Source organism: Lutra lutra, chromosome 4, assembly GCF_902655055.1.
Source record: "Lutra lutra chromosome 4, mLutLut1.2, whole genome shotgun sequence".
Taxonomy (NCBI): domain Eukaryota; kingdom Metazoa; phylum Chordata; class Mammalia; order Carnivora; family Mustelidae; genus Lutra; species Lutra lutra.
The window spans coordinates 116,737,256-116,798,203 of record NC_062281.1 but is presented as its reverse complement, the minus strand read 5'-3'; the positions used below and the strand labels follow the sequence as shown (position 1 = coordinate 116,798,203).

The following is a 60,948-nucleotide window of genomic DNA, read 5'->3' as shown; positions in this document are numbered from 1 at the left end:
TTTACAGCTTTTCTTAGAGTTCGATATTGCTTCTTTTGCAACTAATGCATTGCATGTGGTGGTTTGCAGTGGTATCATTGGTCGTAGCAGGAAAGATTTCAAGAGATACTTATTCAACTTCATCGCCGCCATGCCTCTCGTAAGTGTAATTCTTTAAAAATCTTTACATAGGGAAAAACTTGGATCTTCAGAGATTTTTGCTTCTTAAGTTTACTTTAAAGATTTATGGTACTAAGTTCCTATCTCAAGTTTCGTTTTATAACTTAGAGCAGAATTTTGCAATGTAAACCTTTATATGAGATAGTAAAAAAGGAATTAGGTTGGGTTCAGTTTCATTGTATACATATGTGGATGTGTCCATATGTGATGTTTTGTTCTAACCTTTAGGCCAGGGTTTCTGTGATGTTTGGTAGCATCCCACTTGATGGCAGTAGTGCCCCTCCCCCCCAGTTTTAACAACCCCAAATGTCTCCAGGACATTGGCAAATGTCCTGAGAAGGCTAGGGCTTGGGTAGGCGTGGTGGCAAAATCATCCTGACTGGGAACCATTGCTTTAGGCCATAAACTATTATAGTAACTTGAACCACTGATGTCGTTTAAGTGAAATTGGAATTTAGTATCTGAATTCATTAAAAATAAAGGTCAGTGTTTGTTAAATCATACGTGATATTCTCAGCTTGGTTCTTTCTCTTATTGCTACTATAAGAATTTTAGTGTCATAAATATGGGAGTAAAAAAAAAAAGCTTTATTTTAAACTCCAGCTAATTAGAGAATATGTCAGAAAATAAATAAAGCTTGAGGATGCATGTACACGGCTTTTAGACTTTAGAAAAAGTTGAGATAAGAATTGTAGATGTCATTAAGAGATGGAGATTCAGTGGACAACCATTGTTTTCTTGAGAAAATGTTTACATAAATCTGAGTTTGGAACTATGGAAGACTTAATTTCAATATAATGATGGGAACGAGAAGTAAAGATGACTCTAGAAATTATGGTATTAGTTGGTATGAAATGTATAGGTTTTTTTTTAACAAATGCAAATAGAATTCATTGTCTGGGGTCATAGTGCTTATAGAAGGAAACAGAAGGTACAAACATAAATGTCAGGACTCCTTTACGCTGAATCCAAAGGGGACAGATTTGGCTTTTTGTTTGTTGACAAAAGAAGTGTCAAGATGCTTCTCGTAATTAATGTTATTAACATATTAAAAAATTGAGTTTCAAGTAGAGTTTTAATATATCAGCATAATAGAGCCAATTGCATTTGCTTTGGGATGTTCTCTTTGTATTTTTGCACACTCTGAGTAAAACAGAAGCGAATCATTATCAATTTGGACAATCAGTTATAAAAATCATAGGATTTGGGGACAGAGCCAATGCTAGAGCAATAAATAATAATTTTGTGAATGGAAATGTAGTAAAACCAGTAATATGTGTTTGTTTGTTTCAGATCTCTGTAGTTAATAACTTCTTGAAGTTTGGGTTAAATGAGCTCAAACTATGCTTCCGAGTAAGACTAACTAAATACCTCTATGAGGAGTATCTCCAGTAAGTGATAACCTATTTTTATATTAAAAGCATTTACATTGAATAGAAATGCTGATGATATTGAGATCTAGAAGTTTTTCTCTTGTACTGGATATGTTTTCAAGGAAATTTTCTTAGACCCAGAAGCACATAGACAAAGACCTCAGCAATTTAGACTCTAATCCTGATTGAAAGGATTACCTCTGCTTACACAAGAAGTAGAAAAGTTTTGTAACAGTGCAGTTGATCTGTATTCAAGTCTTAGTAAGGCAAGGTTCTTAATTTTCTTTTTACAAATTATGTGTTGATTTGTTGAGTTTTGAATCTTAGCATATTTATATAGAATTGTTTTGATGGACATAACAGCATAAACTACTAAGTGCTTTTTTGAGAAAATTAGAGTTGTTATAATAGCTTTAACTGTAGTTATTTAATTTTCTCTATTATTTTTGTGAGGTACTTTGGCCAAGAACGAGGAATTTAGTGTATCTAATAAAGATTTTGTATGAGGGACACCTGGGTGGCTCAGTTGGTTAAGCAGCTGCCTTCGGCTCAGGTCATGATCCCAGCGTCCTGGGATCGAGTCCCACATCGGGCTCCTTGCTTGGCAGCGAGCCTGCTTCTCCCTCTGCCTCTGCCTGCCACTCTGTCTGCCTGTGCTCACTCTCGCTTCTCTCTCTATGACAAATAAATAAATAAAATCTTTAAAAAAAAAAAAAGATTTTGTATGAATTTTGCTGGCTGATTTCAGTAAAAGAACGGAAATTTGAATTTTTGTCACTTGACCTGTGGACTTGTGGCAGTTGTTAGAAATTGACCATCAGTTTATGTTTCTAGTTCCACATGTGTAACACTAGGCTGGACTTCTTCCTTGTCATTTCCGTGCTTCAGTATCTCTAATTCTAATAGATCATTTGAGTAATGGTCAAAAAATCTTCACAAGATACTAGTTGATTTCCATTTTCTAATTACTGTCTCCCCCCACCCCCGCCATCCCAGAATATTGCCAGAGCTCTTGGGACAGAGGATAGGCCCTAACCAAGTTTCTTCCTGCCAGTTTCCTCAGTTCTTTTTTTTTTTTTTTTTAAGATTTTATTTATTTATTTGACAGACAGAGATCACAAGTAGGCAGAGAGGCAGGCAGAGAGAGAGAGAGAGAGAGAGAGGAGGAAGCAGGCTCCCTGCGGAGCAGAGAGCCCAATGCAGGGCTCGATCCCAGGACCCTGGGATCATGACCTGAGCCGCAGGCAGAGGCTTTAACCCACTGAGTCACCCAGGCGCCCCTCCTCAGTTCTTTTTTCTACTGTCTTGTCTCACCACCCTTTATAGCTTTTGCTGTTGTCTTCTCATTAAGTCGTCGTCTTTGCCATTACCTCCTGCCTTGTCTGGGACATGTACAGGGCAGCTACGAGATCATCTACCCAGCATTTCTTCCTCTCGTCATCTCAGAGACCCTATTTCCTACCACTATCCACATGGCTGCTCTTGGTCTGGGGTGAGAGCTTGTCTCAAAGTGGATCAATTATAGTATCTTTGTCCCTGGCCACAGTTGATCCAGATACCCAGTCTGAGACAAAAGAACCCTCCAAAGGGGTCTGGGTCACATTGTAAGAAGAGGAATGCTCCTGCTTCAACCATGTGGCTGGATGGATCCTTTCAGCCTTGACCCTTCTTCCCACTTAGTCCAAAGTTGTATGATCAGTGTTCAGGGGGGAGATGGAAGCAGAAAGCAGAGGGACATGAGGTTTGCTCTGGTTCAGGGCAGCCTGGACAGACAGGACTAGTGCACAGCCAGCAGATGTACTGAGGACAGGCAACAAGTAGGAGTGAGGCTCCCCCAACCTCCAGCCCAGCCATCTCTGTCTAGCATAGATTTCCCAGGCTGGAGGGAAAGGCTAGCCGGAGGGAAGTGGAGGGACCTGGAGGCAGGAACCCTGGCATTGGGGGTGGCAGGCTGGACACAGGGAAAAAGCAGATGTTCCAGGGAATCGCCAAATCACGCAGGAGGGTTTCTACCAGCTGGTGGAAAGGGAGCCTAAATTAAAATTATATCAAGGGTTTAAAAAGTGAAGAAAGTTACAACTGCTGCATCCATGGGCCTTGTCCCGCTGTCTGTACCACCGCAGCGCCCTGAGGCTCTAGAGCAGGGAGCAAGGCCAGGGGTGGGGGTGGGAGACCGGGTTGGAGCAGGGGTGGGGGGTCGGAGCAGGGTTGGAGCAGGGGTGGAGGGGTAGACCGGGAACGGGCTGGGCAGGCGCCCCTGTGCCTGAGCTCAACGGCCTTTTGGGCTTCTTGCTGCCAGGGTAGCCCCCCGGGAAATCGGGAGAAGGAGGAGCCCCGGGGAGACGGGGTGGGAGGGGGTGAGACCCCTGCCAGCTCCCACCTGCCTCTTCCTTGAGCCCTTGGTGGATCCCCACAAAAGACCGTGCCCATTTTCTCTTTGAACTCCCAGAGAGACCTGGTAGAAAACCCTAGGGAAAATTGTTCCCTCTGCATCTGGTGCAGGGCCCAGGGCCCCTGGGCGGCAGGGGGAGAAGTCGGGGGGGGATAAAGCCAGTTAGAGTAGGAGAGGGTGAGGACCGAGGGGAACCTGTGACATCGGGCTCGCACTCCCTCTCTAAGCGCGAAACCTTCACGCCAACCTTCACACTGGCTGCGGCTTCAGTGCGCCTGTTCATACCTTGTGAGCATGTCCCCTTGATTAACTCTAATCTGGAATCGTTCCAACTCCCCCCACCCCAGAGTCCTCTTGGAGGGTTGAGAGCAGTACCCCTGAAAACATAATATATAATTTTAAAAGGATAGCTATGATTGCTCTGAGGAAAATGGAATATAGGGACCCAACGTGGGAATAGGGAGGCCTCCAGCTAGGAGGTTGTCAAAATAACCCAGTAGGAGATGAGAATGGCTGGCGTTAGTGGGATAGCTGAGGAGGAGGTTAACTTTTGTAACTGGAGTATTCTTTTTTTAAAGATTTATTTCTTTATTCCAGAAAGAGAGTGAGAGCTAGCGTAAGCTAAGAGGGGGGTTGGGAGAAGAGAGAGAGGGACCAGAAGACTCCCCACTGAGCACAGACACCCCACCACCCACCACCCACCCCCTGCCACGGCAGGGCCCTATCCCAAGACCCTGATCATGACCTAAGCCTGATGCTTAACCTACTGAGCCACCCAGGCATCTCTGGAACTGGGGTATTTTAGAGGAAGAGCTGACCTCTTTGCCAATAGATTGAATGGGAGAAGAAAGAGAAGTCAGCGGTGACACAAAGGGTTTTGGCCTGAGCCAGTAGTGGTGCCATTATTTCCCCCCACCCCAAAACCTGTTTCTTCCCCAGTCTTTCCCATGTCAAAAAATGGCACTTTTTTTTAAAAAGTGCAATCAGAAAGCCTCCTGATCATCGCAGTGTGGTCTCATTCAGATCTGGCTGGAATGCATTCCTTCCCTGTGAACAGCCAGATACCTCGTTACTATCCAGACTGGCTTTCCCTTCTTTAGTAGATCCATTCAAATTCCTTAGATTATGAGGCCTCGGAATCACATAATGACGTAGTTGTTCCTGGCAGGGAGGAGCAGCCTAATGGAAACAGGCAGTCAGATGCCCTCTCTGGGACTTGTTCTACCACCCCCTCCCCGACATAGTGGACTAAGCTCTTTGTCCCAGGGAGCCCCATGAGAGCAGGAATTCAAGGTAATGGCCAAAGCACACTTTACTGCAGGACATGCCCCCACGCCAAGCTCTCTTCTGTTGACTTGGGTGTAAAGTCACGCCTTCTTTCTCTGGCATAATGAAACACCGCCAAGTGTACGACAGCCTCTCCCGTACTGATACCAATTGTTCGTGGCAAGCAAACCGGTAAAATGAACCCAATACACTATGGGTCTGTTTTCCTTTATTTCTCTGAAGTTTCTACCACTTTTTTTCCTTTCAGGCTACTATTTTTTGGGGGACAGCAAAGGTTTGATTTTCCCATCCTTCCAGAGAATATGATGTTATATCAAACATGTCATGTTTAGAGTTTTGTTGATAACCCTTGGAATTCTTTGGAGCAGAGGAACAGAGGGATTTGAAATTCATGAACAACTGGACAGTGACCTGCTTCTTCCCTTATTTTAATGCTTGCTTAGGGTGTGTGTGTGGGGGGACCCCTTCCAGGAGGGTTGGCCATCTGGGTGCTCTTTCTAGCCTGCACCGGCCCAGCCTTTCGCAGTGGGGAGCAAACACAGCTGTGGCCGTAGTAGGTGCCGGGAACCTCATTTCCGTCTCTAGCTAGAATCCTCCTTCAATACTCTTGTGACTTCAAGACTGTTCTGCCGTGTTTTATTTGTATTTGAATGGTGGACTCCCTATTTCTATACTCTAGAGGGAGGTAACATGGTCAGTTGGACTCAGCCATGACTTCAAGGGGCCGTGAACACGAGCCAGACTCAGTCCTAGCCACAAAGAGCTCTCAATTTAGTTTGCTTTTCATGAACTCCAGAGACTCTACTTCTCTCTCTGCCTATCTTCTATTGCCCTTTCATCCAATTTTCTTTCAAGACGATAGTCCAAAGAATTGGTCCTTTCTCCTCTCTAGCCTTCATCTGCAACTCCACCCAATGCCCACAAAAAGAAGTCATCCCCTCTAATCTGCAGTCTGCTGGATGATTTTCTCCCTTCCCGGGACATCGTGTGCCCCTGCCATTGCTGTGTGACCGGTGGTGCCCCCCAGTGGGCAGTGTTGTCAGGTGTGATCAGATGTTGCCTGGCCAGTGACAGGGGAGCAGAAGTTCTAAGAGGTGGCTCAAAGCTTGAAGACATGGCTGCTGTTACTACTCGCTTTTTGTTTTCCCTCTGCCCTGACCCAAATAGAGTCTTCCCCTTGGGTTCGGGTCCTAGAATGAGAATGTAATTAAGAAGAGCTGCAGTCAACTTGCAGCCACCAAACTCAGGTAAGTGAGAATTCAAGATAGCCTTGTTGTTGTTGTTCTTATTATTGTTTTAAGATAGCATTGTTGTGAGCCACTGAAAATTTTCAGGTCATTTGTTCCTGCAGCAGAGCCAACTAATACAAAGTCCAAATCATAAATAATAAAATGGAAGATATAATAAATACAATAGTCACAATTCCCAGCCACCTTTATTTGTATAAAAGTATATTAAATAAATTATTTCAATATATACAAATAGAACCATATTACTTCTATAAATAGAATATCCCCATGTATAAAACCTTTTAGAAAATTATATAAATATATACAATATTGACCATAAAAGCTTGCAGTACCTTAATTCATCACCTCTATGTGGTCTGTATAGTAGTCTTATAAAAATATATATATAGTTGGCTGTCAAGTGCCTAACCCACACCATCTGAGTCAATTAAAGTGCTAAACTGTAAGGTGCTTTGGGAATGTGCCCCAAAACAGAAGTCTTCTGCATTTAACACATTCATATAAAAGTTGCCAATTGTTTTGGAACTCTAAAGAACTCAGAAAAGAAGAACCTAAACACCATATATCACAAAAGAATTCTCTATGTTAGAAAATTTCACCCAATTTCCATTTCACTCTCCCCTATGATTTGAAGTCAGCTTCTCAAAAGTTTTCCAAAAATCTACCCAAGATTTTTTTTTTTAAGGTTCTTGTTCATTTGCTTTGATTACGTGATCTGGTTTCATTTGGGGAATAGAATGTACATTCTAACACATGATATGTGCAAAAGGTGCCATAGTGTTAAAATAGAAATTTTTAAATCTTGAAATTGGTTGTACCGTTTGTTACATTCCGAAGTGTCTAATGCTGTCGTTGAAACCAGAATCCTAATCATAAGAACTGGTCAGATCAAGAGCTATCTCTGAGCCCGAGTCTCTATGCTCCAAGATACTCATTTGTGTTTCCATATATATATATATTCTGTTGTCTTACAAGTTCTTGGTCGCAGCGCAGCCTACACTCCGTCACGGACGGCAGCTTCCAGGACACACGCCTTATGCAGCATTGAGTGGGGAGCTCTCCTTCCCGCTCTGCCGCGCACGCACCTTTCTGCACTTGTACAGGGTCACAGACAGGATGATGGTGAGGATGAGGACCACGAGCACCACAATTACAATGACGAGGAGCACTCCTGAAAGACAAAGGGTACCAATCAACTTCAACTTGGAGAGCTTGCATCCCATTCATCAGTAGGCAGAACGGAGGGCAATAACCCCAAATGACACCAAATTAATGTGTTGCGTAATTTGAAATTTTTTTTCCTCCGCTCTTTCCACGGCAACACATTTTGATTAGGAAAGAATGGGTCAAGCCCTCACTGTTTTAGGGCTGTTGATGGTGGTGAACGTGATTTAATGGGCTGTTTAATAAATGGGATAATGTTGACAGCCTAGAAAGGGTACATATAAGTGGGAGCAGGAACCACTGTTAGAAACAAATGGCTAAAACTAATGCTGGCTTTGGTGGCCAGGATTACAATCATAGAAGATGAAGGTCAGTGCAAAGAGCGAGACACAGAGTGCTAGCAGGGTTCAGGTGAAGGACAGTAGATAATTGGTTGGGGCAATAGGAAGGCTTCCTGGTGGAGGTGGCATTTGAAATGGTTCTAAAGGACACATTTCAGTAGAAGAAAAAGAGGAAGGGAAGAAGTGATCTGGGTGTGTGTGAGGACAGAGAGGCAGCAGAACCCCAGCTGGCTTGAGGGAGATGGACATGAGGACTGGGGGTCTGATGGCACAGAGGGGTGCAAGACCAGACGGAAGGAGAGCCCTCTTCTTCCCCACTTCCATCGTGGTCAATCAATAGGAGAGAATTTACTTTAAAATGTTTTTAGGGCGCCTGGGTGGCTCAGTTGGCTAAGCGACTGCCTTCTGCTCAGGTCATGATCCCAGAGTCCTGGGGTCAAGTCCTGCATCAGGCTCCCTGCTCGGTGGGGAGTCTGCTTCTCCCTCTGACCTTCTCTCTCATGCTCTCTCTCTCTCTCTCTCTCTCAAATAAATAAATTCTTTTTTTTAAAAGTGTTTTTAAATATTCAAATCTCGCCTTAGCAAGGAGCTATCCTATGACTCTTTTGTTCCCTGAATGTCCTCAGAGTCCTTTCCCTATAAAGCCTGGAGGGAAACTCAGGATTTCAGCTTCACTGGAAAAGTGTGAACCCGCCGTGGCACTTCCAGCTAGGAGCCACTCCTCACAAGGGGTCTGGGCCCCAGGTGTGCACGCTCCTACACGAGGGACTATCTGGTAGATTCAGTCTCTTCCTTTCCGGGTTAGACTTTCAGACCCTGTGACAACAGCCCATGGCGCATGCTCACAAATGTCTAGTGGGTGTTGCTGCCGCTGGTTCAGACACTCCCCCATAACTCCCAGGATCAGAATTTAAGTATGAAAAAATACGCAGAGAAATCTGTGCTTTGATGTTAAATTGTAAACTTGCATCGAGTGTCCAGTGCTCAGTGGAGAGCTTGGCACATGGCAGGGGCTCAAGAACACACTAATACAAGGGGACAACACAGAAGCATTTCTAAATGCCTAAAATTGTAAGGGAACCCCCAGAACACAAACAAACAAACAACAACAACAAGAAGGCTATTTTTCCCAGAACAAAAGTCCATCCTGGTTCTGAGGGTGGAACCAGTCCTCTGGAAGGCATCCGTGCCTCCCAGGCGAATGCTGGGCAGAGCCACTCACCTCTGAACGTACCTTTCTCATGGCTAGTGCAGTCAATAGGACTTTCTGGACTCTTCTGGTTAGCCTTCCGTGATGGAATCGCTGCTTGAACACTGAAACAGTAGCTTTCTCCTTCATCCACATCAATCAAAAACTCATTAGTGTTCGTCTTGGCTGTTTTCTGTTAAAAGATGAAGAGTTCTGAATTCATCTGGGCTCAGAGTGAATTCTTTCCCCATTACTAAGTCACTGTGGAAGGAAAAGCCTGCAGGGACACACCTGACATAGAAAGGATTAGAAGTGACTTGGCTGCTCTGTTCCCCCTGGTAACTGCTAAGGACGTTTCTTCCAAGACCAAAAATATCCAATTTAGGTACATCCAACCCAATTTAGCTCCTCTAGAAGAGATGTGCCATCAAGGGAAAAAGGAATGAAGCATTCATTGTTGAATGGAAAACCGATTTTGTCTCTGGGATCCCCCAGAGAGAAAGAAATGGGAGAGCTGGCAGGAGCCTCAGAGTTGACCTGGCCCCATCCTTGGCTGAGGAGCCTGCAGATCTGAGGCCCCCCCAGAGTCCCAGGCAGAACCGGGACAGCAGGACTCCCGCCCCCTTGACCACGCTGCTCTTTCACCCATCCCACTATGGCATTTTTGAACTAAGGGAGGAAGTGGGCTGTAAAGTCAAGGAGCCATAATTTAAAACAAGTCGTAAAAACAGATGAAAGAATCCTCACCTTTCCCGTACTTGAAGCTTTCCAGTAATAAAGTGTGTAAATTAAGTTCTTGCCAAAAACATTCCGGAGGCTGAGGAAGGTGCCGTTCCTCCTGACTAACGTGCCTGTATCTTGTATGGTCACATTCAGCTTTGTCCCGATTTGTTTGAAACTCTGGATTTTTGGCCGTCCGAGCTTGGCTGAAACATAGAAAATGAGCTCCGCTAGAACCAAAGAATTCTCTACCAAGCAGAAGCCCATTCAGTTGTCACGGTCAATAACAGCCCAGCCATCCCTCGTGGAGCGGCCATACAGAATGGGCTCCCCGGCAGTCGGGTGCTCAGTGGCTCCGCAGCCGAACCCCGAGACTTCCCAGAGCACTGCCGTCTCTGTGCAAATATAATGGAGCCACAAACGTCACTTTAAATTTCCTTGCTGTCACAGCAGGAAATGCAAAAAGGAACAACTGAAATTACTTTTAATAATACATTTTGTTTAAATCCCAATAGCTAAAATATTATCATTTAACATGTAATCAATATAAAAAATTTTGGAGATATTTTTCAAAATCCAGGATGTATGGCATTAGCTGTATTTCAAGGGCTCCGTAGCCATGGGTGGCTAGTGGCTGTTGTAGTAAATGATGCAGTTGTATAAGATTCCATATTTTAGATACAGTAAATTAGAGGTGGAGGGAAAGAGCAGGATAAGTCCTCAGGACCTCAGGGAGCCAGTGTCAACCATAGGGTCTCTGCAATGGCTCAGTAGTCTGCTGTGCTTAGGCTGTGTGACTGTAGAAATCCCAGTAATTCAACACAAATTACCAGCAAGTGTGTGTGTGTGTGTGTGTGTGTGTGTGTGTGCACGCATCCAAAATTAATACATAAAATATTTTTTTTCTTTCTTTCTTTAAGGATTTTATTTATTTATTTGATAGAGAGAGAGCAAGCGCATGAGCAGTGGGAGAGGCAGAGGAAGAGGGAGAACCTGAGCCGAAGGCAGACACTTAACCAACTGAGCCACCCAGGCACCCCTATAAAATATTTTCTCTCTTATACCAAAAAAGGATTTGAAGTGGCTTACAAAAAAAACTCAAGAACTATAAAAGGAAATCATGAGGATCTGACCAAAGGGGGAATGAGTGACATGGACCCCATGCGGTCCCTGAAGGGTGGCTGTGGCTGAGCCCCTGTGAGAGACACACCAGTGAGGGCCACACAGGAGTCTGAAGACAGGCTCTAGCAACCGGGGGCTCAGGGAGGGCAAACAGACTCACTCGGGATTTAGGTTACTTTCTATTTCCACTCTCACTGTAGACAGCAGAGGGGAAAGTTGGTGGACTGTCCCTCAGCCTCACCCTTAAAATAATTTAAGGAACTCCCTGCTGGGAGAGAGCATTCTCCCTCACTGGGCAGTCAGAGGGTCAATACAAAAAGCACCGGATAAAAAACAACACCCAGGGTGCTGGGGTAGCTCAGTTAAGCATCTGTCTTCGGCTCCGGTCATGATCCCAGGGTCTTGGAATGGAGGCCCACATTTATCTCTCTGCTCAGTGGGAGTCTGTTTCTCCCTCCCCCTCTGCAGCTCCCTGTACTTGTGCGCTCTCTCTCTCTTCTCTCAAATAAATAAATAAAACTTTAAACAAACAAACAAAAAACATAACACCCTTTCATTCTAACCTTTTGTTCTAATTCCTCTTGAAAGAGCAGCTGATTTCACTCTCCTCAATGTGCTATATCTGTTAATTAAAAATACCTAGCTCAGAACTATAGTCCTGACCAAAAAAAAAAAAAAAAAAAAAAAAAAAAACTAAATCTCCTGCTTGGCTGGAATCCTCTGCATTCCCTTGTTAGGTTCTAAGGTCAGCTTACTGGGGCAAAGGCTGGGGAGGGAAGCATTCCTCATTTTCCAAGCCGGCATGAAGGAGACAGGCTGGGGTGGGCCAGGCTAGGGCCGGCACACCACCGCATTCTGGGACTCCAAGCCTGCTCAGGTTATTTAAAAAAGGTCCGCAAGCCTGATTGTGGGCTCAGAGGGGAACTAGACCTACAGAGATCTGTGACTGTTCATGAAAACCCTAACCTGGGACTTCTGGTCTCATGATGGAAGAGAATATTCTGGAGATTCATGCGATTCCGTCTCTTATAATCTCCTAAATATCCACGGGGGAAATGCTCAATCTCCAGTCTCCAGATTGCTCCTCCCCGACCCATTCCCAGCCCCTCCACTGGGCCTGGGGATAGGGAAGCGGGGAGGGTAGTTACATGATGACACTGTTGTTAACAAGTGCAGAGTTTACGTTTCTGTGAACCTCCCACCACACCAGGAGTGAGCCAAGAGGGCCGTGGCACTTACCAGTTCCGGAGAAAGAGGATCTGTGTATGGATACATGGTCTTTTATGTGATAGCCCCTAAGAGTCACAAGTTCACAGAATATTCAGCTCAAGCATGAAAGGTTATTACAAAGAGTACTTACTCTCCACGTAAGGTGTGAACTCTGGGGAGTTTGTAAATGGAGGCTCCCCAGAGTAATCGGTGGCGTCAGCCGGGTAGGAGAGGACCCGCGCCTGGTATGTCTGATTCACGTCATTCCCAATCTCATCAGTGAGGTCACATTCCGTGTCTGTGGTATAGAAGCATTTGCTCTTCCAATTTCCAAGTCTAGGGCTAAAGGGAGGAAAAGAGGCAGAGAAATGAAATGGGAGGACCTGCATCGGAGGCAGCTTGCTTTCTGGCTGGGGTTGGGTGTTATACTACCAGCCCCCACACGGGGTCCAAGCAGGCAGTGGTCCTTGCAGCAGTCTGGGGATGGCTCTGCAATGACTCACTTTTCACAGATAAGGCTATGGGGCAAGGTAAGAACGGGTGTCCGGCTCAAAGTCACACAGCATTCGCCTGCTGGGTCTGTGCTCTCAACCATTTGTGAAGTAGCTTGCTTGCTTGCTTGCTTGCTTGCTTTCTCTTTTAAGATTTTATTTATTTGAGAGAGAGAGCACAGTGGGGTGGGGGGGAGGGGAAGGGCAGAGGGAGAAGCAGACTCCCTGCTGAGCAGGGAGCCTAACCTGGGACCCCAACACTGTGACCTGAACCGAAGACGGATGTTCAACTGACTGAGCCAGCCAGGTGCTGGCTTTCTTTCTTAAGAAAGAAAGAAATTTCTTTCTTAAAATGCAGATAATTTCTTATGGTTACATGGGAGAGAGAACAATTTCCCATCAAGACCCAATTATTTGTTATAGTCTACTTATTATATCATTCTATAACACACGGATTTATTTTTTATTTTATTTTTTTTTTTAATTTTAAAGGGAGAGTGAAAGCATGAGCAGGGGGAGAGGAAAAAAGGAGAGGGAGAGAATCCCAAGGAGGCTCCACATGGAGTGAAGAGCCTGATGTGGGGCTCGATCTCATGACCTTGAGATGATGACCTGAGCCGAAATCAAGAGTCAGACACCCTACTGACTGAGCCACCCAGGGGTCCCTACTACACACTTATTTTATCACATTCTATATTCTATGTGAAATATAGTCAATATACTAATAATAGGATCTACATAACCATATATTTTATATATTATATTTGATTGTGACCACTGTTGGTGTGGTTATTTATCACTGAATCTACCATATGCTAGGAATCATACAGGGCCTTTTACTCAGGTAACTTCATTTGATATAATCTTTCCAAGAAGGTATTGGATCTTTTTCACATATAAGGACACAAGCTCAGAGCCATTAAGTACCTTGTACAAGGTAACATAGCTAATGCGATGAGAACGGATGTGTCCGTCTCATTATACTACATGCTTCCCTCACTTCTATGTGAGTACAGCCCATCAAAGATGATCACATTACAATACCGGTAGGATCTAACAGTCTGAGAGACAAAGAGGCTAAGATAGAGCTTTCCTTTGCAAGACATCATTGAAGAGGAAATAATTTAAGGAACTGCTAAACACGACATTCTTCTAAAGGATGGAAACATTTGTAGATGAGTGTCCCAGCCACTGGATCCACACACCTGTGCCACGTACACTGACAGCCACACTGCTTTTCCCTTCAGCATCACAGACCACCAGAGAGCCCTGCCCAGCATTCAAGACCGTACTCCAATCCTGCTTTCTCCAAGAATCTCCGTATCTCCTTTCTCACAATTGGCCTCTCCCTTCTCTGTACCCCAGCACTGACATGTCCAAGGAAGCACTTACTGCAAACCTGGTACCAGGGTCCTTGCCCTTGTGGCCCATGCACCCTGCAGCAGCATGGCCAAACGGAGGGCTCACGTAGCTAGGCCTTGCTGAGTGTTAGGTGGTTTGCACTTGTGGGCTGAATCAGGGGAAAACAAGCTGCCATATGGGTTCAGCTCTCTCAGTTCATGCATAAGAGCCCTAAGTACATATTTTTTTAAAAAATCTGAACTAACTCTCTGGGCTAAGAGGGCATGGGCAAACACACTCTTTGTCCTAAGATCCACAAACTGATATGGATACAGAAATATTTTGGTTTTTTACATTTCTCTTTCTGTGATAAAAGTAGAGAGGCTGTCTTAATTTCAGAATGACCAAAATGCATTTTTAGTAATAATATCACTTCTATTCTAAAAAGTGAGAGAGAATATAATGATTATTCTCCATCGCTATGGCACACCTACTGTTTGGGTTAACAGGAGAAAGCCTGCTGTGCTCTGTGGCCTCCTTCCATCTGAGAGACAGGTATTCCATTCGTCCCAGCTCACACACAGAAATCACAGTACTCTTCTGGTGAAATTAGCACAAGCGCCTAGATCCCCGAAAGCAGTAAAGTCTTGTGAAAAGGTAATGAAGGGGTTCTGTACTAAGTTCCTCTAAATGCTATTGTCAGCACTAACACTTTAAAAGGCTTCAAACTTCCTCTAGGTATTGCAAAACCTCCCGGTTTGGAAATAATAAATGTCCCACTTGAATTACTAAGAAATTCCAACAGAAGCCAGATTCAACAATTTAAAAGCAGGTTGTTCTCTAGAAGCTTTGGAAGTTTAGTCTTAGCATTCAGAACATTTCCACAGAATCAATATTACAGGTGATGGTTGGGCACAATGGCTTGAGCCAATAGCACTTCCCAGCCACCACTGAAAACTTTTGGGGGGGGGGGCAAATGCTGCTGGAGCTCCATGTAGGGGTTCAGGCACAGCAGGGGTGCCCTGGGAGTGCGGACAGGCTGGTGGTGCGGGCGGGTGGGTGAAGAAGAGCAGCAGGTTAAAATGCTTTCTCTAGGGGCAGAAAGCCAGGAAGGAGGAAAACCCACAGAGGGCCTTTCTTCCTCCTCCCAGCTCTGGGGGCTCCCATCTATGGCCAACCTACCTAGGGAGCTGGTGGTTTGAGGTACTGGGGTGATCCCGGTTCCAGAAGAGCCTGGGCACTCACTATAGGGGCAGTCAGAATCAATCCCTCCCCTTCCCCAGGCAAGTTTCCTCTTCCTGGACTGCCATAGTCCTTCTCACCCAGGAATTGTATTTACCCATGGGGAGGCTGAAGAAGAGTGTGGGGGTGGGGGACAGCCCCCAGGGCCTCTAGTGCAGGGGCAGGAGTGTGGGGAGGTAACTGTCTTGGCAGGAACCTTTCATCCCTGGCTGCAGGCACCTGTGAGCCACAGCTCTACTAGGATGTGTTACTGAAATAGCAGCAGTGGGGCGCCTGGGTGGCTCAGTGGGTTAAAGCCTCTGCCTTTGGCTCAGGTCATGGTCCTGGGGTCCTGGGATCGAGCCCCCCGCATCAGGCTCTCTGCTCAGCGGGGAGCCTGCTTCCCCTTCTCTCTCTGCCTACCTCTCTGCCTACTTGTGATCTCTATCAAATAAATAAATAAAATCTTAAAAAAAAGAAAGAAAGAAAGAAATAGCAGCAGCCTTGGAAAGTCTGAAAACTTAGAGCCCATCAAGGCTTCTGTTTAAAAATCAGGTCGGTTGTAACAGTTGCCACATATTCACCAAACCCAAGACTGAATATATGTAGGAGTAAGCATTCCTCCTAAAATCCTATTTTCGTTATCCAGAAGGAAGATGTTTTACTAAGGTAAACCTCAGTGTTGTATCAGAGGAATTAATTACCAATTCTCAATTAGTGGACGCTGAATGGACGAGTTGGACCATAACCATAATTATTACCTGGGGTTCTGAAACTCCTGTCGTTCTCTCTCTATATCCATACCCACAGCACGCACATATACAGGTTCTCTTCCCTGTTTAGCAAGAGTCGTCATGAAGTTCATTTTTAAAAAACAAGAACATCTACCTCATAGAGGCACTCTGTCCTTAGGAGCTGTGTTCCTAATACCATATAAAAGGTTTGACACAAGCTAAAACAAAACAGCAAAACACCTTGAATTTGGAGCCAGTGATTCCATTGTGCCTTTTTTCAATTAGCTCTCCTCTATTTAATAAGAACTCTATTGAGCCTCCTAGAACATTTCAGAAACCAAAAACTCCCCCAAGAAAATGGTGAAAATCGTCAAGGAAGATGGGCAGCAAGCGTCTGACACTCAGATTGAAAATGCCAACCTACCAGCTCTTGGAGGGAGCTGTCAGTCAGAGAGGACAGTGGCCAAGCAGCGCGTCTCCAACAACCCAGAGTATAGACAGAGGAGCATTTCTTCCAGGCTTTAGTGAGTCACAACTTTGACCTCCTCCGAGTATATGTATGCAACCGAATTTTCAATCAGTGTCCAAAGATGAGTGAATCAAACACTGCTTTAGGGCAATGTCTACATTTGGACACCTCCCCGCCCCCTCCACAACATGTTAGATCCGGCTCACCGTCTAGACAGGGAGGAAAAAACTGTGTGCTTAAATGGGATTAGTATCCATTCAGGACAACATGTTCCCATGCTACCACAGCGGCTCAAGAAGGTTCATCTACCCCCCCAGTTTAGACTCCATTTAAGAATATTCCCATAGTGTCCAAAAACAAGTGAAACAGTCTATCAGTTTAAGCTGTGACAATGTTGCAGGCTTCACCGGAGTATAGCTCCCGCCTGCAAATGACCAGGAATGCCCTTTGTCATCTGTTAAATACTCTCATCCATTCATCAGCGTTAAAGACATTTGTATTCAGCACAGGGAAGTGGAAACATAAAAACTTTTTCTTTTTCTTTCTTTCCTTTTCCATTCTTTTCTTTCTTTCTTTTTTTTTTTTTTTTTTTTTGTACCTAGCTTACCTTATCTGAACCGTGTAGACATGATTGATGGGTTTGGGTTCCCACTCCAAAATTGTCTTGAAATTAGTTGATTTCCAAGTTAAGTTATATGCTACCACTACCTCTGTAGTGCCTTTAAACAATAGAGAAACAACTATTATTACATGAACTCAGCATATGATTTCACGTTGATGGTATAAAACCTCTTCCCACCCCTCAAAATCACCATTAACTTCATATCAATTTTTTTCCAACCACAAAAGCTTCATTGCTGAATTATCAAGACAAAAAAGATTTTCAAGTTTTTATTTTCTTAATTAAAGTCTCTGAAGTTCCTCATGGCAAGATCTACCTGGTAATCTAAGAAAAAAGATAAGGATCTCAAAATCCTTGTTTGAAATTACTCAAGGGTGCGTGTGTGGGGGGGGGTGCAGGAGGGGGTGTTAGGGTGGTGGGAAGCCCTGAGATAACTTGACCTAGAAACACAGCGCAGGAGCCTTCAGCCTCTTGCTATGTCTAAGACCCAGCCCAAGAAGTACAGGACTCAGAGGTTCAACTCACCAGGGAAGGCCAGGTAAGAAGGGTTTGGGGTAAGTTATGGACAAGGGCAGATCCCACCTGTGTGAAAGAGGTTAGGGCTGAATACCATAAGAAAGCCAAATCTTGACTTTTCCCATTTTTATCTAACATGTCTCTATATAGAACTTCCGGACAGCTAGTCAGAGGTGTGGCCTGTCACACCATGGGATGGGTTTCATTAGGATGCATTATTATTAAGGTCTGTTTTGCCAATACTCAGCAGGTCAGTCTCTGCCATGCCGCGCATACGGAAAAAGCATATGGGGCATGCACAATGTGGTGTCTGCTCTAATCTAAGCGACTTTTTGCAGCAAGATTGCCTCTAACTCAATCTAAGACAAAGATGTCCAAGAAAAGACCGCAAGGGCGGATCTTTATCAAGGCAAGTGCACATGCAATGAAGGATAATATACCAACACGGTACGCTGACCAGGCCAAGTGCGGATCCGTGTCCACCACTTCAAGGTGGTGATCACTGGAAAACACCTTCCCTAAACTCATAGCGGGAGCCACAAATCCCTGTATGCCATAATGACGGACTCGGGAGCAAGCTTCTCCAGCAGAAGGGACGCCAACTACTACCCTCCATCACCCGCCTGCGCGCCTCGGGGGCCGGCTTCGGCTACGTTCGGACTCCGCTGCTTGAGAGAGGACTCGGCCGCGTCAAGGGGGTGCGGGGCACCTCCGGGCAGCAGGGCGAGCCCCCTCCTCCCGCCGCGCGCCGCTGTGTTTAGGGAGCTGGTGCCACTCACCTGACATTCTGGCCACCTGCAGGAGGACCCAGCTGAGCAGGAGCATCCGAGGGACCGCGGCCTCGGGGCTGGGTACCCGGGGCCAGGTGGGGGTCTCCATGTCCACGAGCTGGCGGCGAAGTCGGGAGGATTCCGTTGCGCCCCGAAGACTAGGGAGGTTGCGTTGGAGGCGCCGATGGCAGCGTGCTAGAGATGGAAGGGGTGCGGGGAACCCTGAATCTGGAGGAGCCCGCGCTCGGGCGCGCTTTAAGGAGCCGCGCGACCGCCCGCTCCTCGTGTGCCCCCCGCCCGCCCCCGCCGCTCCTCCCCACTCCCGCCTCCGGCCGGGCTACTGGCCGTCACGGTGGGCGGCCCCAGGCCAGTCCCCACCCCTGTCCCGCCTCCTCCCGGGGAGGAAACTCCCAGGGGTGAATCACCCGTGATTCAACCGCGCGGCAGAGCGCGATGCTTCCCTTCGGCCCCGGCGGCTCCAGGTGCGGCGGGGGACAGGGTCCCCCGGCTTCTCGGCCCCGTCACCCCCGGGCCACCTAGGCCGGTGACCCCAACGTCCGACCTGAGTGGGCAGGTCTGTGGGGAAGAAGGCGGGGGCGCTTCGGGAGGAGTTCTCGAGGTGGAGGCAAGGATTCTCCCCTGCTCTTTGGTCCCGGTGCTGTCCCCGGCGGCGGGAGCGGCAGCACTTACAAGTTGAACCGCACGTAGCGGCTCCAGGCTCGCTGGAGTGGCGGGGAGCATTCGCCCGGCGCGCGGAGCACGTGGGGCCGAGCCTCGGAATCTGTCGCCAAGTAGCGGCTGACGGCGAGCTGGGCTCTCTCCCACCTGAGCTTCGGCCTCAGCCCGGAAGGCAAGACCACCCAGCCTTCCCACCTCACGGGGCCCTTAGCGTGGGTCGCGTCCTGTAAAGGTAGTGCAAATGCAGGTGTCTGCCCACAGGTACGGAGGTCAGTTAGTCCAGGCTCAGCCCAGCCCAGCTGGGGTCGTGACCGAGGAAGAGCTGCTGTAGTCTGGCGGTTTGCCCTTGGGAGAATTCCAGCATGACATCTGCAGCTTGGTGGTTCCAGAAAGGATTGTTCTCACACGAAGAAGACATTCGTGGGACTGAGTTCCGCCCAAGTGTAGAGAAATCAAAAATGAAATTAAAAAATAGCATCAGACTTTTTTTTTTTTTTTTTTTTTTTTTTTTTTGCCGGTCTTAAGCATTGGGTTTTTTTTGGAATCTATTTCTGGCTTCCTCTTCTGGGCTTTCCTGTAAAATTGTCAGGCAAGAGAACGTTAACTCCTATTCTAAGTGGCATTGTAAGAGGTATTGTCAAAGTACTTGACATCATTCTGTTTTATTACTATGTAGTTGCCTCCAAGACAGATTGGAGAGGTTTTAGGGAGCAAGCAGAGTCTCCCACTTTTTTCTAGGGAATTTAGCCTTGCCTTTTAGTACATACTACATACACATTTCTATAATGCCTGTTGAGCCATAGCAATACACTCATTTTAAAAGAAATAAAACCCTGCAAATTTTTTTTTCTCCCTCTGCCTGAACTGAAATAGCACCTCCAGGTTTAGCTCTTGTCCATCTTTCCTGGAAGCTGAAAGCTGCACTTGATGGTTTCCTCTTTGAGACTTCTTCCAGGCCTAAAACCCACAGAATTTATATTTACAAAATGAGACCATGCAAGCCTCTTTTTTGTAGTCTCTGGGCCTGAGTAATTTTCCCTAACAGAGCTTTAGCCCAGCCTGGGATGTGATTCTTTGCACTGAAGTTGAAGGTACCTACAAGAAAATGTTATACTTGCTTCCCAAGACCCAGGGAATTGTTGCTTTACCTCCAGAGTAATTGGTTCCATTTGGAGCCACTGACTGTCCTGAAATTATAAAGGGCTTTAAGTTATGTCAAGATCAGCATTTTGGCAAGGAAAATATGTTTAATGTTAGAAGGTGACACAAAAAGGGATGTAAAGGTTGATAAATTAGATAAATTTTTATTTTGCATATTCACTAAAATTATCAGATAAGGAAGAGAAGAATTCGTTGGGTTTCTGGGGAGGTTTTGAGTAAATGTGGAATTAACATTCTTAAAAGTTTGAAAAATGTTTAAAAAATTTATTGCTGTTTTCAAGAAAAAGAGGAAGCAGACTGATAGTAAATAATATCTCTGTGATATCACCGTTGATCAGACAGTGGCCAGACAACTTCTAGATCACTGTTGCTTGGCACTGTTAAGAGTACATTCCTAAAGTTTTACTATTGATATTTATTACACAGAAACAAATTAATTGTTAAAATATTCCCTACTCTTATATTTTTTTTAAACTTCCTTCCGTGAACTTGAACTGAGCGGTTACCAAAACTCCCTCCTACCTGATGTATCTTGAAGATTCTGAGAAGCGTGAAACATGCCTAAACTATAATGATAATCAGGCTGGCCTGACCAGTCCCTTTATGATTAGATCTTAGAGTACCAGAGGGTTGGAGGGGACCTCACAGACATCCTTCTAAGAATGAGAAGCCTATGACCAGTCTCACAGAGCAGATCTGGTCTTCTGGCCTCACAGACTTTTTTTTTTCCCACAACCATGCTTTCTTCTACTCCGAATACATGGAAGTAAGATTGGGTCATAAACCCAAGCTTACTTGATTAATTTACTCATCCACAGACATTCAACAATGCTCTACAGTAGGTGTAGAAAACTCTGGCAGTTTGAGGAACGCACCATTCTCCAATGGAAATATCCTGATGGTTATTCCTTGACGCGTGCATGTATGGATCCTCAGGAGAGGTCGTGTTCCTTTTGCATAAACAGTGATGCACTGTGCTTGATGAGGAGTCTAGAAATGACTGGGCAGCTTTGCAGCCCTTCCTTGGTAGCCCCCACTAACTGCACTGACTTGGTTTTATCGAATTCTTCACTTGATTTCAACGGCGTGTTTGTCGTCTTTCTTCCACCCTAGAGCTCCTTGGGGCACTAGGGACTGGATTTTTTCCTTTACATGTCTCAACCCTTTGCACAATTACCAGCACATGGTAGGCTTTTATTTTAATACATTTGAATCAATGAACATTTTTCTGGGAACTGTACATGCAGCCAAATATTTTCATTGGCATTTAAGAGGCGAAATTTGTCATTGAAATTTTTCTGTCTAGTGCTGGGCAGTGAGTGTTCCATAATGCTTAGATGGGTAAGAAAATGCAAATCCATCGTGGGTTGCATGGTATTACTTGACAGCAAGCTCCAGCTGGCTAAATAGTAAATAATGATTCTTGCTACTGCCAGAAAATGTGAGCAGGAGGAGAGGTAGCTGGATAGCAGGAAAACAAATGTGGAAGTTTGGGAAGTGGTTAGCATTTTTCTAAAAGCCTCGGTTCTAGGATGATTCAGAAGATTTTCAGTCATATGATGAGGCTGTTGTTGCATGGCAAGGCTTCCTGACTTTTTAGAGTAAATTGTACAAAAGGTATATCTCTCCGGGAAGGGGATAGGTTAAGCTTTGGGATCTGTGAACTTGAGAGTAATTTACATAAAACTATTATATTCATATAAAAGTGGCAAAAAGAGCAATGAATTCATTTTACCCCAAATCCAGGTAAAAGGCAAACTATGACAAAAGGCCAGAGGGCCTGAGGGAGTGGGGAACACAGAGTTCTGGAAAAAGAAAATATGACTTAGCAAAACTTAAAAAAACATCTGGCAGGGTATAGTTAGTCATGGAAAAATTGGCAGTCATGAGTGTGCATTTTATGAAAATAATTATGTACTAGTCCAACAGTTAACATTTAGAGGGAAATTAAATAGTGGAGAGCCTGTACAATGAAATCTATTATCGTCATCATTCGAAAATACTTCTATTAGCTGTCTAAAATAGTTTGCAAGAAGCTTTACCAAGTAAGTTATCACAAAGCATGTATTTTAAAAAGCAAAATTTTAGAGAAAAAGCTTCCAGTTCAAGGCTTAGATAGGATTAATATTTTAAGCACAAAAGTATCTTTATAGACCTAAGGCTTTTCAAACAGTCTGTCAACTTCCATTTTGGTGGGCAGTAAATATTATTCTTACTCTGTACATACAATTTTGACAAAATAGGTAAATCATAAATGTAAGTTGTGGATATTGTTTTAGTAACAAAGAGTCATTCAAATGAAAACACATAATGTATGATCTCATAAATATAACACATATAATTTTAAAGTTTTAATATGGTATAATTTTATGTAAGCATCCTTTAACTCCTAATTTCTGTGGCTTCTTAACTTGATGAACAGAAGCCCATTCATTCAGTAAATACTTGAATTATCTACCTTATGTTGAGTTCTCTCTAGACTTTGGGCATACAGAATAAAACAATGAGTCCCTTTCCTATTGAATATATCAGCACTCTTACTTACTGTCCTGATTTTAATTGTTTGAATGATTTCCTGTCAGCATTTTGGATTGGATATAAAATTATATTATTTATTTAAAAAATTTGTTGCATGCCAAAAAACCCCCTAAAACAAGGCTAGGCATGTAATGGTCAGTCCATCAGACAGGAATCTTCAACTCAGAAAATTAGGCTTGAAATACGTGTACGTTATCCATTTGAAAGTACAAGTGAATTTTCAAAGTTTAGCACATGGGAAAAAAAGTGAATCCCAGTATAGAAAGCCAACTCTAGAAAAAGGCAAACGATAGCTAGGTTGGTGGTGGCAGCGGGTGGGGGGAGTGGTTCCCTAGATGAAGAGAAAATAAGAAAAGAAAAGGGAAATAAACAGTTTAAGAGTATATGCACCTGGAGGCTTTATTCTTTTTTCAAGAATTCAGTTGTTGACATTTTATAAACCAGCATGGTTCACAGATGCTCTAACATCTTAGCCCGTAAACCATCCAGCCACTTGCAGCTGTTAATGGTGGATTCTCCATCCTGTGACACCAAAGCCTCTTTCAAACAGAGCTTGCTGGCTGGAAAGTCACTGCTGAGCGAGGGAAGTTGTGTCCACACTGGAGGCATGTATATAATGTTTGGCTAGTGGTGAAGTGGTGACTGCCACCCTAAACCACTACCTCTGGTTTCTATATGGCAGCAACTCACGGGTCTAAATCAGCTATGGACCAGCCATGAAATGCCTCCTATTCCCTGTCATGAGAAGCTGGACAGGATATATGCTCTAGAGAGGGCTTGTGGCACCATGACAGGGACTGGGTTTTCAGAATTTGGTAAACCTTACAGACAGTTGTTAAAATGACCAAATTGAATGGATCTCAAGCCTGGCCCTTGATTTTTTTTTTTTTTTTTTAAGGTCTTATTCATTTGTCAGAGAGAAAGGGAGAGCACAAGCAGGGGGAGCAGCAGGCAGAGAGAGAAGCAGTTTCCCCCCTGAGCAAGGAGCCCAATGTGGGACTCAATCCCAGGACCCTGGGATCATGACTGGAGCCAAAGGCAGATGCTTAATGGACTGGGCCATCCAGGCGAGTCCCCTGGCCCTTGATTTTAAGAATAGTATCTGTCTTACATCTTCTTTATGGATTTGTCAACCAAAATCTTGCCTTCTGCAGGATAATAAATACTTACTGAGGGATTACCCTGTGCAGGGCAATGTACCAGGAACTGTCTTAGGTGTCCTTTTGCAAAAATATCTTGCAAGCTAGTCAGAGAACGGAGGCCAAAGTGTAAGCTTCCACAGGAGAAGGCGGGATAAGTGAGGTAGGATATGTTGCCATGTCTCTCACTAGTAGATGGAGAGCTCTGTGCCAGAGGCTGCTTTATCTTTACTAATATCCCCAGGCCCTGGCATAGTACCTAGCATGTGGTGTGTCCTCCACACCCATAAAGCTTTGTTTAAAGATAGAGAAGGGATTTGGGACCTCCTAAGAGAGAATTCGCATTTCACTGGGGTGATAAGAGAAGGTTCCCTGGAGGAAAGCACTGTCTGAGCTGGACCACAGGGGAGTGGCTGAGCGGAGAAAGGATGAGCCAAGAGCTGAGGCCTGTCCTCACATAATGGGTTTAGGCATCCTGCAGGTGACACGTGTTGTTGGAAGCTGGAACGTTGGCTCATGGACATCTCTGCAGGCTTCATCAAGTCTGGACTTGATTCAGCTGACTGTACCTTAAGAAACTCACTCTTCTGGTTTGTCAGAAGAATTGAGTCAGGGGTGCAGGAGGAAGCTAGACCCCTAACTTGCATGGCAGCCGAGGAATAGAAAGGACAGACAGTATGAAGGAAGAAGCTGTGGGACTCAAAAAAAAAAAAAAAAAAAAAAAAAAAAAAAAAAGAAAAAAAAAAAAAGAAGCTGTGGGACTCAGTGACAGATTGTGGCTGGAGGGCAGAAAGAAGACAGTGTGGTAAGGTCTTGGGGCAGAGAAAGGTGGCAGAACAGGTCAAGATAGAGCCTGGAAGAGAAGGTTGACATCTCAGAAACTGTTAATTTTACATATGTTGAGGGTGAGGGGGTAGTGGACCCCTAAGAAAGCTGCCCAGCACGAAGAGTTGGAAACGGGGCACCAGGGCTTGGGAAGAGATTGAGGCTAGCGTTAGAAACTGGGAGACATTTGCCTAGGTTTGGTGAAAGATGTAAAAGTAGGTAAGGTCTCCAAAGGAGGGTCTATAGTAACAGCAAATCCCACAGATCCAACCAAAGGGGCGTGTATAAGTTCATGGCATGGGGAAGCTCATAGTCTAGTGGAAGGACTACAGAAACCAGGGCTTCTGAGCCTGGGTCTCTCTCCTGCCCTTGTCTGCTCTTTCTCCCATGTCTCAAGGCAGCTGGTCTCCATTTGTGTCTGCACGCGGACTCCCATGTGGTAGGGCCTGGTTATGGCCAATAGCACAGAGTGACGTTTTCTCTGCTCCATCACATCAGGGTCCGGCCATCATGCCAGGGAAGGACTTTGAGTATCTGTCTTTGGGGCACTTGCCCACACTTTGGCCAATCACCGTTGCCAGAGGAATACCAGGTCTGGCCATGTGTCTGCTCCTGGGGCTGGGGAGTGGGTCTGCTCCTGAAAGCAGACTGAGAAAGTCAGCAGTCGGATGGAAACAGTAGCTACCAGTGAGCCTAGGACTGAGACTAGAGGAGGAAGGTGACATGGAAAAAAAGTGAAGGAAAGTCCAGAGAGATGGGGGAAGACAGATGGACCCTAACACTAAAGGAGCAGAGTTTTCATAAGAAAGAAGAGGTCATGACAGCCTAGAGTGAGCAGAAAGCCAGTTACGTATGGAATTTTAATGGGTGCTAAAACACCTACCTCCTAAAATTAACTTGGCTACTGATCTTGTCAAGTTTTTCACTTCTTTGGGTGGAAGCTAGAAAGATCTGCACAGTTGAGTAGGGGAGACACACATCAGGTTTTCTCAGTCATTCAGATCAATTCAACAAACATTTGTTGCTGTTTCCTCCCTCCCACCCCCAACATGTGGGACATGAAGTTAGGTGCCGGGGACACAAAAATAAAGGAGATATATTCTTGCTCTGAAGATTATGAGATGAAGGACAACATGAAACAAACAATAAAGCACAGTACGTGCCGTGTCCATCAATCCCAGGAATGCTTATGGAGCACCTACTGTATACTTGACTTGTGCTGGGTACCTGGGGAGTCCAGCCTTTCATCTGGTCAGTGGCCAGAATCCTGTACTCATCCTCCTACCACAGTCATTGCCCTATTATGAAGTTAATCGTGGGGTCATTGTCTTCTGCTTTGGTCTAAGTATCATGCGGGCGGGAATGCGTCTGCCTTGGTCCTTCACTGAAGGCCAATACCTCTAACCCGTAGATGCTGCCATCAGATAGTTGCCCAATGAGGAAACAGCAAACTATGCATAACCCTAACACGTTGCCATTTTCTGAGCATCCAGGAAATCTACAAAATAACATGTTCTCTCTACGTTGAGCCTTTTATTTATTCTTAGCTGATGTCATGCTCCCAGTGGAAAAGCAAATGATCATTAAGAAGCCTTCAGCAGCTTTCAGGAGCTGTTTCTGTTATTTGTGGCCAGTAAAAACAACCTGAAAATACTAGTCTAGCATCCTCTAGGAATTAGCTTATTTAATCCTCACAGCAATCCTCTGAGAGGTAGCACAGGTCAAGATTTAACCCAGAGCCCAGAGAGGTTAATTCACTCACCCAGCATTACACAGCGGGTAGGTGGCAGAGCTGGGATTTGAACACAGGCAGTTAGCTTCAGGGTGCACTTCCACAGCCAGTATAAGACCATGCCACCTTTCACAGTGAGAGCATTAAGGTGTGCACATTTCCCACTGCACGGATTCAAGCCCCTTTTTCTTTTTCCCCTTTTTCTGTTTTCAGCCTTGGGAAGCTGGCCCTCTCTGGGATTCCTGGCTTTGAAATAAGGGGAATTTCCAATAGAAAGCCAAGCCAAAGCCAGCCCTAATTGAGAATAAAGGGTTCCTTCTTTTGCTTTGTTTCCAACTCATTTAGTCCTTAATGTTTTTTGACAACCAAATTTTTTTCTCCCCAGAGCAGAAAAGAAAGGAGACCCTAGCCTAAAAATGCCTTATTTCCCCCCTGACAACATGAAACAAATGCTCTTCCCTATTTCTGTTACTCATTAAGAAATAGGGGACATGATTTTAATGAATAAACGAGTTGCATTTAGGAGAGCCCTTCTGACTCACTTCTTGCTTATGCCATAATTGAGCTGATGAGCTAGTTTAACCTAGAATCACTTCCACTGATCTATTTACCTTCCACATGCCTTTCCTCATGTGTGAATTCTATGACATCCTATTTGTCATCAGAATACGTGTGTCCAGGCTCAAGATGAAACTTATCACAGAGTCATTTATATTTCTGCTGGTTTATGTGTCCGATGAACCCTGGGAGCCCAGAAGGGATGCTCAGGCAGTTGAGCTCCCTCCCACAGGATAGAGGGGTCATCCCCACCATGGACCTGACTCCTCTGTGGTCCCTCACTTCCCCAACCTGACTGCAGGTTGCCTCATGCTAACCTGTGAGCCTGAAGCAGGTCAGGTGGCATCAGTGCTGGGGTAATCAGGCCCTTTCTTAGCTGAACAGCTACTGTCTTTGTGCCTTTCCTATGTGGTCATTTCCACGTCACCTTTAAAGCATCTTGGAAAAATGTTGATGTTATCTGAGAACCTATCCTGGAAGCTGATCCCAGGAGAAAACCACCAAGGACTCTTCCTTTCATTGGACACATTGTATCAGTTGGCAGTCAGGTTCCAATGATCATTAAGGGCATCCACGAGATAGAAACACCATGGGGGCTGCAAGAATTTGAGCGAGACAGAGTGTGTGATGTTAGGGACTCATGCGGGAAGATAGGGAGAACTCTGTTTTGTAATAGGGAGGGGTCTGGATCTGACCATGTGACACAGACCCCAGGTTCCCTGGAGCCACTGCAGAACCCTCCAAGAGGTACTTCAAGGTATGTAAACCCCTTGTCCCAAACCGGAGGAAGTTACCTGGCCTCTTTCTACGTGGGGCAGAAAGGTCGGGTTATGAATGGCTATATGACTCTAATGCTACCAGGCAGTCCTCACAGACTCCGATTCGCAGTTGCTGCTTAGCCCAGAGGGGTAGGGATGGTTACCATGCCATCACGCAGTGATGGGCACCAAGAACACCAGGAGTGGGGAAGATGCCATTTCTGTGGGTCTCCTGCCGAGAGTTCCACCCATGCTGACTTGCCTCAGAGAGCGGCTTCCTACAGTGTAGCCTCGTCTGGGGCCACCATGCTCTCTCCTGATAGTATCTGGTGCCTCTCCAGATAGCCTCCACTTATCTCCGCCTCTGCTTTGGTATGTGGGATTTGACATGGTATGCGGGATTTGACATGGGGTCCAAGAAAATCTGGTCACGGATTTCTGACCAGGAACCTTGTGGCACTAAAGGAGGGTGTATGCGAGCTCCCTGCTTCTCTCTGGGCCAGTGACCTGTTAGGCGAGGCACTAATTCTTTAAGTCAGCATTTCAAAAGAGAAGATTAAGAACAAGTTAAGCCCTGAGTTCAAATAGTTCAGTTAATCCAAGAGCAAAGTGTACTGGGTTTTGAGGTCATGTGAAGTAACCAAGTCTTAAAATCAAAAATGGTGGTGGAAAAGGGGCACCTACACCTTCCACTAAGAAGGAGACGTTTATGTGGTAAGTGTGTATGTGTGTGTGTGTGTGTGTGCCCGTGCGCGCACAAGCCATGGGATTTCTCAGGCTTTTGATTTTCCTATCTGTAAAAGGGGCACAATGGATCAGTGGTCCCGATCTCATAATCTTTGCTTTGCTATCTTAGAGACGGACATGTGGACCAGAGCTGATGTTTATGGCAGCTCTATGCTTGTTCTATCAAACAGTTACTATTTTTGATTTTTAAAAGAGCTTTATTTTTTTTTAAAGATTTTATTTATTTATTTGACAGGCAGAGATCACAAGTAGGCAGAGAGGCAGGCAGAGAGAGGGAGAGAGAGGAGGAAGCAGACTCCCTGCTGAGCAGAGAGCCCGATGCGAGGCTCGATCCCAGGACCCTGGGATCATGACCTGAGCCGAAGGCAGAGGCTTTAACCCACTGAGCCACCCAGGCGCCCTTTAAAAGAGCTTTAAATGGGCATTTATCTTCTTCTAAGGATAATAGTTTATAGTTTTTGTGAACATACCTCCTATAAACTGATTTGGTTCAAAGCAGCCAAACTGGTTGTGGGAGTTTGAGACCAAATTCAGACCCACCATTTCTTTGTCACTGGCAATCATCGGATATTAAGGACCATTTTCTTGCGGGTCTGAGTGTTTTATTTTAGCACCAGCATATGCAGTAGTATGGTTAGCACAGTCTTCGACATGCAGTTGGTACATAATGGATGCACAACTCTTGGAGCAAAAAAAGTTACCCAGGTACACCTATAGGGCACATTATCCATAGGGGACTGGATAGGTGACACCCTGGAGGAAGGCTTGGTGGCAGCTGATTACATGACAAGCTCTGCACCTGCTTCTTCATGTCCATCTCTTCCAAGGTCAGCAGGGAGGTGCCTTCTGAGAAGGGCTTTCCGGGGAAGAGAACTTGAGAGTGAGACCCAGAACAATTTTCTGAGATTCTCCTACTTGTCTGTAAGACTCTTCTGGGAAGACTCACTGGATTCTCCCCTCAACTGAGAGCTCCTGAGACCTGAATCTTCAAGCCTTCTTGATGACACTGGACAAGTCGGTGGTTTCTTACCAGTACCCACCTCTGAATACTCCCATCTTCATGAAGGGCCATCTAAACCAGTAGGTTTCCTTTTGCCCAAACACTTGTAAATAAGAAATTGTTTTACTAGCATGGATGAACTTTTCTGTCTAGATCATCATGATTTAGTCACAATCACCATGTACTAGGATGATCTTGAGTTTCTTCTGATGAAAATCCTGGAACACAGGTACTGTAAGTTCCCCCTGGAAAAAAGGGAGGTGTAGCCAGGCTAAAGTAATTTGGTTAAGATCACACACTGGGATGGGGCAGAGCTGGGAGCTCAAATCCGGTTGTTGAGTTCCAGAGCGTGTACGCTTGATCATGACCCAGCCTGCTGGCATCCCAGCCTGAGCACTCACTGTGCCCCAGCTCAGGGCACTAGGAAGGTCACAATGTTCCCCCTGCCCTCAAGGGGGCCCAGGGAGGTGAAGGTAGGAGACTCTGTGCTGGGTCGGTGACCCAGGAAGAGCAAAAAGTGCTACAGGGCCCTGAGAAAGGAGTCCTCGGTTCTCCGTGGGGAACTATTTTATCTTTTCTATCTCACCTGGCCAATTTGAATTTTTGTGTATTAAAAATATGACTCAGACTCTGAAAACTAGGAAGAGTTCTTTTACTCAAAAACAGAAAAAAGAAAAGATTTTATGGCTTTAAATAAAATTTCTCCTTATTTGCATCCCCTGGTGAGCAGCAGGAAGTTTTGGATGTCCTGTTTATTTATTTATTTATCATCCTCATCATTATTATTATTATTTTGTGTGTGTGTGTGTGTGTGTGTGTGTGTGTGTGAGATCTATTCTGCCAAGCGTGAATTCTTTTTCCTTCAACAGCTAACTTCATTGCTTCCCAAGGCATTAACCTTGATATAAAATTTTCTAATTAACACTGAGGAGGAAGGCAAGCTCTGAAGCCATTCCTGCCTGCCCATACCTGTTAAACTACTCCAGCAGCTTCCATCAGCAAGCCAGAGAAGCAAACAAACCCAAAATCCACCCAGCTTTCAGGTTAATTCCAAAACAGTTGCTGGATGAATGTACGATGTGGACTTGGTGCTCTAGCCAATGACAGCAGTGAAGCTGTGTTGAGCTTGGAGACAAAGCCCAAAACTTCAGTGATGTCTCCAGGTGCTGGAAGGAACAAAACCCCTTAGTTGGGCGTCATGGTTAAGATGCAAAGTAGAAACGGAGCTGAGCAGACGAACTTTGTCTCCTAGACAAATTCACCGAGAATGAGGCAGCAGCAAGCCATGGGTGGGATGGGTGAGCAGGTCTGCCCGGGGTCACAAGAGAAGAGAGGTGCTTCATGGGCAGTCTGGCTGAGCTCCAGACTGCAAGTCTGGGTGAGGGTGGGGGTAGGGAAGCCCCCTACCCCACCAGCAGGCCTCCAACGGCCCTTATCCTTTCTGGAAAACACAAAGGGGTTGAGGGCACAGTACAAATTTCTACATGACACCCAATGTTTTGTGGCTGAATAAAGGGACATGGCTAGCTAAAGCCTTGATTATGCTTAAAAATTTAACTTCTCAGGGTGCCTGGGTGGCTCAGTGGGTTAAGCCTCTGCCTTTGGCTCAGGTCATGATCCCAGAGTCCTGGGATTGAGCCCCACATCGGGCTCTCTGCTCAGCAGGGAGCCTGCTTCCCTTCCTCTCTGCCTGCCTCTCTGCCTACTTGTGATCTCTGTCTGTCAAATAAATAAAGAAATAAAATCTTAAAAAAAAAATTAACTTCTCACTCAAAGCAAACAGATACTCAGGGAAGCAGAGATTCTACATCCAGCATGTCCCAGTTCGGACATGACTTATTCTTGCTCTTCTTCTTCTTCTTCTTCTTCTTTTTTTTAATTAATTCATTTGAGAGAGAGAGGGTGGGAGGGAGAGAGAAAGAGAGAGCGAGCTTGAACAGGTGGGAGGGGCAAAGGGAGAGGGAGAAGCAGACTCCCCAGGGAGCCCGATGCGGGGCTTGTTCCCAGGACCCTGGGATCATGACCTGAGCCAAAGACAGACACTTAACCAACTGCACCACCCAGGTGCCCGAATTACTCTCTTATGAAACAGAAACTTTTAAGGTAACAACAGTATTGTCCCAGGAGAGCATAATACCAGGAGAGACAAGAATCTTAAATAAGGAATGGAGTCTTTGTTTTTCCTTGTCAGAGGAACACACTAAAAAAGTCAGAGGAACACATTAAAAAAAAAAAAAAGATTTGCAACGTAAGAAATCTTGTTCAGATGTATTTTATCTTCCTAATTATTAATAAATCAAAAAATAAATTGTAGTACTGGACTAGTTAAATTACTTAGGTGGTTTTTTTTGCCAGGCATTAATATAAAAGGAGGAAATTGGACTTGGATACACCAGTGTCCACTCCTTGCCCCCTCCAGATGGGAAGAGAAGGACTCTGAGGCCTCCCCAGCCCCTCGGGACTGTTGGAACTTCCTCAGGCCCCAGCAGAACAGCTCAGGCGTCTGTCTCATGTGTGTTTGGCTGGTCCAGGGTTTACTCAGCGGCTTTCTTGCCTGAACTTCTTCCTTCTTTTTAGTCATTTTTTAAAAATTCAGACTTTATTATTTTTTTAAAGATTTTTATCTATTTATTTGACAGAGAGCACAAGCACAGGGAACAGCAGAGGGAGAAGGAAAAGCAGACTTTCTGTTGAGCAGGGAGCCCAACACAGGGTTCGATCCCAGGACCCCAGGATCATGACCTGAGCTGAAGGCAGCCACTGAGCTGACTGAACCACCCAGGTGTTCTAAGACTTTATTTTTTATAAAAGCAGTTTTAGGGTCACAGCAAAATTGAACAGAAGGTGCAGAGATTTCCCAAATACCCCAGATCCCCCCCACTCCTCACCCCCTCAGCCCCCCTCCACTCCCCACATAGCCTCCTCCCTCATCAGTACCCCCCACCACGGTGGTACCTTTCTTACAATAGGCAGAGCTCCACCAACACATCATTGTCATCCCAGGTCCAGAGCTGACGTTTTGGTCCACTGCTAGTGGTATATATCATATGGGTTCAGACAAATGTGTCATGACACGTATCGAATATTATGGTTTCGTAAAGAGAATTTCATTACCTTAAATCTCCTCTGTGTTCAACCTAGTCACAAAAAGAGGAGATGTTTCACAAATGTGCATGTCATCCTTGCTCAGGAGTTGTGCTGATCACCTCTGTATGCTTCTAGCTTCAGTATGTGTGCAGCCGAGGAGAGCACCGAACATCTCAAGAGGCAAAATCCAGAAGGCTCTCCCTCATGGAAAATCAGCCCTCAGTGATGGGAGGTCTGCAGTGGCTCGGGTCAGCTTTGCGTTACCTGCTCAGCGTCACCACCACTTTGCCCTGGTGGCAAAACCAGTCTCCACCCTGCACATGAATCTGTGGAGGACTCAGGTCCCCAGCAGTAGTTTCTGCATTGGACATCACACGGATGCGCCAATCTTACTCTACAGAGGGCAGGGGCAGTACTTTTCTAATAAACTTCATCTCTGTGGCTCCTGTTCCAGGCAGACAATGGGCACCCCATTGTTTGCTGTGTTGAACCGAACAAACTAGGATCCAGGAGAGGAAGTCTCATTGTTCTTTATAGTAAGATCTCTATTAATGACACAGATGTGTCCCCTACTGCATGATTGTCATAAATCTGTCCCGCGGAGCCAGGAATAACAGAGGAAGTAGGGGTTTCAGTTTCTCTTTGGCCATATCCTGCGGGACACCCCCTTCCCTCTGCTCCAGATGTAGTGCATGGTATAGCTCAGGTTCACTGGAAGGGTTGGGACGTCCCCATTTGTCTGCTTTTTCACTGCAGTGTGCAGAATAGTGCCTGGTATCCTGCAGGGGTTCAGTGAGTTTCTGCGGAATGAAGGAATAAATCATGGGTCCTGGCCCCAGGAAGGAAGCGAGGACCCTGCCCCTGTGATCCTGGCCAGAGATGCCAGATGTGCTGCTGTCCATCATCTGCCGGAGCTGGGGCTGATTCTCTCCAGTGATGGCTCCTTAGTCAGCTGCTGCTTTCAATCTCTATCCTTCGAGAGCAGCTTTATTATAATGAGCTGTGTCTATAGGAAGTTAGCTCTGTGCTGCTTCTAAATCTTCCATTTTGCAACACAAGCATGCATTATTTTTTAATACTCCCTTCGACGTCATGCTTCCTGGATTTCAGCCTGTTCTTATGGCCCCCTTTCCTCACTTTCCTGAAAATGCTTTAAGATACTGGATAATCAGGCTTGCCAGGAACCAGAAGGAAAAAGTCCTTAGGTGCTACCTAATCCTCTTTAATCAGTGGCCTATGGTAATACTTTCAATCTCTCCTTTCCCCAGCCCATCCCACCCATTGCCATATCTGCAGCCTATCTACCACCTCATTGTCGATTTCTGCATAGCATGTACTTGCCATTAGATTAGGGATTGGTCCTTCTCTGTCCAGCCCTGTATGGTAGGGACGTATTTTTCTCAAGCTCCCTTCTAGCATCTTAGCTCAGTCATTGGGAGGAGCTGGTAGAAGACCAGAGGACAAGCGAGGAGCCAGGGTGTTTCTCTCCATCCCCAGCCCCCACTTCAGTCAGTGTGCCCCTGTTGGCTGCACCCCTTTCCAGGACCCAGCAAGGCAGTCCTACCCCTGGGATCTGGTAGCACTATCTATTGTCCCTCTATCCCCAGGGAGAGTAGCAGATGTCTGCTCTTGTGCCTCTTGAGATTGTTTCACTACGTCCTCTTTGGTTTCTCAGCTCTTCCCTGACCTTTGTAACCAATATCCTGTATTAAATCCACTCTGTTTGCAAAACCTAGGGTGGTTCCTGAATTTTTACTAGACTTGAATAGACACAGCATGCAAATACTCCTGCTGACTTCATGTGGGCTCCTCACTTTTCCTCTGACTGTTCTGTGGAATGAAGAACTTACCTCAACAAGATAGTGTCATAATAAGTTGTTTGTGGAAGAGCTCCAAGATCCTGGAGTGGCTTGTAAGTTATAAGTAAGAGCAATCGGTCATGAATTAGCATTCATCCAAATACTCTCTGCTTGCTAAAGTAGGTTTAATTTCTGTTCTTACAAGAGAAACTATTTGAAAGGTCCCCAGCTGAAGAGGTGGGAGTGCTCCCTTGACAATGGTCTTGCTTGGCTTCTAAGCTTGGGGGCAGCTGTGGTACCTGACTTATCACTCGTTCAATGCTGGGTCACCTTGTATGTGTCCCAAAGCCATTTATCCTCTCAGCTTTGGATGCTAGTGAGCAGCCAAACCTATACTTAGGGTAGCTAACCCAAGGTATCTGGCAAATGGCTCAGGGTTACGGGTTTCGGCTGAACATGGATTTGGGGTCAGTCACACTAGGGTTTGAATCTCAGCTTTGTATCTCCAGAGCTGTGTAAGTTTGGAAAAATTACTAAACTTCCATAAAACCCATTTTTCCCCTAATGTTTAATGAAGAGAAGAAAGTTTTACATCAGGCTTTACATTCGATGGTTGTCTCAAAGAGAAGGATCTGCCTTAAGGCCCCAATCAGAGTTTACAAATCACGAGACTTGGCTACTGAGAGCTGACTCTTCTCTCCCATCAATGCTCTATGTAAAGTAGTACATGTTCTGTAGGGTCTATCAAGAACCCAAAGCCCACGTCTATCCCTATCCAGATGGGCCCAGAAGTAACCTAGAACCAAAGCCTTTTTAATGAATATAGGAATTCTGTTTCTGTGAAAACATCAGCGTCCTTAATTTATTTCTTTTCTGTGTTTGTTCACCTTGCCTATTTATTAAACACATTCAGTTGCTTATCCTTTGCAAATAGGATATGAAAAGGAGGAGATAAGGAATGTTTAACTTTGTGTAGCTCTGATTTCAGACCTGGTAAATATTGGATGGTGTTGACAGGAATCCAGGTCCTGAATATCTGACCTGGAAGGACTGGACAGGACTCTTGTGTTATGAGAGGTAGTCTAAGTTCTGGCTTGATCAAACTCGAAGCTGGAGAGCATCCTATGACGGTTATGCTTCTGTTTTGAGCTCCCTTGAAAGGAGCTCCCAAATTTCTGCCATTTGGGGGGATGGGCAAAATGCACTGTTAACTTAATTTTATGTAATAACTGTCAAATGTTGTAAGCCAGTGCTTTCACTATTTAAAAGGGGAAATGTAAGCCAGTCAACCTACATTCTGATCTAAAAAGCAAACCCAGGTAGATGAATGGGAACATGGAGGAGGAGGAATCCCATGTAGCAAACCACCCTTCTGAGTGAGTGCTGATTTCCATAGATTTGAAAGGCGTGGCCGGGAAAGAATCTAGGGTACAGCATTGTCCAAGAGTTATCACGGATCTAAGGACTGAGATGTTCTCAGATGAAGTGGCACAGAGCTTCAGCCCTCGTCAAAGAGGGACTTTTGCCAGGGGGGGTGGTCCAGGGACTTTGGGGCAGCTGAAAGAAGCCTTTCCCCTTCTTGCCCTTTGAGAAGGGGAGGGGGGAGAAAAGTGAGCCGGGGGTGTGAGGAGTTGCTAGTTTGTGGGAATGCATATGGATACAGCAGAGAGCCAAAGTACTTCTGATTCAAAAACAATCATTCAACAAGCAACACATACGTGAGGATGGGTCCTAAGGGAGCTCCTAATGAGAACACAGTGAAAGCCCAAGGGAAAGGGCCCTTATGTAGTGTAGATGTGGTGAATATCCTTGAATACCCTCAGCTTCTCTTTTCAGCTTTCTTCCTCGGGCTGCAGGTTTTGCAAAGGAACCTCGGAAGTACATGTGTGGTCACATGTTCGCTCTCATGGGCCGAAACCAGACAGCACTTGATGGAGACTTTTTAGTTCTGCAGTCTGACAACTGAGCACTCTGGATTCTCCTTCCCCGATTCTACTGTTATTTTCAAAAATTGAAATAATACTTATCTCTTTCCAAATACTACATATATATTTTTTTAAATTTTGTTAACTGGTGGTCTCTTTCCTGCCCACCCTCCTGAACTATAATTTCTTTGAGAATAGATATCTTTTTGTGCTTTATTTGCTGACACATGTCCCCAGCACTTAGAACAGGGCTTGAACCATAGCAGATCTTCAATAAATATTTGTTGGTTGCATGAGTGAATAAAACGCAATCCTGGTTTTATATTTTTAATATATCTCAAGGATACTAACAGAGCCTTATACTTAAAAAACATTCAAGAATTGTCTCTGGATAAGTAAAAATTCAGCTCAGTGTCTATTCCCTCTCTAAATCTATGGTCAATACAGCTGTCCATAACGTGAGGCTATGGTCAGCTGTTGGACTTGCAGATTCCAAGTTGGGCATCTTAGCCAGATTGGAACATGATTCTTTGTGCTCACTGCTGAAGATTGTACTGGAAGGCAGTGGAAATCAGAAACACAGAGGGCTCTCAATAGGAGGGATATGCTAGCTGGACTTGGTGAATTTGCCACTTGAATAAGTCTTATAGATTGGGAAACACAATTCATTTACGTGCTTCATTACATAAATGAACTCCATGCTTAAAAATTCATAAGAGACTGCTATCTCCAGTCATAAATTCAATTAACTTACCAGGCTGGAAAAACATAACTCAGGCAGAAAAGATAAAGAAGCCAAGCTCACAAGCATGGTCACTCCCATTGAAAAGCTGCCCAGGAAGACAATGATCAGCTTAGGGATGCTGGATTCAGAACCAGGGAACTTAGTTCTAGAAGTCAGGTGTTGGATAGCCACACTCCAACATGTCTTTCACCATTCCACCTCCAGTCAGGAACCCTCCTGGCCTCTTGGTTTGGTGTGGATGGGCCAGGCAAATTTGTTTCTGAAACTCCCCCTTTTCTGTGCTTCTGTGGGTGATTAACACATTCCTCCACGAAATATGTTAATGCTCCAGTCAAGTCTTGTTCTGGCCTAGGAATCATTCTGTCTCACTAACTCTTAGATTGAACATGCATGAGTGTTCACTCCCAGCTAACCAGTCCTAATGGCTTTTCTCTGAACCATTGGGTGATTTGACTTTATAGTTTAACTCTTCAGAGAGTATTGATTTCTGTCATTTCCAAATGTTTGGGCTGCCCTTCTGTCTCCACTGTTCACGGTCTTTGCCCATTAGGTAAGCTCCAGATGTTAATGGATTTGTCCTCCTGAGCAACCTCTCCCACAGAGAGCGGAGCAAAGTGACTCTCTGACCGAGACGTTTTGATCCCTGATGATTAGTTTCTTCCTATAAGTCATTAAGTTGTCTTTTTATTTTTTATTTATTTTTCATGATTTATTTATTTATTTTAGAGAGAAAGAAACAGACCGAGTTGGGAGGGGGGCAGAGGGAGAGTGAGAGAGAGTCTTAAGCAGACTCTGCACTGAGTGCAGAGCCCAGTATGGGGCTGGATCTCTCAGCCCTGGGATCATGACCTGAGCTAAAGCCAAGGATGCTTAATTGACTGTGCTCCTCAGGTGACCCCAGTAAGTTGTCTTTCGAGGGTATATGGCCATCTTCAGTGAGGCAGCCTCCCCTCTAGTGAGTTTAGCTTTTTCCTCTGGAGCGGGATCATTCCTGGGACATTGGAAAGTCACTGTAGGATGGAGAGAGATGTGGCCTGAGGGTGGTTCACATTAGTGGCTGTCTCTGCATGGGTTCCCCACCCCATTCCCACACCACAGCCCCTCTTGCTTATGCAGCCCCTCCCACCTTAAGAACCTCTAAGGCCCCATATGGTGGATCCACCCTGTAGTTTTCATTGCCCTGCCTAAGTCTGGGGCCCAACCCATGACATATATACCTTTGGGAGGGGAAAAGCTGAATTAGCAAGATGACAGATAGAATGATCCAGAAAAGCTTGTCCTTCTGGGAAGTAACAGTTCTCACACTAACTCTTGAGAAATAGGTCCCTATGGTCTCAGCGGAGAAACCTATTAAGTTCATGTTCTGAACCTGTGAAGTGAAGGACCCCAAGTCAGGGGCCTCTCCAAGGGCAGAGCCAATGTGGAGGAGCCACTGTTACCATCTTCACAACGGTACAGGCCCTGAGTCAACAAACCTTTGATGACGGAAGAGAACTGACACACTCACTACATAAATGAAAGTAAATTTAATCACATTAGTTATACTTTGCATGATTTTGTTTATTAAAACTAGGAAAAGGACAATACATTTAGAAACATTTTCATCAAGTCTTGAAATAGCAAAGGATTTGTTTGGATAGTGCTGTCCAATAGAAATATAATGTGAGCCACAAATGTGATTTAAAATTTTTTAGTGGTCACATTAAAAAAAAAAAAAGTAAAAAAAAAATTTCCTACCTACTTTTGTTAGATGTAGTAAAAGATAAAATATGAAAAAAGTAAAAAGAAACACGCAAAGTTAATTTCAAAAGTATGATTTTCCAGTCCTAAGCAGAACTTTCCTCTTCCCTGTTGTGGAGGTAAACCTTAGTCTTAATATCTGGATTCCATTGGACAAAGGCAGGTCTTGTCTATGTTCATCACTGACAGCAGGGGAAATTCAGGACTGAATTCTGGTACAAGGAATGATTAGCTGGCTATGGGGACCAGAGGTAGAAGAAAAAAGTCCGTAATCAAAACTTCTGACTTCCTTTGGAAAATGTGGTCCTAAGCTACCAGGGAGATTACTTTCCTTTATCATTGCTTTGTCAAATTGACTCCTTTGAGAAGAGAAGCCACATTATTCTTTTTATTGCAACTTGTCTAGATGTTGCTGTGGGAATGCCCATACATAGTAAGACTAACTGGATCCTGAGAATTCTACGAGCAGCTTGCCAACAGCTTGGCATTCCCGGCCTTCCTTTTGTCCTAAGACCAAGCATTTATGAAACACAAAGGTGTGTTGGGCCCTGTGATGTCTAAAAAAGAAGACAAACCCTTGTCATTTTGCTGAGTTAGGCTTTTGTTAGAAAACAATAGGGGTGGGGCGCCTGGGTGGCTCAGTGGGTTAATGCCTTCAGCTCAGGTGGTGATCTGGAGTCCGGGGTTTGAGCCCTGCATCTGGCTCCCTGCTCAGTGGGGAGTCTGTTTCTCCCTCTGCTCCTGCTCATGCTCTCTCTCTCTCTCAAATAAATAAATAAAACCTTTAAAAGAGGAAACAATATAATATCTAACAAAATGCTAATTATGGGACATATATACTATATGTAATAAGGGTTTTGAGGAGAGAAAAAAAGTATGTTTTACTTAACCCAGGATAACCAAAACATTATCATTTCAATAGGTAGTCATAAAAAAATTAATGAGACCTCTTACATTCTGGTTTTTGGGTTTTTTTTTTTTTTTAATAGCAAGTCTTTGAAACTCAGTGTAATTTATGCTTCTAGAACGTCTCCATTCAGACCAGCTGCATTGCAAATTCTCGATAGCCACATGTAGCTAATGGCTGCTACTTGGACAGTCTGATAATAAGACTACTCCCTCCCACAAACGTCCTGATTCATTGAAGTTCCATGGTTTTGAATTCCAGCTCAAGGAAAGCTTTATTAACTCACCTTGACGAGGGCTTCCTGGTATGGTTGATGAAACTCATGTTCATAATGTGTTAATTATCTACCACCCTAGCCTCGTCCCTGGGGTATTCTGCTTCCCTCTATGTGGCACACACAGCCAGAGTGATCCCCCTAAAGTCTAAGTTAGATACTTCCCTCCTCTGGTCAAACCTTTCCACAGCTTCCCATCTCAGTCTTTTCATAGCCTACAAGGCTGGCCCCTGCCTCCATTTCTGTCTCATTTCCTACCATTCTGTCCCTCATTTGCACAGCCAAATGACTTTGTTGCTCTTCTCTGACCACACCAAGCACACTCCTGCCCCAAGACTTTGCGCTTGCTTCTTCCCTTCAGCCTGGAATGCGTTCCTCCACATCTTCCCAAGGTTCACCACGAAATGGCACTTATCAGAGGAGCCTTCCTTGACCATTCTATATAATAGCCCTTAAAAAGGGTTTCTTTTGAGGCTTTTCTTACCACTCTGCATCCTCACCCACTTATGACCTGCCTTATTTCCTAGCTCTTGATTGTCTTCCCCCGCCCCACCCTATTAGATTTCCTCTGTTTCCATTGGAAGTGCTGAAGTCCCAGCAGCAATAGTATCTGGCACATAGTAGGTGTTTATCAAACACTGGTGAATGGATAAAAGAAGGAATCCAACTGGGTAAGAAATGCTTATAGGAATTATAGGCTCTTATAACAATAACAGTTTTATATTTAAGATCTTTATTTGAGTTTAGTCTTGGAACCAAGCGTTTCCCCCAGTGGTAAAGAACTCCTCTGAGCAGAAACGCGACGGGCTTCTCATCCAAGGTCACCCCGCCCCACTCGGGCTCTCTCTCCCTACTCCAGTATTGCTCTTCTTATCACTTCTCAGCTATTACAGGCCCAGATTAGACACCCTGTGTTTTTATTTGATGAATCACAAACTGACAGTCACCGAACTCTTGGATGTGCTGTGTTGCCGGGGTGTCCGCTCACAGCACCTCAGATTGCTTAAAACCAGATCAGTAATCTCGGTCAAAGAATTCCCGTCCCGTGACTGCTGGTCCTTCTCTTTATAATTAGTATTTACATACATTCACTTCTGGAATGCAGGGGTGGGGGATGGGAAAGCCTCCATATTTGTTTTTCAGGTCTCGGAATTCACACTTCATTTCCGGTCCGGCTGGGGCATGCGCAGACACAGCCAGCCTCCGCTGCTTCGCGCCCCTCCAGCTGCTGCGTGTTGTTTGTCCCGCTTCTGAGCGGATTGCGGGAGCTGCTTATCAATGAACCGCACAGCCGGCTTTATAAAAGCCCTCCGGCATTACCTCTGTGAGGTTGTGGAGTATCTACCTTAATTAGCCTACGCTCTGGCAGGGCCTTTTCCAGGGCCCATAGCCCCGAGCCGCGAAGTTGCGGGTCAGGGGTGGAACGAGATCCGTGGCCCTGGGACTCACAAGGTCACACCAGCATCTAACCTGAACGCCCCCCACTCGTGCCCCAGACATCGTGTTCTCACCAGGTGAACCGTGTAACCTAACGGGTGGATGTGTTGGCTGTGGGACTGGCCCAGTGTGAGCCCACAGAGGTCTGCATGCTTGGAGCCACTCGAAGGAACACCATCCTTAGGAAACAAAGCTACAGGTGCAGCTCCTCAACCTGCGGCGCTCCGTGATTAAACACGTGCTCCCCGGGAGGCAGAGGAGAGAGCCTCATCTCCCTGGTAGGCGTTCTTTCTTTCTGTTGACAGGATACAGTAAACGCACAGAAAATTCTCACTCGTGGAGGACAAACCTCGAACACCTTTTTTTTAAATAAGGACGTGGAAAAGTTTAATGGCCACAGGACATTGGAAACTGCCTGTCAGAATTAAGAAAGTATTTAGAATTTATTAGAAGCTGTAAGATTTCTTGCACAGCTGAGTCACGGTTTAAATGTCAGGCATTCTGTACCACTTTATGCAAAATTGTCCCTGTTATTCTTGCTCCTGTATGCTGTTTGTTTCTTGAATAGTAGGAGTTACTATCCATTGGGTTTTTGTTTCTTACCTGTATCCCTGACTAGACTATAAAGCCCATAAGGGCAACAGAACGTATGTATTTTATTCATCCTTATATACCCAGGAACAAGTATATACCTAGCACGTAGAAAGATATAAAATCATATTGACTACTAATAACACTAGTTGGATGAATAGATCAATGACAGTCTTTCAACAACATCTTTAAGCAAAACTACTAAATCAAGCTAAAACATTGATTCATATCAATTTCAAAAGTTCAAACTATTTCTGAAAGAGATCATCAACTAATTCAATCCAGGAATTAAACCATGTTAATTCTTGAGAAGAAAGTGATTCTAACCAGACAAACAATAATTTGTGTTCCAGAATTTTATATTCATGTAACGCAGGTATCCTCTGCTATTAGAAAGTAGAGTGTTCCTATGAAACTTTCATAAGCCCAAATGGCATAAAGCCAAGGGTATCCTCCACTAATATAGGTCTTTCCTAAAAAACAAAAACAAAAACAACGACGACAAAAAGAACAGAGTGGCGCAAAGCAGGCTTTTTCAGAAGGCAGGGGATACCTGTATCAGGCTTTACCCACGGAGAACTAGGGTGTGAGAACACTGGTTTACAAAGAGCCAGGAATGTGAGTGAAGGTTGGATGGGAGCTCAATAATGCATGGCCTTACCTGCCACTCTGGGACCCTAAGCTCCATTTACCTCATGTGCATAGATGTTTATCAGTGACATACAGTGCTCCAGGGAGCATAATATGATTAGATATGCTGTTTATAGTCAATGGCCCCAGAGCCTATCAGAGGGAGACAAACTTGACTATGTAGACAGGCACACAAATAGAAATATGATCACTGTGTTTAGTCACTCAGAGGAGAGGTAACTTGTTTCCCTAGTGTGCTGGGGACACTTCCCACAGGAGGTGCCCTAACACTTCCCCCAGAAGGGCCCATGTTAGAGCCTTGGCACCTGCTCTTCCCACTCCCAGAAAGACCCGGGCCCAGATTTTCCAAACCACCTCAGACCACCTCAGACTACCCACTTGGTCGCTATTTCTCTGGGTGCTTTTCTTGACACTTAACATTATCTGAATTTATCCTGATATTTATTGGTGTACTTGTTTGGTGTCTGTCTTATGCTTCAAGTGCATAAGCTCTGTGAGAGCAGGAACCTGGTTTTCATTGTGCATTTATGTATGCACAGTGGCTACTAAAGTGTCTGAGATATAGTAGGAAACCAGTACATGCTTGTGGAGGAGCTGAAGGGCTCAACAGCACTAAGAAGCCATTGCAACTTCTTGATTGTGCGGAGACATGATGAAATTGTTCTGGAAAAACAATCTGGCAGTGGGTTTAGGATGAGTTGTGTGGGACACATTCTTGGGGCAAGAACAATGAGAAGGTTCCTGAAGTCAGTTAAATGTGAGTGCCATGGGTCAGGATAGGGGCAGTGGCAAGAGGTGTAGAAGGTTGCTGTGAATCCAAGGCATATATTGAGAGAGGAGACTCCAAGGACACTGGCCTCCCTACTCATCTCGTGGGCTTTCTGCAACTCTCCTTCCCCAGATCTTTGCATTTCGTTTAGGTTTCTGTTCATCTGTCGGAAGTTCTTTCTTTAGAGAGGTCTTTCCTGACTCTATTATCTAGAAGCATTCCACCCTATACCCTGGTTTTGTTTTTCTTCCCAGCACACTCACCCCCCCAACCCCCCACCCCGTGATTACCTTATATATACTATACATTATATAATACATTACATGTAAATTTCCTGAGGCCAGGAGGACACAAACTCTGTCCATCTTGTTTACCACTGTATCTCCAATGGGTGACACATAACAGGAGCTCAACACATATTTGCTGAGTGAATAAATAGATTAGATTGAGTGTGGTGGTGATTAACGAGACAGCTGATCAAGAGAGATCTGAGTCATTAGGAAATTAAAATAACAAAAATAGAGAGCTTTTCATTAAGATGGACTCCACTAAGTCTCTACAGCATCAAACAGAACCTGACACATAATAGGCCCACAGAATAGATTGATTTAAAGTGAATGAAAGGACACTTTGTTTGCTCTTCTAGTCACTGTGTGTTGAGAAATCAATAAAAATGACGTCCTCAGTGAAGAACTTCCTTTCTTCAGAGATTTTACTGATTCATACTGGCTCTAGCATTGTTTTATATATAACGGTAAAACTTTGCTGGATATAAGTAAACCATCTGCACCATGGATTCTTCCAAGTTATTTTCTTAATGATTGCCCTGGGAGTTACAACTGACATCTTGTAAAATTTTCATGTGAATGAATAACAACACACTTTAAGAGTATATAAAAATTTTGCTCTTTTATAGCTTCCTTCTCTTCCCACTCCTTCACTATTATCATCAAAAAAATTACATCTTCATACATTATATGCCTATCAGCAAAGATTTATGGTTATTGTTTTATGCAGTTGTCTTTTAAATCAAATAGGAGAAGGGTGGCTCAGTTGGTTAAGCATCTGACTCTTGGTTTTGGCTCAGGTGATGATCTCAGGGTTGTGATATTGAGCCCTGTGCTGGGCTCAGTGGAAAGTCTGCTTGGGATTCTCTCTTTCCTTCTCTCTCTGCCCCTGCCTCCTTACCTCCCAACACACTCTCTTTCTCAAATAAATAAAAAAATAAATCTTTTAAAAAAAATCAAATAGAAGAAAATGAGTTACCAAAAAAAAAAATACATTTATACTGTCTTTCGTATTCACAATGCAGTTATCTTTACGAGTGCTTTTTATTTCTCCATATGGATTCATGTTATTGTCTAGAGTACTTTCACCTAAGCCTGAAGGAAGGACTGTGTTTTGTAGGTCTGGTTTACTAGTGATACATTCTCTCAGTTTTTATCTGGGAATGTCCTAATTTCTTTGTAGTTTTGCTAGATATAGAATTCTTGTGATGGTCTTTCTCTCAGTACTCTGAATATGTCATCCCTGAATATGGCATCCCTCACTGCCTTCTGGCCTCCATAGTCATGGATGAGAAATCAGCTGTTAATGTTACCAAGACACTCTTGCTGACTTCACGCTTCTCTCTTTGTCTTTAGATTAGCAGTTTGATTATGATTTAAGCGTTAATCATTTTCAGCTTATTCCACTTGGACAATTTTTTTCCTTCCTTCCTTCCTTCCTTCATTCCTTCCTTTTTAGCTTCTTGAATGTGTGGGTTATGTTTTTCATGAAATTTGGAAAGTTTTCAGTAAATAGTTCTTTAAAATTTTTCCCTATCCCTTTCAGTCCTCTTCTTTGGAACTGTTATTATGCATATCTTGGTATGTTTGATGGTGTCCCGTAGGTCTCCGGGGGCTCTGTTAATCTTTCTTCATTCTTTTTGTTTTTTACTTTCCTCAGATTGTATAACCTCAGTTAACCTATATTAAAATTCATTCTTTCTTCTTTCTTCTGCCAACCTAAATTGCTTCTTTCTTCTGCCAATCTAAATATACTGTTGAACTCCTGTGGTGAATTTTTACATTTCAGTTATTGCACTTTTTATTTTAAATTTATTTTTATTTTTTCAGCATAACAGTATTCATTATTTTTGCACCACACCCAGTGCTCCATGCAATCCGTGCCCTCTACAATACCCACCACCTGGTGCCCCCAACCTCCCACCCCCCACCCCTTCAAAATTCTCAGATCGTTTTTCAGAGTCCACAGTCTCTCATGGTTTACCTCCCCTTCTAATTTCCCTCAACTCCCCTCTCCTCTCCATCTCCTCTTGTCCTCCATGCTATTTGTTATGCTCCACAAATAAGTGAAACCATATGATAATTGACTCTCTCTGCTTGACTTATTTCACTCAGCATAATCTCTTCCAGTCCCGTCCATGTTGCTACAAAACTTGGGTATTCATCCTTTCTTTTTTCTTTTTTCTTTTTTTTTTTTTTACAGCTTTATAAACATATATTTTTATCCCCAGGGGTACAGGTCTGCGAATCGCCAGGTTTACACACTTCACAGCACTCACCATAGCACATACCCTCCCCAATATCCATAACCTCACCCCCCTCTCCCAACCCCCTCCCCCCATCAACCCTCAGTTTGTTTTGTGAGATTAAGAGTCACTTATGGTTTGTCTCCCTCCCAATCCCATCTTGTTTCATTTACTCTTCTCCTACCCCCTCAACCCCCCATGTTGCATCTCCTCTCCCTCATATCAGGGAGATCATATGATAGTTGTCTTTCTCCGATTGACTTATTTCGCTAAGCATGATACCCTCTAGTTCCATCCACGTCGTCGCAAATGGCAAGATTTCATTTCTTTTGATGGCTGCATAGTATTCCATTGTGTATATATACCACCTCTTCTTTATCCATTCGTCTGTAGATGGACATCTAGGTTCTTTCCATAGTTTGGCTATTGTAGACATTGCTGCTATAAACATTCGGGTGCACGTGCCCCTTCGGATCACTACGTTTGTATCTTTAGGGTAAATACCCAGCAGTGCAATTGCAGGGTCATAGGGTAGTTCTATTTTCAACATTTTGAGGAACCTCCATGCTGTTTTCCAGAGTGGTTGCACCAGCTTGCATTCCCACCAACAGTGTAGGAGGGTTCCCCTTTCTCCGCATCCTCGCCAGCATCTGTCATTTCCTGACTTGTTAATTTTAGCCATTCTGACTGGTGTGAGGTGATATCTCATTGTGGTTTTGATTTGTATTTCCCTGATGCCGAGTGATATGGAGCACTTTTCATGTGTCTGTTGGCCATCTGGATGTCTTCTTTGCAGAAATGTCTGTTCATGTCCTCTGCCCATTTCTTGATTGGATTATTTGTTCTTTGGGTGTAGAGTTTGCTAAGTTCTTTATAGATTTTGGACACTAGCCCTTTATCTGATATGTCATTTGCAAATATCTTCTCCCATTCTGTCAGTTGTCTTTTGGTTTTGTTCACTGTTTCCTTTGCTGTGCAAAAGCTTTTGATCTTGATAAAATCCCAAAAGTTCATTTTTGCCCTTGCTTCCCTTGCCTTTGGTGATGTTCCTAGGAAGATGTTGCTGCGGCTGACGTCGAAGAGGTTGCTGCCTGTGTTCTCCTCGAGGATTTTGATGGATTCCTTTCTCACATTGAGATCCTTCATCCATTTTGAGTCTATTTTCGTGTGTGGTGTAAGGAAATGATCCAATTTCATTTTTCTGCATGTGGCTGTCCAATTTTCCCAACACCATTTATTGAAGAGGCTGTCTTTTGTCCATTGGACATTCTTTCCTGCTTTGTCGAAGATGAGTTGACCATAGAGTTGAGGGTCTATTTCTGGGCTCTCTATTCTGTTCCATTGATCTATGTGTCTGTTTTTGTGCCAGTACCATGCTGTCTAGAGGATGACAGCTTTGTAATAGAGCTTGAAGTCCGGAATTGTGATGCCACCAACTTTGGCTTTCTTTTTCAATATTCCTTTGGCTATTCGAGGTCTTTCCTGGTTCCATATGAATTTTAGGATTATTTGTTCCATTTCTTTGAAAAAAATGGATGGTACTTTGATAGGAATTGCATTAAATGTGTAGATTGCTTTAGGTAGCATAGACATTTTCACAATATTTATTCTTCCAATCCAGGAGCATGGAACATTTTTCCATTTCTTTGTGTCTTCCTCAATTTCTTTCATGAGTACTTTATAGTTTTCTGAGTATAGATTCTTAGTCTCTTTGGTTAGGTTTATTCCTAGGTATCTTATAGTTTTGAGTGCAATTGTAAATGGGATGGACTCCTTAATTTCTCTTTCTTCTGTCTTGTTGTTGGTGTAGAGAAATGCAACTGATTTCTGTGCATTGATTTTTATATCCTGACACTTTACTGAATTCCTGTACAAGTTCTAGCAGTTTTGGAGTGGAGTCCTTTGGGTTTTCCACATATAGTATCATATAATCTGCAAAGAGTGATAGTTTGACTTCTTCTTTGCCGATTTGGATGCCTTTAATTTCCTTTTGTTGTCTGATTGCTGAGGCTAGGACTTCTAGTACTATGTTGAATAGCATAGCATAGTAGAACACGGACATCCCTGCCGTGTTCCTGACCTTAGCGGAAAAGCTTTCAGTTTTTCTCCATAGAGAATGATATTTGCGGTGGGTTTTTCATAGATGGCTTTGATAATATTGAGGTATGTGCCGTCTATCCCTACACTTTGAAGAGTTTTGATCAGGAAGGGATGCTGTACTTTGTCAAATGCTTTTTCAGCATCTATGGAGAGTATCATATGGTTCTTGTTCTTTCTTTTATTAATGTGTTGTATCACATTGATTGATTTGCGGATGTTGAACCAGCCTTGCAGCCCTGGAATAAATCCCACTTGGTCGTGGTGAATAATCCTTTTAATGTACTGTTGAATCCTATTGGCTAGTATTTTGGCGAGAATTTTTGCATCTGTGTTCATCAAGGATATTGGTCTGTAGTTCTCTTTTTTGTTGGGATCCTTGTCTGGTTTTGGGATCAAGGTGATGCTGGCCTCATAAAATGAGTTTGGAAGTTTTCCTTCTATTGCTATTTTTTGGAACAGTTTCAGGAGAATAGGAATTAGTTCTTCTTTAAATGTTTGGTAGAATTCCCCCGGGAAGCCGTCTGGCCCTGGGCTTTTGTTTGTTTGGAGATTTTTGATGACTTTTCAATCTCCTTACTGGTTATGGGTCTGTTCAGGCTTTCTATTTCTTCCTGGTTCAGTTGTGGTAGTTTATATGTCTCTAGGAATGCATCCATTTCTTCCAGATTGTCAAATTTGTTGGCGTAGAGTTGCTCATAGTATGTTCTTATAATTGTCTGTATTTCTTTGGTGTTCGTTGTGATCTCTCCTCTTTCATTCATGATTTTATTTATTTGGGTCCTTTCTCTTTTCTTTTTGATAAGTCTGGCCAGGGGTTTATCAATCTTATTAATTCTTTCAAAGAACCAGCTCCTAGTTTCGTTGATTTGTTCTATTGTTTTTTTGGTTTCTATTTCATTGATTTCTGCTCTAATCTTTATGATTTCTCTTCTCCTGCTGGGTTTAGGGTTTCTTTCTTGTTCTTTCTCCAGCTCCTTTAGGTGTAGGGTTAGGTTGTGTACCTGAGACCTTTCTTGTTTCTTGAGAAAGGCTTGTACTGCTATATATTTTCCTCTCAGGACTGCCTTTGTTGTGTCCCACAGATTCTGAACCGTTGTGTTTTCATTATCATTTGTTTCCATAATTTTTTTCAATTCTTCTTTAATTTCCTGGTTGACCCATTCATTCTTTAGAAGGATGCTGTTTAGTCTCCATGTATTTGGGTTCTTTCCAAATTTCCTCTTGTTATTGAGTTCTAGTTTTAGAGCATTGTGGTCTGAAAATATGCAGGGAATGATCCCAATCTTTTGATACCGGTTGAGACTTGATTTAGGACCAAGAATGTGATCTATTCTGGAGAATGTTCCATGTGGACTAGAGAAGAATGTGTATTCTGTTGCTTTGGGATGAAATGTTGTGAATATATCTGTGATGTCCATCTGGTCCAGTGTGTCATTTAAGGCCTTGATTTCCTTGTTGATCTTTTGCTTGGATGATCTGTCCATTTCAGTGAGGGGAGTGTTAAAATCCCCTACCATTATTGTATTCTTGTCAATGTGTTTCTTTGATTTTGTTATTAATTGGTTTATATAGTTGGCTGCTCCCACATTAGGGGCATAGATATTTAAAATTGTTAGATCTTCTTGTTGGACAGTTCCTTTGAGTATGATATAGTGTCCTTCCTCATCTCTTATTATAGTCTTTGGCTTAAAATCTAATTGATCTGATATAAGGATTGCCACTCCTGCTTTCTTCTGATGTCCATTAGCATGGTAAATTCTTTTCCACCCCCTCACTTTAAACCTGGAGGTGTCTTCGGGTTTAAGATGAGTTTCTTGTAGGCAACATAGAGATGGGTTTTGTTTTTTTATCCATTCTGATACCCTGTGTCTTTTGATTGGGGCATTTAGCCCATTAACATTCAGGGTAAGTATTGAGAGATATGAATTTAGTGCCATTGTATTGCCTGTAAGGTGACTGTTATTGTGTATTGTCTCTGTTTCTTTCTGCTCTACTACTTTTAGGGTCTCTCTTTGCTTAGAGGACCCCTTTCAATATTTCCTGTAGAGCTGGTTTGGTATTTGCAAATTCTTTCAGTTTTTGTTTGTCCTGGAAGCTTTTAATCTCTCCTTCTATTTTCAATGATAGCCTAGCTGGATATAGTATTCTTGGCTGCATGTTTTTCTCATTTAGTACTCTGAATATATCATGCCAGCTCTTTCTGGCCTGCCAGGTCTCTGTGGATAAGTCTGCTGCCAATCTAATATTTTTACCATTGTACGTTACAGACTTCTTTTCCCGGGCTGCTTTCAGGATCTTCTCTTTGTCACTAAGACTTGTAAATTTTACTATTAGGTGATGGGGTGTGGACCTATTCTTATTGATATTGAGGGGGGTTCTCTGAACCTTTTGAATTTTGATGCTTGTTCCCTTTGCCATATTGGGGAAATTCTCTCCAATAATTCTCTCCAATATACCTTCTGCTCCCCTCTCTGTTTCCTCTTCTTCTGGAATCCCAATTATTCTAATGTTGTTTCGTCTTATGGTGTCACTTATCTCTCGAATTCTCCTCTCGTGGTCCAGTAGCTGTTTGTCCCTCTTTTGCTCAGCTTCTTTATTCTCTGTCATTTGGTCTTCTATATCGCTAATTCTATCTTCTGCCTCATTTATCCTAGCAGTGAGAGCCTCCATTTTTGATTGTACCTCATTAATAGCTTTTTTTATTTCAACTTGGTTAGATTTTAGTTCTTTTATTTCTCCAGAAAGGGCTTTTATATCTCCTGAGAGGGTTGCTTTAATATCTTCCATGCCTTTTTCAAGCCCGGCTAGAACCTTGAGAATCGTCATTCTGAACTCTATATCTGACATATTACCAATGTCTGTATTGATTAGGTCCCTAGCCTTTGGTACTACCTCTTTTTCTTTTTTTTGTTGTGAATTTTTCCGCCTTGTCATTTTGTCCAGATAAGAGTTTATGAAGGAGCAAGTAAAATACTAAAAGGGTGGCAACAACCCCAGGAAAATATGCTTTAGCCAAATCAGAAGAGATCCCAAATTGTGAGGGGGGAGAAAGGGGATAAAAAGGGGTTCAAAAAGAAAAAAAAAAAAAAAAAGAAACTATTTAAAAAAAGAAAGCCGATAAAGAAAAAATATAAAAAGAGGAAAAAAATATATATATATTAGATGAACTATTTAAAAAACGTTAAAAAAGAAAACGGTAAAAGTTAAAAAAATTAGCAGAAGAAGAGAAAAAGAAAAAAAAGAAAAAAAATTGAAAAAGAAAAAAAATTCAATTAACTGCAAGGCTAAAAAATCATGGGGAGAAAGCCATGAGTTCCGTGCTTTGCTTTCTTCTCCTTGGAATTCCGCCGCTCTCCTTGGTATTGAAACTGCCCTCCTCGGTAGGTGAACTTGGTCCTGGCTGGGTTTCCCGTTGATCTTCTGGGGGAGGGGCCTGTTGTAGTGATTCTCAAGCGTCTTTGCTGCAGGCGGAGTTGCACCGCCCTTACCCGGGGCCGCGCTGAGTAATCCGCTCGCTCGGGTTTGCTTCCGGGAGCTTTTGTTCCCTGAGCGCTTTCCGTAGAGTCCAGAGGACGGGAATGAAGATGGCGGCCTCCCGGTCTCCGGCCCGGAGGAGCCGATAGCCCGGAGCCCCACTCCTCAGTGCGCCCTCAGAGAACAGCGCCCAATGACTCCCGTCACCCTGGCCTCCGGCCGCGCTCCGAGCTGACCGAGCCTGCGACCGGTTCAAGGCAACCCCGAGCTGAGAGTCACTCCTCGGCTCTGTCTCTGTAGCCGGCTTCCCCGCTCCAATACCGGTAAGCTCTGCGACACTCAGACACCCCCGATCCTTCTGCGACTCTGCGGGACCTGAGGCCGCGCTGACCCCGCCTGGGCTTCACCCCAGTTAAGCCTCTGGAGCGATGTCCCTCAGCGGAACAGACTTTTAAAAGTCCTGATTTTGCTCCGTTGCTCCGCCGCTAGCCGGGAGCCGGCCCCTCCCCCCGCGGTCTATCTTCCCGTCGCTTTGGATTCACTTCTCCGCCAGTCCTACCTTTCAGATAGTGGTTGATTTTCTGTTTCTAGAATTGCTGTTCTTCTTCTCTTCAATCTCCCGTTGGATTTGTAGGTGTTTGCAATCTTTAGATAAGCTATTTAGCTGATCTCCCGCTACCCGAAGTAGTCTCAGCCTGCTACTTCTCCGCCATCTTGACTCCTTCTCAGTTATTGCACTTTTTAACTTTGGAGTTCCTATTTGGTTCTTTTTTATAATTCTTATCTATTTGGTGAGACATCCTTCTCTTACTTGTCTTTAGTTCTTTAGACATGGTTTTCTTTAGTTCTTTGAACATGCTTAAAGTAGCTGATTTGAAGTCTTTGTCTAGTAAGTCTAGCACCTGGGCTTCCTCAGAGATGGTTTCTACTGACTGCATTTTTCCCCTGAAAAAAGGCCATATACGCCATATGGTCTTGTTTCTTTGCATGTTTCATATTTTTTATTGAAAATAGTATGTTTAAATAATATAATGTTGTGAGGACGAGAATCATTCTGTCCTCTCCCAGCATGTGCTGTTGCTGTTGATTTGTTTAGGTGGCTTTTCTGAACTGAGTCTGCAGTTGAATTCTGTATATTTTGTCATGTGTGGCCACTGACTTCTCTGCTCATTTAGCTTAGTGGCCAGTTTGTGATTCAATAGAAATTTCACTAAATGTTTGGGAGATTGCTGAGGAGCTCTGTATGAGTATTTGGGGGCACACCTTCAACATTCAGATAGGCAATTTCCAAATCTTTCTTTATTTGGGGGGTGCAGAGAGAGAGAGAGGAAGAGAATCTTAAGCAGTCTCCATGACCAGAACAGAACCTGACATGGGGCTTGATCTCATGACCCTGACAGCATGACCTGAGCTGAAATCAAGAGTTGGACACTTAGCCAACTGAGCCACCCATGCACCCCGGCAGTTTCCAACTCTTAGCCTTCACTTCCTGCTTATGTAAAGCCTGAAGGTCAGTCAGAGGTGAGAATTTAGGCCCCTTCTCGGGTCTTTTTTGAGCATATTCATGACTTTGGCCATGCATGAAGCCTTCTAGATTCCCACAGATATATGAAAGCTTTTCAAAGCTCCCTATAGATATCTCAGTTCCCACCTTTTTCTTTTAAGCTTTTTGCTTAGGCTGTTGTTTGACCCAACTCTTATCTGCCACCCTAGGCAGCTATAATGTTTTCAACTAATGATCCTGGGAAAAGATTTTTCTTAGTGGGTAAGTTCCAAGTCAATCCAAGTAAAGACAGCTTTGTAAGCAGAGTCTTCTAAGAATGACCAGATAGACCAAATACTGCCAATTCTCTGAAAATAGAATTTTGAAGGAACCCCAACCCCATTCTGCCCCCTCCAGTGGTTGCCACACTGCTGGTTTCCACTGTGCTTGAGAGCCACTGATTTTCAAGTCTACTTTCGGGTTGCAGAGGAATAATAGAGATAGAGCAAGTTAAAATGTCATAAAGCTTGCTGGTCTTATTGAGATCGAGCCTTTCTTCCTGAATAGACTCTTCCCAGATTGCCATAAGCCTTTTTTTTTTTTTTTTTTTTTTTTATTTCTTTATTTGAGAGAGAAACAGTGAGAGAGAGCATGAGCGAGGAGAAGGTCAGAGAGAGAAGTGGACTCCTCGCGGAGCCGGGAGCCCGACGTGGGACTCGATCCTGGGACTCCAAGATCATGACCTGAGCCGAAGGCAGTCGTCCAACCAACTGAGCCACCCAGGCGTCCCTGCCATAAGCCTTTGATTAATTTTAAGAGTTCTGAAAAAGTTAATTCTGACAATTTTTACAAATGTTCTCACTGCTTTTATGGAGATTTTCAGAGGTCCATTCTCTGCCACTTTTGCTAATGTTCCTCCACAGATTCTTTCAGTGGAATTTATCTTTTCCTTGGCATAAACATTTTCTAAACATTGACCATCTAAAGTCTCAGATAGTTTACATTTGTTCTAAATTTTCAGGAAATGAGTTTTCTGAAACAAATGTTTGTTCTTATAAAACTACCATGGAAACAAGGCAATTAAAGGATGAAAGACAGATAAGCCACAGAAAAAAAGAAATTGTTCATGTCTGTCTAAAACTTTCACTGTTATTTATGTCCTTTCGCTTTTTGTTTTAGCATGGACCTGCTTACCTTGAAACTACTGGTTACAGTTCAGCTGTGCATCAGTTCCACATCTTCTCCCTGGGCCCAGGTAAGCATGGAACAGAGTGAGACTGAGGTAGTCTTCAGCAGCCCCTTCACTTTGGCCATCTTTATTATATTAGGTCAGGTTGCCATAACAAAATACCACAGACTGGGTGGCTTAAATAACAAATTTATTTTCTCACAGATCTGAAAGTTTGAAGTTCAAGATTAATGTGCCAACAGGTTTGGTTTCTCCTGAGGTCTCTCTTTGGCCTGTCAATGGCTGCTGTCTCATTGTGTCCTATGGCTTTTCCTCTGTTCACACATGCTCCTGTTGTATCTTCTTTTTCTTATGAGGACATCAACCTTATTGGATGAGGGCCCCACACTTGTGATCCCATTTAATCTTAATTATCTCCTTAAGGCCCTGTCTCCAAATATAGTCACATTGGGGGTTAGAGTTTCAACATATGAATGGTTGGGAGGGCGGATGCAGTTCAGTTTGTAACAAGTTTCTAACACAATAAGTACATTCTCCATAAACATTTCTATTGATGATATGCATCCTTTTTTGTTCCTTGTCATTTATGTTTATGTACCATCCTTTATTCCTCTGTAACACGTCAAACTAGGCACAGTGGTTTCTGTTCTATTGGGAGAGCAGCACTGTGTGGAGTTTCCAGAGTAATCTCAGTGCCAGAGTTCAAATTCCCACTCTGGTTCCTGCTAGTTTGTGTGACCTTGAGCAAATCAGTTAACTCACTGATTTTCCTCTAGCTTTTGTATTCTTTCACTTCTCTTTCATGTCTCTCTACCCTCTAGGCCCTGGATTTGTCACTGACCCCTCCTACTAAAACATCCTACTTCAACTCTATGTGGCACATGTAGGGGTCCACTAGGAAAATGTATCCTGGTTAATGTACTGACTAAATAGTTCTGAGTGTTCTCCATCTCTGCCTGCGTAATATATGTATTTCCAGAGATGCTTTGTCCCTGCTATTGCTGCTCAGGCAAGAACAGTAGTAGCATTGTTGGGCAGTGTAGTTCAGGAAGGAAGGGAAGAGGCAGTGCAGGACAGGCCTAGTCGGGCGGGGGTGGGGTAACAAGGGGTATACCAGAAGCTGGGAGACCCTTCACATGTATTTACTTAACCAGCTTTCACCAAGAATCTGAGAATTGTGCCAAGTGATGGGCCAGAGCTCCTATCAGAAACTTCTCTGACCAAAGGTTGTGGCATGTACTAAAGCATTATAGGGGGGAAAAGGCCTGAATTTAAGTCTGAGGTTTATTGTTTATTTCCTTCTGACCATAGACAAGCTACTTAGCTTCTCAGAGTCTTAGTTATTCCATTTTTAAAAGAAAGGACAGATCAGGTGTTCTATATGGCTAGTTCCACGATTTTGTCTCTCATCTTCTGGAAATCTCCACTGAGAGTGGAGTGCAGATTCTGCCTAAGGAAGAATCTGTATTTTTAATGCTGATATCAGCACAAGGTGCTCCAGTTGGGAAGATGGGAGCAGAGAGATACATATATGGGATAAATGTTTGGGGGAGAAAACTTGGAAATGAGTCTTTAAAGGAACAAAATATGTGCACTCTGAGGCTGTCTTTTGATGGTGTTATTCATGAATTCCTCACATACAGTAAGAAGGAACTCAGTTTAGCAGTTTAGACAAAGAAGGATCCATTGTGGGTTATTAATCCCTGATAGTCATGGATAGGAAGTAAATTCAGAGTCAAGAGACAGAACCTTCATTTGCCCAGTGTCACAGATACAGTAGTCTCATGTTACTGTACTTTGATGCAGGAGCCACATTTTGTAAATTTCTCTATTCCTAGCACCACACAGCACAGAACAGAACAGACATTCAATGGACATCATAGTCCTTGTTCTCAAAATGGAATTTTCTTTATGTTACCTGATGAAAAAGAGAGACAAAATCAAGACCCAATTTTCATACTGACTTTGTCCCTTTAATTGTTGGAGAACTAGATCTCATGATTTTCAATAAATTCAGTGGAAATTTTACTCACCTTGGGAGTTAACAGTTTAAGCCTTTGCCTCCCCAGAGCATGGTATTCAGACTAACTGCCTTGGCATCAGCCTTCATGGACAGCTTGTAGGTACGAGGGCGGCAGCAGCTAACAAGAGGAGGGAGGCTCAGGCTGCAGCCAGTGCTGGATTTAAGCTTTGCCTCTGTCACTCACAATCTTATAACTTTGCAAGCTGTTCACCTCTTGAAGTCCAGTTTTCTCAAACCTCAGAGTCATTGTGAAGATCAGTTTTTTTTTTTTTTAAATATTTTTATTTGTTTGACAGACAGAGACCACAAATAGGCAGAGAAGCAGGCAGGCAGAGAGAGAGGAGGAAGCAGACTCCCCGCTAAGCAGAGAGCCCAATTCGGGGCTCGATCCTAAGACCCTGGGATCATGACCTGAGCTAAAGGCAGAGGCTTTAACTCACTGAGCCACCCAGGCACCCCATGAAGATCAGTTTTTAAAAGGCATGAAAGTACACAAGGATGGGCACAAAAGTGGAAAGCACAGAAAATGTTAGCTCGAAGAACTGATAGTCATGGCAGGAAGAACTTTGTATTTCTTTTACTTTTTTAAGATTTATACATCCTACTCTAACAATGATATTTATTACATTTTTATAATAATTTATAATATTTTAATAATGATTTTAAATATTATTATCATATCTACATACTTTAACCCTTTGTACTTTAACATCATCAGGAGATTTAGGTGCTTGTGAATCATGGGTACTTGAGCAACCCAAGAAATCATTAATTTGTCTTTTAGATGTCCTTTTAGAAAGTCCCATAAACCAGCATCCCTCATCATTGCGAGCTTAGAAAGTTTGGAAAAAAACAAGTCAAAAGATGGATGCAGTCAAGGGAGATCAAGAAGAAAAAAGATCATTAAAAGTCATAATTCTTTTAAAAAACATTTGCTCTCATCTCATACATTTGTATTTATAAACAGTAGCACATTCTTTATGAAATAATGCTTAAAATCCTTGAAGATTTACATGTAATATCTCCAAAGCCTTCTCAAGAAATAAAACATAAATAAGTTCTTGCTACTGATATAAAAATTTTTAAAGTCTTTCCAAACCAGTGAGTCTAAATACTTTACTTCCTTCTACTTTCCCAGCCTTCCTCCTTCAAATGAGGACTCTTGTTATCTTTAGATCCCAAAGGCCCTTTGGATTTCTGTACTGGTGATTGGAGGGTCAAATATTAAGTCTCCTCTCTTAAGTATTTAGGAATACAGTAGTTTCCCATTTCCACAGGGGATATGTCCCAAGACCCTCAGTGGATGTCTGAAAGCACAGACTGTGAGAGTACTGAAGCCCAGATAGACTATGCTTCTTCCTTTATGTACATACCTCTGATAAAGTTTAATTTATAAGTTATTAGGCCCAGTGAGAGATTCACAATGTTGAACAGTAATAAAATAGAATAATTGTAACATAACTCTAACAAAAGTTATGTGAATGTGGGGTCTGTCTCTCTCTCTCTCAAAATACCTTATTGTATTGCATTCACCTCCTTCTTGAGGTGATGTGAGATGATAAAATGCCTATGTGAGGAGATGAAGCAAGGTGAATGACGTCGGTGTTGTGACACAGTGTAAGGCGACTACTGACCTTCTGATGATACATTAGGAGGATCTTCTAGTTCCAGACCATGGGTGACTGAAACCTCCAATGAGGGCAGACTGGTGTATTTTAAACCAGTGCACCCAGATAAAGAGAGACTGTCTGAAAATACACTAGCTTTGCCTCAAATTGTTGGAAACCTAGTGAGCAGTTAGTATTTTAGAAGCCCCGAAGATCTGAAGCAGGGTAGTTGTGATCTTGGAGAGGGAAGAAAACAGCTGAGCCATGTGCTGGAGAAAGCTTTTGGTCAGATCGCTATTAAAAACAGGAAGGTTAGTCTGATGGGGCCTGATTTAAGCCTCATTGGATCAAATAAAGAGTTCATGATCTCATTTTTTCTTTTTTTTGTTCTTTTTTTCCTGCTCAATTTTTAAAAAAATTTTTTAAATTTCTTTTCAGTGTACCAGAATTCATTGTTTATGTACCACACCCAGTGTTCCATGCAATACATGCCCTCCATAATACCCACCACCAGGCTCACCCAACCTCCCATCCCCCACCCCTTCAAAACCCTCAGATCGTTTTCCAGAGTCCATAGTCTCTCGTGGTTCATCTCCCCCTCCAATTTCCCCCAACTCCCTTCTCATCTCCATCTCCCCATGTCCTCCACGTTATTCCTTATGCTCCACAAATAAGCGAAACCATATGATAATTGACTCTCTGCTTAACTTATTTCACTCAGCTGGGGAGTAAGAAATGATCCAACATCCACACTTGCTGAAATGCCAGAAGCTGAAGTCACAATAGCCTGGGGTTGACTGAGGCATTCTAGCTGCTCTGAGATATTTGGGGAGGATTTTTGCAGTGATCAGAGGCGTCTCCCAGTTGACGTACACACCCGCACACCTTCCTGTGTCCTCTCCTTGCAGATACCAGGCTATCCCTCGTTTTCTGGGACTCCACATCTCACCCTCTTTGTAGCAGTTACACTCACAATTTTTCCTGAGCCAGGGCACTGGGGTAAGTGAAAGCAGCACAGAACAGAGCCAGAGGTCTCAGCAAATGAAATGGCTATCTATTTTCTTCCCTTGTGCTGCCACAAAATCTTCTGAGCGTCTCACTCAATCATGGGGTTATTTTTTTCTTCCCCCATGGGGTTATTTTTTAAAAACTTCCCAAGCCAGACAGTAAACTTTGGGTCACAGTGTATGGACCAAATGCCCATCAGTGATAGAATGAATAATCAAGCCAAGTTCAACACAGTGGAAGGCACTGCGTCGGTTCAGAGGAGGCATCTGCTGCAAATACCGCCCTATGGGTGGCTCTCAGAAACATGGTATTGAGTGAGAGAAGCCGGGCATTGCAGGGTGGATGCTGCTTACTTTCTTTTACATAAAACACAGAAACAGGAGAACTAATCAGGTAGTATCCCTCTGGGGAAGGAGGTCTAAGAGGGTGTCCTGGGAGCAGGGGCTGCTGGTGATACTCTGGTTTTGTTGTTGTTGTCGTTCAGAGTGCTGTTCACCTAGCTGTGTTCTTGTGAAAATTCATTAACTGTATGCTAATAATATGTACTCTTTCTGTATATTTCATTTCATTAAGAAGCTTTTAAAAATGATTAATGGAAAGCAAGTATGCCTCCATTCCTTGGCTAAAATCTTTTCTGATTTCAGGCTGACATCCCTCATCTCATCTTTGGCCTTTTCTGCAAGGACAACCTCTGTCTGGGGAAAGCCCTTCCGGACTTTTAAAAACCTTCCCTGAGGGCATCCCTGGTAAACAAAATCAGGGGTCTGTGATTTTTGGAGACTTAACCGTTTGCAGATTTCTGTATCAGGGATTTTGGACATTGCTGACAGGCAAGGAATGATGAACTTTTGAAGTCAGCTCTGCGGGAGTCATGTGAACGGTCCACTAAACGATTTCTTTAGTTCGCAAAGATTTCGGGAAGATACTGATTATTTTATGGTGAGCTGGCAGTGGTGATTATCAGCCAGCATGACTTTTGTGTACTTAGCGACGTGTGGTTTCATAGGGTCACTTAATTTACAGGGCACAGGAGTATGCTCAGGTGTGAGGATGCTAGGACACAGGTCACAAAAAGGCCTTTTGAGTGTTGAAATGCTGGCGGTTCCTTAAATGTTTTATTTGCTCTTTGTTTTTATACCGATGGGCTGATGATCAATGTTGTCCCATGATTATTAATAAACAAGAAAGAAGAGCAAATCAATTCATTGATTCACTTTGGTATTTGTCCAATGAAAGAACAATTTGGTGCAAAAAGTTTTCTGCCACTTGTGATGTGGGAATACGGACATACCTTGAGTTCATCGGAAGGAATATCTTGAGGCAGTTTTAAAATACTTGAGTCTTAAAAAAATGTGAAAAGGAAGTTCAATGTATTTTTTTTTTTCTGGATTAAAAATTGTGTTTAAAGAGGGCCGCTTTGGTGACTCAGTCGGTTAAGCGTCTGACTCTTGATTTTGGCTCAGGTGGTGATCTCAGGGTCGTGAGACTGAGCCCAGCTGACAAGTTCCATGCGTGAAGCCTGCCTGATACTCTCTCTCCCTTCTCCCACTGCTCTTCCCTCTGTTCTCCCCACTCACATGTGCTCTTTATCTCTCTCTCTCTCAAAAAAAAAAATATGTTTAAAGGATAAAATGAATCCCTCTGTTTTAGCTACTAACGTTGAAAATTACTGAAACATAATTTGAGACATTTCCTTAGGAAAGCTTTTAAAGAATGCCTTTTCAAAATTCCCTCAAAAAAAGAAACTCTATTTTGACAAGAAGGCATTTGAATATAATCTTGAATCTTAAATAAATGCCTGTGGTATAAATTCTTCATATGGCAGATCTCATGCTCCTAAGTATAGGAGTAAGAAGTTGCCTGATGCAAGTATAGGAGTAAGAAGTTGCCTGATGCAAGTTTTTTCCTCTATAGCCTTATTTAACGATGGGTTAGCGGCCCAAACAGTAATCCTTTCTTCTGTATTTTAATAAAACTGTTACCAGCTTTGCCTTTGGCTTCAGCTTCTGCAATGTGCTGTTAGCACCGTGTGTAATGGAGTTGGCAGAAAACAGTTGCATCGCCCTGGACCTTAAATCCGGATTCAAATTCTAATTCTGC

General features: G+C 43.7%; 1 protein-coding gene, 1 long non-coding RNA gene and 1 other non-coding gene across 4 annotated transcripts; 1 reads left to right on the top strand and 2 right to left on the bottom strand.

Annotated features, from left to right (window-relative positions):
- Positions 1-6,627: 6,627 nt before the first annotated feature.
- On the bottom strand, positions 6,628-18,668 carry F3 (coagulation factor III, tissue factor). Of its 2 annotated transcripts, none has more exons than XM_047727834.1 (6): positions 18,380-18,668; positions 17,070-17,181; positions 12,358-12,548; positions 9,903-10,081; positions 9,189-9,348; positions 6,628-7,632 (listed from the first exon to the last, which is right to left on the bottom strand). In XM_047727834.1, the coding sequence occupies exons 1-6, from the start codon at positions 18,477-18,479 to the stop codon at positions 7,496-7,498; spliced, it is 879 nt and encodes a 292-aa protein (XP_047583790.1). In that variant the 5' UTR covers positions 18,480-18,668; the 3' UTR covers positions 6,628-7,495. The 2 variants fall into 2 exon arrangements, with proteins under 2 accessions (XP_047583790.1, XP_047583791.1); XM_047727835.1 differs by having other exon boundaries at positions 9,201-9,348.
- Positions 18,669-18,760: 92 nt separating this feature from the next.
- Positions 18,761-22,735, top strand: LOC125099072 (uncharacterized). Its single transcript, XR_007127024.1, has 2 exons — positions 18,761-18,944; positions 19,310-22,735. It is a non-coding gene; the product is annotated as an uncharacterized LOC125099072 (long non-coding RNA).
- Positions 22,736-32,651: 9,916 nt separating this feature from the next.
- On the bottom strand, positions 32,652-32,758 carry LOC125099504 (U6 spliceosomal RNA). Its single transcript, XR_007127226.1, has one exon. It is a non-coding gene; the product is annotated as a U6 spliceosomal RNA (small nuclear RNA).
- Between the last annotated feature and the right edge of the window lie 28,190 nt (positions 32,759-60,948).

Bases quoted from the DNA above. Each gene is read 5' to 3' on its own strand.
- F3 (XM_047727834.1), bottom strand. From the start codon at position 18,479: ATGGAGACCCCCACCTGGCCCCGGGTACCCAGCCCCGAGGCCGCGGTC. The intron at 17,182-18,379 runs GTGAGTGGCACC...TATTGTTTAAAG, and splicing joins GCAGGTGGCCAGAATGTCAG to GCACTACAGAGGTAGTGGTA. The intron at 12,549-17,069 runs GTAAGCTAGGTA...TCCTCCCTTTAG, and splicing joins GTCTACACGGTTCAGATAAG to CCCTAGACTTGGAAATTGGA.